General features: G+C 40.8%; 1 protein-coding gene across 1 annotated transcript; it reads right to left on the bottom strand.

Moving 5' to 3' along the window:
• Positions 1-28,017: 28,017 nt before the first annotated feature.
• IDS (iduronate 2-sulfatase) lies at positions 28,018-54,968 on the bottom strand. The gene is made up of 9 exons (XM_079124313.1): positions 54,708-54,968; positions 53,896-54,032; positions 53,099-53,276; positions 50,179-50,267; positions 47,662-47,862; positions 45,900-46,070; positions 39,527-39,653; positions 36,309-36,482; positions 28,018-32,649 (listed from the first exon to the last, which is right to left on the bottom strand). Exons 1-9 carry the CDS (start codon positions 54,811-54,813, stop codon positions 32,177-32,179), a joined length of 1,656 nt encoding a protein of 551 aa, XP_078980439.1. The 5' UTR covers positions 54,814-54,968; the 3' UTR covers positions 28,018-32,176.
• Between the last annotated feature and the right edge of the window lie 17,121 nt (positions 54,969-72,089).

Below are 72,089 nucleotides of genomic sequence, written 5' to 3'. Positions count from 1 at the left end.
CATAATAAGGACACTCTCATAATATATTATGGATAATGATACAAACTAGTGAAACTTTTTCTGAAATGAAATATAACAAGAACCTTAAAGAAATCTGTTTGCAGGGATTTAGTACTTCAAATTATCCTCAGGCTATTTCTGAACTGTTTCCAAGAAAGCATGTATACTACACAGCAGTACTTATCTGAGGGTTAAGGTTATCTCAGGAAAATATTGAAAACAATATAAATAGCCAATATTAAGGGAAGGGTTAAATAAATCCTGATCTATTATAAGATTCACCCATAATCATCAAAAATTATGCCAGAATTAACAAGAAAAATAAGTATGAAATATAGTAAAATATAATTTAATGTAATAAAATCATGCAATAAAATGCCAAAATATGATCTCAAATTTGAAAAAAATAAATATTTGAAATACATCAGTACCTCCACTATTTGGCTTATTTCAAATGTAACTAGAAAAGTCTGTTTTGAATATATTGGAAAATATTCAGAGCAGAAAAAAATTTAAACAATTTAATTTGAAATACTGTGATATTTTAACAAAAAATTCAATTACAGGACTTGAAACTCTTGGTGTGCCCGTGTGTGTCTGTGTATGATTCATTTATTCAATAAATATTTATCAGGTACCTACTATATCAAGCAATCTGATGGACTCTGGGAATAGATTGTTACCAAGAACACAGGCCTCTCCTCATGGCATATACACTCTGGTGCAGCAGGTGTATTAAGCATGAAATACACAATCACATAATTATAGATTTTAATAAGTACCTTGAAAAAATATTACACATTACCACTCTAATATATAAGGGGCTACTGGTTTGTCGGGAGGATAAGTGCAATGGGCAGAGCATATAAAAATCATTAAAAGCTATTTTCTAATATGTCGAAAGTAATATTTAAAGGCTAATTAGTAATTTCTAGTCATTTTTCTTCTTTATCCCTTTGGATTTATTTTTCAAAATTATTAGCAATGAACATGTGCTATGGCTTGAATTTGTCCCCCAAAATTCATGTGTTGGAAACTCAATCCTCAACATGGGACATGCAGCAAAATGGGAGCTACTTAGGTTATGAAGGCCCAGCCTTCATGAATAGATTAATGCCAGTATTAAAGGGTGAATTTGACTCCCTTTTGCTTCTTTGCTCTTCTACCATATGAGGACACAGTGTTCCTCCCCTCTGGAAGATACTGTAAGATGCTGTCATCTTGATTTGTTCTTCCCAATCTCCATAATTGTGAGAAATTATATTTGTTTTTTTATAACTACCCATTATGTGGCACTCTGTTACAGCACCACAAACGGACTAAGACAATATGTATTATTTGTATACATGATCATAGAAATAAATCATAAATTTGGCCTGGAGACGTGGCTCAGTGGTAGAGCACTTGCCTAACATGTGCAAGACCCTGGGTTGAATCACTGGCACTGTGAAAGACAGAGAGAGGAATGGTAAATGTAAAAGAAAAACATAACAAAAGTAAAGTAAAATAGACATTTTAAATATTAGTGCTTAGTTTTCTAGGTCTGCAAAAGCCATACTTCTAACAAGGGCAAGCTGACCTGAATTTGGGTCCTTGTGTATGCTTCAACCCTGTGAATGATGAAGTAGATACTAACACAAAAGGACATCTAAGAAATAGCTTTGTCCGAACCACTTTTCAAATTTCCTTGTAAACTTTGTGTCAAAACCTAAATACCTTCACCACTACCTTACCTCAAACACAAGAATAAATTTTTAAAACACCATTGGAAGTTGAAATACTGTGACATTAACAAAAAAGAAAATTATTTGAAATTATCCTTGGAATAAACTCCAATTGGATATAAAAAATGATGTATGTAGGACAGTGTCTTCCTCTATTTATAGAATGAATAGTCAAAAGACAACTGTGGTAGAAGTCACATACAAAGGACAAGATGTGAGCCTTAAACAGCAGTTAATGACATCAGACAAAAAATGGAAATATATTACAGCACATTCAGTGAAAAAGTAGCTCAGGGCTATTATTATAATATTATATTGGAAAATGCTTAGTGAGCAAAGGACCAGAAATTAGAAAGCTTTCAATCAACTGCTGTAAGTTGCTACATTAATGACAGGGTTAGTTCCAAGTATTCTGGTTCTTCTCTTCCTGGGCACACATGTGGCAGGATTCAAATTTCCCAGTTAGTGTGTTAAAACTTCAATCTTCCTACTTGGGTTGGCAAGTCTTTGCTTTGACAAATGAAAGGTGTGAAGAAGTGATCATGACAGCCTGGGAAAGGACAGCGTATATGAGTGATCACAGCGAGCAAAGGTCCCATGACCGGAGTCGAGCTTGCAGCAGGGGCAATAAGAATATTTTTTTGGCTAGGCCACTGAGATTTAGGGGTTATTTGTAACACAACAGAACCTACCCCATACTGACCCATACTGGATGAATCCAAACCATCAGCTGCCCTCGATCAAATTTATCTAAACCTTTATTTCTAGTAATAGAAAGTTTTGCTGCTGGTATCTAGTTGGGATAGATAGGGAGACTGTTCAGTTTCACAGGATAGTGAGAAAGAATACCCCATAAAGAGTATATGAGTTTTGAAGTCAGAAAAAAAGTGAGACCATTCAAGTGCTGTCTACTACTAGCTCTGTGTCTTGAGCAAGTCATTAACATCTCTGAGCACCAATTCTTTTTCATCCATCACTTGTACAATATCAGCAACTATTTCTCAAGGCTATTGTAAGGATAAGACAAGACAATGCAGAAAAGGCATTTGGCACAGTGGTTGAAAGACAGTGAATATGCCGTAAATCACTATCAACATCATCATCATGATTATTATTATTTCTCAGCATGTATTTGCAATCTTACTTCTGAAATACAATGAGGCAAATCTCATTTTAACCTATAGCTCCTGACATATTACAGATCAGCATTTTATGCATGCAAATATGCCCTATTTCTTGATTCCTCCAACCCTCCTCTATGGAAGAAAATAGTGTTTGTAAAAATAAAATACCAGCCTTGACTTGTACATACACCCAAGATCATGTAAGTCATTACAATGTGTTTTTGAGAGTTGCCACTTCACTGCTCTATAAAAAGCTTCCTGGAAAAAGTATTAACAGATGGCCTCTTACTCTCTGAGGCTGTTAGTAGCACACCAGATGGCAACCCAAATGAGAAGATTCAACTTAAATTCTCCAAACTGAAGGGAATGTGATACTAGCTTTTTAATAGGTGTGCAGCATTAGAGGTAGCAAAGAAATGATCAGTTAAGATAAAAACTCATTTTCTTGCCTTATTTCAATGTGAAATCCAGTCTTCATTGTCTTACCAGCTTGCCAGATAGTTCATATAAAATGCTGGAAATGGTTTGCCCAACACAAACAGAAATCTTATTCGAAATGACTGACAGATTTATGAGGTGTAAGGCTAGTCTAAAGAATGAAAATACAAGGCAGTGCCTCAGGGACGAGTGCTCTATGCCACGGACACTCCTTCCTCTCCAGGACCAGTCATTAGTTTGTAACATTTTGCTCTTATTGTTAGAAATATTAGACCTCAGCTCAACTGTCAAACTTTTGACAGGAAGGTAATAACTCTTCTAAAATACTTATCATCCTTCCAGATGTCTGACTCTCCCACTGATGAATAAAAGCCTGGATGGAGTAGGGTTTCCCTGCCCAGGCATTACTACAGTACAAATTCTGCCAGGTTCTTTTGCATTCCAAAGCAACCTTGCCCCATAGAGTTTGGAAAAGGCTAATAGAGTCTCCATGGCGGGCAAGAAGATTCCTTTGGCCATCTTAGGTTACAGAATAAATGAGGATGGGCTTGGACATCAGAAAATCCCAAAACATCACTATTTCAAAAGGACCATACCCCAACTCCCAAAGTTGGCACTCAGCCATTCCAATCTCTGGGCCACCTTACATCTTCTCATATAGACCCATTGGATCATATTGTACACATGGATTTTTGGAAAAGTGATTGGAGATGTTTTGAAGTATAAACAAATAATACTAAGATATGTATAAATATTTTTGACTCCAACGCTTGGGGAAAATAATGAATCAAAATAATGAATCACAACCTCCCTAACTGCACAAGGCTCTAATAGGGAAATCAGCCTTTTGTCCTTGAACACTGCTTATCCAAGTACAACTCTCTTGCAGGGCTGGGATAAGCACAAAAGAAACATGACCGTCACAAAGTACATCAAAATGTACAGGAGCATCTACTAGTTTTCTTGCAAGTTCCTGCAACAGTTTCAGTGAAAATCACAGATTGGATCCATCTCCTGCTCTCATGAATCCTCCTTGTCTATGAAGTTGAGACAGGGGCACCTTTTAATTGGGGGAGAGAGAGAGACTTCAGGGCTCAAGGGAACAATATTATCTAAAGAAACAATGTGCTGATCAAGAGCCTACCCAATGTGGGCAACATTCCAAAGAAGCACAAGTTGCCATGTGTTTCCGGTACTTTCTAGGGGAGGGAAATCCTGTATTTGGGGTCATTGGAGAGAGAATCTTTTCAGGGGACAGGGTCCACCAAGCTTCCTCAGTGACAGGGTAAAAATGGCCTACCCCCAGAACACTCACATCTCTTAACAATATTTAGCTAAATTATTCTGCTTCCCAAGTATCTGGATACTGAAAAGAAGACAAAATAGCATTCTGGCTGCTGGAAAGAGGGAAGTCCTATAATAAATTCCTTTTTTTTTTTTTTTTTTTTTTTTTTTGCCTTATACATCATTGTCTGATGTTTCAGTTAGCATGAATCTATCCTCACTTCTGGTACCCTGACACAGTTTGAGACTGAGAGCCATATCCCAGATCTGAAGTTCTTAACCTAGGGTATATGAACATTTAGAATAGGTCTTTAAAAGTTCAATGAGCCCCTAAAATCATACATAAAAAAGTGTGTATACCTTCACATGAGTATGTGGGTTATGGAGCAAATCATGTGTTTTCTAGGATCCCCAAAGTAGTCCAAAAATCAAAAAGGTTAAAAGTAAATTTTCTAGAATGTGATGACCTAAAAAGAAGAAGGTGCTCCAGAAAAACCCTGCCTCCCATCAGCCATCACCCTGCATGGCACTTAGGGAACTAGATGACATCACTACTTCTCCCCAAGTTGCAACAATGTAATGCCTAAACCATGCTAACCATGATGATTCCTTTTGTTTCTAAGATTGTCAAGAAAGATTGTAGAAAGATTGTATCACTCCCCTCAGTTATTTGCCAGAAAGGACAGCCATCCTCAAAGTCAAATAATTCCCATTCTATCTGCTACCAATTCTCCACCTCACAAATAAGTTTGTGTCTTTGTACTACTAAGCCCTACTGGAATTGACTCATCTTTCAGGAATTAAAAGAGAGGTCTGTTGGAAAGCTAGTTTAACTTAACACACAAATTTCTGGATTTTCTTTACCATGTGATATATTGGGACTCAAAAAGATATTACATTAATGTCATAATAATTAAATGAAAACAGGATTGCCCATTAACAGCATAGGAAGATGTATTAACTTGCAAACTACACAGATGTCCTCTTAGACAAGGAAAGCATTTCTGTAAAGTCAAATAGACTGATAATAATATCACATATTTATCATGGTGGTAGTTGCAGGCAAAATCCTTCAGAGAAAGCTTTCCTCTTGGCTTCAGCATTGGCTGCCATCCAAAATTCACAGACTATAAACAATGAAAACCACTCCATGAAGAAAACTTAGGGATAGAACTCACTTGGGGTCCCCAACTTTCTGAGGAAGTGCTCAAGCCATAAGTCAAAGTAACATTTTCATCAGCCCAGGGTGGCAGGCAGGATAAACGACCTGGTCATGAATGCACACGTTGAGAGGGGACTGTGAGTGAGGCCTTCAGGAAATACCTGTGGAATGCTGACTCCTATCCCACCAGGCCTGGGCTGGAGAGGAAGGCCCCATTGAAGGTGTTACACCACAGTGGGAACCTAAGCTTTCCAACCCTGCCTCACTCCAGTGGAACACAACGACTTCATTGTTGACTCTCTGTTGAAACAAGTTTCTGGTTTTGCCAGCAGCCTATTTTGGGGTACAAGCTGGATGGGCTTTTATGCTATATAAAGTTAAAAAGGTTGAAGATGGCCCAAGTCAGGTCCTAGCACTGCACTAATGCCTATACCGGCCTAGCTCAGGAGATTACGATTTTCTGTGATTATTGTTGCTCCAGGTGAGCAGATGTCCACATACTTTACACTATATTTTTCTGAGGTGTTGACATTTTCCAGCTTTTGAAGATGTAAATTTGTGATGTGTGAAATGAAAAGTACAATACCAGCTTCTTTGAAAATCTGAAAGAAAAAAAAGCCATTATAAAAATTCTTTCCCCTTGAGGTCAGTGGGTTGAATCCACCTTGGGTTGTTTGTTACCAAACCACTAAGACTTAATTTCTAAATATCAAAGTATCAGCATTGAGAAAAGGGGGGGAAAAGTATTGGTGAGTGGAGATAGGGAGAAAGGTGGGTAAACCAGAACTCTTAGCAGCTTGATTAGTGAGGGTCCAGGCCCCCCACAAATGGGTCCATTACTACCCAGAGCAGAACAATGGTATCAAATCCATTAGTAGCTCTTGGGAATGGACACTTCATTTTTTCAGTCTGTGAAATACTGAAGACCGTTTTGAGGAAATAAAAGGGGAAGGGGTCATCTCCTCCCACAAGTAAATCTCAGCGTGCCCTGTACAAGAGCTTTTTCAGGGCTCTGGTCTCTGAGAGCAAACTAGAGTGTGGACAGTTATACATGATGGGAACCCATGACTCACAAAGTACATGCAATCATACTATCAGGGTTCAAAGAGCACTGTAACACATTGATCACTCCATAAAAAGAAATAGCACTTGGAAATTTCATAAGCACTTTTGAATCTTTAAGTCAGCTTTTCTGTGGGCAGTGTTGGGTAGAAAAGACCCAAATTATGTGGATCTACAGATGCTGGGTACCAAGTTACACTCTCCCACACACCTTCCTCCATCAGAGTTAAAGATGGCTACATGTTATGAAGCCATCACTAAAACCACATATTAAATAAATATATGTGCGGGTGCCAAAGGGCCATAGAATATATAAAGTGGCTGACAAAGTATAGGGAATCAACACATGGTAGACCTTGCCATTGTCACACAGTTGTTTAAAACTTTGACCAAGTTATACTTCTTGACTAAGCCCCCTGCAAGCAAATACTTCTTGGTGTGCCTCACTGTAAAGAGTGCAGTTCCCAAAAGATAGCATCCATATGGTCAGTGTTCAGTAAATATGTTTCAATGAATGGATAAAAAAAAGAATGAATAAAAGGAAAAACATATAAGCATAAAATGAAAGGAATTTTCATCTTCCACATTGACTCAATACTGTAGATTTTACCTCCTGAAATTTTAAAATCCACTCCTGTACTTTATCTATTACCACTGCCACCACCCTGTCATCAAGTCTAGACTAGATCCTTCAAATGTTTTCTAGCTTGTTTCTCTTCCAGCCTCCTCAAACTTCTCCCAATTTATACCTCACTCTGTAGCCAAAGGGATCTATTTAAAATTCATATCTGATCCTCATGTCAACCTCCTTAATATACCACAATGAATCCATTGCACTTTGGATAAAGTTCAACTGCTTACCATGGTGTGGCAGATTGAACATGGATGCATATTCTTTGCTAACCTTCCCCTCTCCCCTTTTCATTGGGAGGTGGAATATACCTGCCCCCCACCCCTTGAATTTAGCCTGGGATTTTTGGCTTGCTGAACTAATACAATGTGGCATATGTGATATTCGGGGACTTCCAAGGCTAAGTCACCTTCTGTCCAGCTTTCTTAGAGATCTCACTCTGGGGACTGCCAGCTGTCAAAAAAAGGTCAAATGCCTTAAGATAGCCATACCATAGAATTAAATGACATGTAGGGGAAGATGGGAAAGAACACTGAAGCTTCAAAAATGTGAGGAAAGAAGCTAACTAGAAAGTAGATCCCAATTCCATGCCCCACCCCACCAAGGTGATGCCACATGGATCAGAGGCAAACCACCCAGTCACCATTCCCAGATTCCTGACCTACAAAATTGTGAGCAAAATAAAACAATTGTATTAAGCCACTAATTATGGAAGTAGTTTATCGAGCAGGAATAGAAGGAATTTATGACCTACAAAATCAAGTATGACCCAGCTCCTGTCTCTTTCCAAGACTTTTTTCCTGACACTGTTTTTTTCTTGCTCTGCATCCAGCCACACTAACCATCCATGATTTCTTTTGTGTCAAGACTTTCCACGCACAATATCTCACTACCACCAGCCTCCTCCATTTGTCTGACTTTATTCTCCATGTCTTAAATTTACATCATCTCAGAAAAGTCCTCCCTAAATCCCCAGACTATGTCAGATCCCAGTCTACTGCTCCTGTAAATAGCACTTGCCACTGTTTCTTGTCCAGTCTTTTATGGGAGCACCATCCTTTTGGAACTGGAAAGTTTTTTTCAGGACAAAAATTACCTTGTTCCTCAACACAGCATCCAGTATATCATTCAACAAACACTGTTACTCAATAAATATTGGCTGTTTAGTTGATTTGTTTAATGAATGAATGACTATCTAGATGCATGATACAATTCTCAGGAACAGAAAAAAATCAGAGGCCAGGATCTAATCTGACCCCAGTGACCCCTTTCTTGTAGACCTATAGATAATCAGCCTCCTCATGTGCACAGCACATTAATGTGTTTAAGTCATTTCCCTTGACTCAACCTCTTGACATTGCTTATGTCCCAAGTGAAAATAATATTAACAACTTTTCTAAGAGATGGGAGTAATTTTACAGAGATGGCATAAGAATAAAGTAAGATTATGAAAATTAACATGATTTCCCTAGTGGACTATGGAATATCTCCATCAGTATGTCCCATGGGCACATCAAACTCAATGTATCCAAAACATCATCATCTTTCCCTTAAATCTGCTTTTCCTCTGACTCACAGATTGGCCCCACCATGTACCCAGTTGCCTAAACCTAAAATATGAGCATAATTCTAGATACTTCTCACAATTACTCCAGCTGGGTGAAAATATACTCCACTCATAAATGTAAACTGAAGGCTAGGTATACAACTCAATGGTAGAGTGTTTGCCTAGCACCTGTGAGATGCTGCATTTGCTAATAAACACCATTAAAAATAACAAGAACAAAAAATATAACTGTAAACTCCAACAAATATCTCTCCATGATAGGATCTATACAAAGACACATCATCTAAGGCTGATATTCTTATTTTATTTGGTCCTAAGGAAAATGGACTGTGAGGATTTACCTATTTATAAACTCCTTCAGATCAAGCAAAATTTGTAACATCTCCTTGAGCAAAGTCTGGTTATGAAGTGGTCTTCAATTAAACATCAGGAATCACCAAACCCTTCAAGACTAGGACTGAAGAGGCTTTCCAAAATTAGCCATTACAGCCTCTCTTCTATTTTACATATGGTCAACGAGGACAACTGTGATGGAATTACTTATTTAGGGTCATCTCACAATTCAGCAATTCCTGAACCAGTGAACTTCTCCCCATTGCACTGAATAGAGACAATGACATTATCACTGTACTCACTTAAAACAGGGTCTAGATGGATAATTTTATTTAAAATTAACAAAAATTGAGATGATAAAAAAGCACATTGAAGGGGAATGTACTACCCCTATAACCTCAAAAGAAGTCTAAGTTGCCATCTGTTCTAGAGAGTCACCCACCTGAATGCATCAATATGTCCCATGGGCACATCAAACTCAATTTGATGCATACCTTCTAGTTCTATGACTTTGATGAAGACTTGGAGTGGTCAATGTCAAGTGTCACAAGAAATAAACTAATGTTTGAAAATGTACTATAGTTCAAGAACTGGTTATCAGGTTCTGTACCTGTAGATTTTTCTGGAATCTGATATTCTTATTGAAGGAAAGTGAACAACTGATGACAAGGCAGAGACTCATCTTCCTCAAAATACACATGCCTATGCTGATATACAGTGAGCACATGATAGCCTTTGTCCTTCTTCTTTAAGATACTGGATGATCATATTGAAAGCATTCAGAATACTGAACTGCTATCAGAAAGGAAAATGGCATCTTTTTGTATAGTGGAAACTGGTTGGGTACTAAGGTGACACTGGTGACCAAAGTATATGAATTAACAAGAAGTTCTTAATATTCTCATGTGTTTGGCTAACAACTTCACTCTTGTGCACCATTATACATTGGTGCTCCATGGTGCTTTGTGTCTGGAGAATTTACACTTTCTCTGGATTGTTGATGAATGAACATTTCAAGCTTTTGCTTGAGGGTGCTGCCAGCCACTCAATTTCAGCAGCACCACCTTCTTTGCCTCAAAGTTTGTGCAATTATTCAAATATGTCATTGCTTCATGCCATAGTATTCCATTAAATAAGTGGAAAACTTACAAATCAAAGTGCTGATTCAAGTTGTGTAGGTCTCATGACCAGTACAGTTGAGATATAGATGAACTCAGATATTGAAAGCAACAAATATTTGAACTGTGTCCAATTATAAAGGAAAGGTACATTTTAAAACATGTTAGAAACATCAAAAATTATAATCTAATACCACATGTAAAATAAGTAGAGGTAATTAACTATTTTAAGCTGAACTCCTTCATTATAATGTGTAAGCTCATTATATAATTTTCACAGCATTCTTTATTTTGTATGAAAGTGGTGGGTTTCATGTATCTTTTTTAATACTCACAATTCAGGTGAGAAAAATAAGATTTGCCAAGCACTAAGGATTTAGAGATGAATCATATATCCCCTGACCTCTAGGAGTTCCCAGGCTAGTTAGACACACAATGAGAGAAGTCCCATGTGTTGGGAAAGGAGGTCCTAGAGGTAAGAGCACAGAAGTGAAATATCTTACCCATCCTGCAGGTGTGTCTTCCTAGTAACTTGCCTGTTCACAGTCTTAAGTAATCAGCTAGAGTAGGTTGAGAAAGATGTTCCAAGGACAAGGAAGAGCACACACAAAATTTGTGAGATGGGAAAGAAGAGACTCAAAGACACAAGGCCAGATTGGTGGGTAAGAACTAGATTTTAAAGTGCCTTATAGGCTCTATGCAGATGAAGGGGACCATATATGATCTTTTTTTATTTTATTCATTCTTTTTAGTTATACATGACAGTAGAATTCATTTTGATATAATTATACAAGCATGGAATATATCTCATTCTAATTAGGACTGCATTCTTGTGGATATACATGATGGTGGGATTCACTGAATCTGAAGTAATTTTCCCATGTAATTATTATAGAAAGAACTTTAATTTAAAAAGCACCAGGCAAGTGCTGGTAAGTTATTGATATAGTCTATATGAGAGTGAGATACTGAACAAAGAAATGGATGGGTACAAAAGATATTAGAAGATGAAATTGTCAGGATTCAGCAACTGATTGGCTACTGTGGTGAAGAAGGAGGGATCATCAAAAGAATCCAAGTTTCTGTCTGGGATGCCTGTTAGATGCTGGTATAATTCACTGCAATAAGGGCCAAGATGTGTCCATTATATGTTGTGACAAAGCCATTGGGAGTGGAGTGGAGCACAGCGATGGTAGCAGATGACAATGTTGGGAGGCTGAGTACAAGCTGTGGAGCACAAGAGAGACTAATTCAATTCCCAAGGAATAATACCCACTCCAAAAGAAAACAGAGAGGCAGCAGTGGCTGAAGTGGGCCCTACTCCACCCCAAATTCCAGAACGTTTGGCTACAACCATGCAGAATAAGAAATTAGAATGACTCTTGTGCTTTATTTCTTTGGACATAAGAATTCTGAACTTTGAACTTGCATTTATAAGAAGAGATTTAACTTTGGAGCCAATTCTTTAGACCTTACCTTCTAAAACAAGAGGATTTAATTTCAAAATTTTATTTCTCTCCATAAATTAGATCATAGAGAAGTGGTTACATTCAAATTCAGGACATTTAGATGTTGTCAGCATGTTACTTTTGGAGAATTCTAAATTTGTCATTCAACGTCACTGCAGAGCTCTACTAAAGATGGGTGAACACAAGATGGAATGAAAATTGAGGAGTTGATTTTCAGCCTTGGGTACAGAGCGGTTTTGAAATGAAGTGTACTGACCCATTCCAGAATCTTCTGGAAGGAAACATCTGTATTGTTTCCCAGGAGTCCCAAGAAGTTACCAAAAGAAACAATGGTTGGTATTGGAAGAGTGTAATCTCAGAACTGGGTAGAGACTAGTGATCTGCCCTTTCTACCCAAGGATGACAGCCATATTTCAGCACCCTGTAAAGGTAAGAGAAAAAAGAGACAGGAAACATTAGGGGCACACAGGAAAAAAGATGAGTAATTTAGTTGATGTGTGTGTTCAGAAGATGGAATTGAGGGTTAGGGAATTATGGAGAGGTGAAAAGGGGCAAATTGTCAATTCAATTTAGCCCTCATGCCTAAACCATGGTCTCCAACAACTCTGTCTGGAAGAAGGGTGATATTTTTAACCATCTGCTTTCCACTTGAACTGGAACTTAGGCAGAGAAGAGTGTCAACTAACCTTGAAAACTCCAACACATTAGAAAATAACAAATATTCCCAAGTCCTTCAAGCTTCTGGATGCACCTTTTACTTTGAAATCTAAGTAAAAAAAAAAAAAAAAAACTCAAGCCAAAAATGAAGGCAGAGGATTCAACTTCAGTATTTTCAAAGGTTCCCAGAGGGGTTTGCATCCTCCTGACACCTCCCCTTCCAAATGTCTTAATTCCACTGATTTCCATTAACCCACTTGCCTTCTTGTTCTTGCAGTTCTCATCCTATTTTTCCTGTTTGTCATGTCTGTAACAGTTGTCCCTGAACAGGTTACTCTATGTAACAGACTTTTACTTAAGGCTTGGGGCAGTGGAAAAGAATTACTGCACAGAAAAGGAAGCAATTCAGAATTGATATTGGGACTCTGAAGGCATGGTTTCCCTGCCATGATATTTGTCTTCAAGTGTTTTTCTTCTTAGACCCCAACCTCTTGTTGCTGGTGTCCATTTCCCCCACAGAAGTCATTCTCATACCTCTCCTTGTCTACAAATACAAGAGTCCAAATCCCACCCACTCTCTAGGACAGGAGGTTTCAAAAGTCTTCTGTAAAGGACAAAAAGCAAATGTGTCATGTTTTTCAAGTCATACAGTTTCTGCATCATTGTTCAACTCTGCTTTTATGAAGCAAACATAGCCATAGATAACACATAATTGAGTTAACATGACTATGTACCAACAAAACTTTATTAAAAAAATAAAACAGACAGAGGACCACATTTAGCCCTTAGGTCATAGTTTGCCAACACTTGCTCTAAAAGAAAGCTGAAAATTTTCTCCCCAAATTCTTCAACTCCTTTATTATATGCAGGGATTGGATTCCTCTTCACAACGACTCCTCTCATTACAGATTTTGTTCTGGGCTCTCCCCATGCATGCTACAGAGGATTTTATGAAAGCTTTCCTAGACTAAAGATCCTTTCAGTTGAAACTTCATCATTACCTAGTGTGTTAGTTGTCTTTTCTGCAGTAACAACCATCAAAACTCAGTAGCTTACAAAAACAAACTCTTTTTTCATATACATTATAGGTCACTGGTGGTGGGCCAGATCTGCTCCATGTGTCTTCTCATTCTAAGACCCAGGATAAGAGTGCAGTCTCCCTTTGGAGAACAATGTTCTTATTTGTGGAAAGAGAAAGCTGGTAAAAACTCAAAATTCCTCTTAAAGCTTCTACTGGGACATACTGGGTTATGTCAATACACACTGCTTTATCCAAAGAAATGCACATACCCAGGTTGGATCCCCATGGGGCAAGGGTGTATGATTCTTCCATGTAAGGAGGGGTGCTCTGAAGGTCATTCAGCAATGAACAAGAATGTTTCATCCTTTATAGGTAATTGAGGAGAGACCATAATATGTTCTACCATGAATACAATGCAGAAGTTCCTTCACTCAATTTATGAAATGCTATTTTTCCTTTCACTTTATATGTAAAGAAAGAGTCACTAAAGAAAAATTCCTTTTGCCTCTGTGATGACATCCAAGACTTTCTTAAGCCTGTTATCCACAGCACACTTGTGGGCCTTCTCAGAGAATGGAACCCTTTCACAAATGACTCAGTTTCTTCTGTGTATGTTGATTCTCAGGAACTTCATAAATATTGACAAGGGAACCTCCATTAGCCTGCATTCCTGAATGACTATGAGGCATGAAACTCTGATCTGCATTAGGGAAGTCCTGTGAAAGAGAAGTAGAACTTTGTCATGTTTTATCACTGAGGTGTGTAGATTGTTTGTTACCACAGCATATCCTAACCCACATTGACTAATACAGACTATCTTTGATGAAACATTTTTCCAAGAAAATCAGTAGTGTAGACATAACTTCAGGAGTCACACAATCTACTTAAGGAAGTAATTCTTTTCAGGTACTTTTAGAGTACCCATTTACACATGGAAAATTGTTCTATAGATAATCTTTATTTTCTCTTTATTTAGGCAAGTTTCTAAAGATACTTTCAAATGGTAGTTTGAATGATTTTGTGAATTTATTTTACAGCATTCACTAGTTTATAATGGATTCTAAGAAAGGTTTTCTACCACATTTTCTTCATTTTTAAAATCAAATATTTATTAAGCATGTATTTCAGGGACTTTGGTAGGTGTTGTGGAATTAGTAGTAAACAAGAAATAAATGGTTCCTTCCTTCAGGGAGCTGGGGAATGTTCTGAAGGAAAACAACAAGGACCTTGACATGGTCAGAGGGGACTGAAAAAGCCTCCTGGAAAATATGTCATCCTCATTGAGACTGGAAGGATGAATAGGAATTAGCCTGGCATGGCATCTATCAGCACACTCTTGATTAAATGGAATATTCAAGAAAGAGGATATTTACATTAAATCAAAATTCCAGCCCTTAAATAATTAATACCTCATTTATAAAGAGTAAAATTCCAGTACTTTCATATCTGTTCCCTCATTTTACAGTTATTAATTCACAATAAGGAAAATTGAGGATACATTATATTCCATTTTATAGATGCTTTTCTGTGGTCCACCGATGCCCCTTAGCCCATATTATTTCCAAGCACACCGACTTAACTTCCTACTTCCAATACCTGAGTCTCTGCCTATGTGCTACTCCACCTGCCCATAGAAGAGTTCTGAAGAATGAGGAATTAATTCCCACATGGAGGCAGTTTTGAACCAAGGACTGATGGAAGTTAGTGTATGAATGACCCAACTCTGCCCTCTCTTTGAAGCATATGTTCTACTCTAGTACCCTGATGTTGCCAGTTCAGCTCCAGTTGTCCACAGTGGTAACTTGTGTGATAACACATCCTTTATTACTTTGCCCTCCCTTCCTCTAAAGGTATTCCCATTTCTGTGATGGTCAATTGTCATCAACTCAGCTGGGCCTCGATACTGTTTTTGGTCAAACAGCAGTCTAGATGCTGCTAGACTAGATGCTAGTCTAGATGCTGCATAAAAGTATTAATATTTAAATCAGTAGATTTTGAGTAAAGCAGATTACCCTGCATGAGGTAAATGGGCTTCCTCCCATCAGTTGAAAGCCTTAAGATAATAAGATTGAGGTCACCCCAGAAGGAAGGAATTCTGCCTCCAAGCTGCCTTTGGACTCGAGCAGCTACATCAACTCTTCTGAGTTTCCATCCTGCTGGCCTGTCTACTGATTTCAATCTTACCAGTCCCCACCATTATATGAGCCAATTCCTTAAAATCAATTTCTCTCTCTTTCTCGTGTGTGTGTGTGTGTGTGTGTGTGTGTGTGTGTGTGTACACAGCAAGATAGACAATAGATGATAGATATTTTTTATCTAGGTTCTGTTTCTCTGGAGAACTCATACACCAATACAACCTCCCAAATAAACTACTTTCACTGAAATTCTAAATTATACAGAAGAGAACAGACGGGTGACTTGCTAAGGTAAAAAAAAAAAACTGTTTGGATCTAAAGCTCAGACCAGAAGCCTGATCTTCTCACTAGTACTGCTTCCACTTATGAAGATTTGGTCACCATTTACCTACTGCTCCCCTTCCTGTGTCCATAGCAGCTATTGCAAGTTGACCTTTTCCTCTGGGCCCAGTTTCTTCCTTAGGAACTTTCTCAGCACGCACTCTAAGAAGTCTATTGCAATTGCAGTCAATGGTGCTTGACGTGCAAGAAGGGACCCATTCACCATCCTTGTTTTGGGCTATATTCCAGTCTAGAATGAATGCAGTTGTGTCTTCCATGCCTCCCCCACCTTCCTCCACCCCCACTTCCACACACCTAAATGTTGATTCATGTATTTCATGTATACTCCAATTCCCTCTCCAGCAGAGACATTCCTCCTCCACCAAAAAGAAAAAAAGATTTGAAGGGACTGGAACCTGAAATTAAGTGTCACCCCCACAGACCAGATCCTGATGGCTAGTCCACAACTGAGCCATCTTGCCCCAGGCTCCCTTTAAGCCTCAGAGCCGAACATGGCCAGACCAAGCATCAATGCATGACTCTGCATTGATGCATTGAGAAAATGAGCTAATGAGAACATCCAGGCAAAGTAAATTGTTTCAAAATCTCTTACTCCAGTAGATTTTGGGAAACTGGCTAAGAAACAATAAAGCAGTCACACAGCCAGTCCTGTTATTCCTGAGTCCCCACACATAAAACTAAAGCTCATTCAAATATTTGCCAAAGTGCTTACAGATGCTGCAACTTTTCTTCTCACAGAATCTAATGAAGACCATGGATTTGGGAAATAAGATTTTCAAGATAAACCTGGCCAAAATAGTAAACTCTAGCACGTTAATTTCAGCAAACAAGCTGGTACAGGGTCCCCTAGTGCAGCTAGGCCTCTTCAAATTTTCTCCTGGGACAAAGCTGTCTCCAATGGTCAGGGCAACTCCTAATAGATGGGACCCTGGACATGGTCTGTCTTCAGCCTTAGAAAGTTCACCCTGCATCCCCATGCTTGCTGCAGGCCTGTGGCACACACAGCTGCAGCCTATCAAGAGTAGGAAATCATCAAAAGCAGTCTAGATGGCAGGTTGAGTAGGAAACAATGACAGAGATCACAGAACCTTCAAGAGAGGAAGTGTTTGAGCAAACAAGGCCTGGCCTATGCTCCACTGCCCTCACTTTTGACCTGCCATCCCATCAGAAGAGCAGTGCAGGTCCAGCTGGGGAAGCAAAGATGCTGGGATCCAGGACATTGAAATTGAAATTTTTCCAGGATAAGTACATTAATTCACTCAAGTTGCTTTGACAAAGCCTTGGACAATGAACTGAAAATCATCTGGTTCAGAGATGAGAGTGATACCGCTCTTTACGGGTGACGAGTCCTGCTTCCTCGGGTGTTGAAGTATAACGCCGGAGAAGCACGCCGAGGCAAATGTAGAGTGGAAAGTAAGCTTTATTAAAGAAAAGTAAGAGCAGACTTCTCCCGGTGGAAGAAGGGGACCCAAAGGCGGAATCCGTGGGATGAGCAAATCCTGTCCTTTTTATGGGTTTTGTTCTCCCGTTCACTCCCCTTATCTCTTTCCTTCCTGCCTACAGGTTAGGCCTGGTTTGGCAGGTGAGAAGCGGATGGGGCAGGGGAGGGCCAAAGTGATTCAGGCAGGTAAGGGCCCAGGGGGCATTAATCAGCATCTCCTTGCCTGCAGTCTCTGACAAGGGCAGGTAAATTTGGTTATCAATGGGTTCTGCAGGTCCTTGACATTCCATTCTCCCACAGCAGTCTCCAACTTCCAGAGGCAGATGGTTTTATGGCCTCCATTTCCTGGATCTGACCCGATTCCCTATTTCTACACTAACTGCCTGTCCCCAATTCTGGCTTCAAGAGGACCTGGCTTCTACTTTCAGCATCACCACCCTCCCCCTAAGTGGCACACCCAAGGTCAAGGACTGATGACACAATAGCATAACCATTCTGATGCTTCACTTGGGACAGTCTGAACAATTCACATGATCTGTTTACACAGAGGCAAAGTAAGTTGTTTCAATTGGCAAGATAGGAGGGATTATAAACCATTTTACACATGAAGAGGCTGATTATGGCTCAGAGCGATGAATGCACTTACCAAAGTCACACAGCTAGTCAGAGATTGAGTCAGAAGTCACATGCAAATTCAGAGCACATTCTCATCCTCCATAGTTTCTCTTACATGCTCTCAAAAGAGTGATCAAAATATGATGCAACAAATATTTTTCCAACACTTGTCAGGTCCTATTTTAAGTGTTGATACAGTTGTAAATATAATGCCACAAGGTTGCTACTTTATGGACCTGACATTCTAGGGGAGGTAAATGTACAATGACCCATTAACAAGAACAGAACTTGAGTTCACCAAATGGCAGGTGCTATGGAGTGAACAAAGCCAGGTTAAATGCAAGGAATGGGGCAGGTCTAAAGATTGGGGGAAGAAGGCAGATGCTTTCTGGAGCCCAGGTCCTGTTGAGTACATTCTTTTTCCCTAGACTGTTCAGGTGTGCATGAAGGGCAAGGCCCACTGTCCAGATTGGAGTTTGGCCTCTGAAGGTGCAGGGAAGCCCCTAACCCACCTGCTCTGCCTTATTCCCACCACCCTGCAAGTGACTCTAAGGCTACACAGTTTGGTTTGTTACCATGTGAGTCTAGGGTCCTGCTGCCCTCGAAAGTCAGTAAATGTGTGTGTGTGAGGCTGAAAGTGGAAGGCTCTTCAAAGCCTACTCTATAAGGAAAGAGGGAAAAAAAAAAACTTTGGGGATGTGAATTACCACTCACAATGAACACAGTTCCCGTGTAGAGAAGAACTGGTCTTTTTTAAGACTAGAGAATATGACAACTGGGAAGGACAATCTTAGAGGGGGAGATCCAGTCCCAGAAAGGGGATCTATCTCAGGCTACCCTGTGAGTCTGGTCAGGATTAAGAACAGTGTTTGAATCTCTGCACTGGGAAAGGACAGATGGGAACACAGACCCCGACCTCCACATGCTCAGAACCTATGCAAACAAGGAACAAATGGTCCAATTAATTGCCACAGATCTTGATACCTGAAATCATTGTTAACTAGTGACTTTTTTCAGAAGTATCCCCTAACTGAAGAACTGCTTCCCTCTTCAGTGTTCCTACACATCAGCTATAGCACCTTAGCAGGAGCAGATGAATTGCTTTCAAGGTGGGTTCAGGTGGGTTCTGCTCACCCTTCTCCCCAACTTGTGAGAGAAAAATAGAAAGATCACACTATGAAATAGATGCCACACACTGTACTGGCTGACTGAGGGCTCATGAGCCCAATCAGGAGGAGTGCTTGCTCTTCCCATTCAGCTGAGCAGACAGACCCAGAGAGGGGAAGTGGCTTGTACGAGGTCTAGCTCTCAAGCAGCAAAACAGGATCAAGCTGGAATCTTCCCTTACTGTTGCTCTTGAGATTCTCCAGCACTTCTCCTGGGCTGCCTGAATCACCACACAGACCTATAAGGGAGGGGGGGGGGGGGTTGCAGATATTGGGAGCTCTTGGTTGATCCACCAAACCATAAACTAGAAATGCCAGAGTTGTATGACCCACTGACACAGGGAGATCTCCAATCAGATGGAAAAAACTTATGAAGAATCACACGAAGTCAACAGTAACATTTTTAGAAACCTTGGGGACTTAAGGAGCCTCAGATTCAAATTGTTTGATATGCCACATACAACACAATGCCAATGCCACTTTGCTACTTTCCATCTCGTTTCCTGGCTACATCCTCCAAATGCTCCTTCTTCCTGTACACCCAGGCTCACATGGGATCTGGGGTGACCACACCAGGGCCATGTGTATACATGGCCTCCCAAAGCCAGGGCACAATGGCCACTGTTGAACTCTGCCTTTCACTGGCTCAGTCGGTGTGCCCTTGAAGATATTAGGGTGAGAGTATAACCAAAATTAAAAGGTGGAACATCACCTCCACCGGCTTCCTCTAAGTGAGCCAATCTCTTCCTCTGAAGCCTCTTCCCACTAGGCAGGTCTAAGAGCCTATTGTTCGTGTGAACGTGTGGCATTTAATTACTGCTTGTTCTACTCAGTTTTTCCCTGCTGTGAGTAAAAGCCCTAACAAGAACAATTGTAGAGGAGGAAAAGCTTACTTAGGGGCTCCCAGTTTCAGAGGTCTCAGGCCATAGACAGCAGGCTCCATTGCTCTGGGCTCAAGGTGAGGCAGAACATCACAGTGGAAGAGTGTAGCAGAGGTAAGCGGCTCACATGGTGATCAGGAAGCAGAGAGAGACTCCACGCGCCACATATCAAATATATACCCCCAAACCACGCCCCCAATGACCAACCTCCCCAAGCCACACCCTACTTGACTACAGTTACCGCTCAGTTAATTCCTATCAGGGGATTAATTCACTAATTGGGTTAAGAATCTCACAACCCAATCGTTTCTCTTCTAAGCCTTCTTGCATTGTCCCACACATGAGCTTTTGAGGGACTCCTCACATCCAAACCATAACACTGCCCACCTTGAAACAGAGCTCTGTGCCTGGCTTCAGCTCTGCCCACCCTGCGCCTCTTAGTTCCCTCAGCGGAACGCCCCACAACAGCACCTGAGTCACCCTTCCTTGTAGGGAGGCCAGATTTTGCCAATAAAAATATAGGACACCCAGTTAAATTTCAACTTGAGATAAATAGCGAACAAGTGTTCAGTGTAAGTATGACCTGTGCAATATTTAGGATATGCTTATATTAAGCAATTATTGATTGTTCATCTGAAATTCACATTTAATGAGGCATCGTGCAGCCCACATGGTGGCTAGCACTTGCTGCCAATGCCAGCCGATGGAGAAAACAGCATAATATTCTGCTTTGCGAAAGTATTTGGAAATAAATACTACAGGCTGCAACCGCAACATTTGTGTCATTTTTGGAGGACGTTTTCACCGTAGATAAAGCCTGTGCCTCTGGGCTGCAAATGAGACCCAGTCCCAGAGGGGAGAAAATGAGTTAAAAAGCAGTTAGAAAACAACCCCAGGGGATTTGAGACCCGAGCTTCATCTGCCGGGTGTTTTATTCTCGTTAATTCATAACAGTGTCTTTAAAATCCTGGACTAGATTTCAAGAACAGTCAGTGTGTGTGACAGTCATTTCTCCTTGGAGACGCCCCCTCCGCCAGCTGGGCGCCCTTCGTGCGTTCTTGGTGCTACAGCGGCCTCCAGTGGCCCACTGCGGAACCACACGCTGTTTCCGCCACTGGGCTGGAGCCGACTCAAAGCCAGGGCGGAAGGCGGAAGGCGGCGGCGGCGGCGGCGGCGCCCTTGGCTGCGCAGGGGCCTCGACTGTGTGGCACCATCAGAGCCAAAAGGTACAAATCCAAGTGCACGCCCTGAAAATAAAGCTCTTCCCTGATGCTGTGAGGCTGAGACAAGACAGAGTCCTATTTCATCTTCCCTGCCTACGGTAACATATCTGCTGACCCAGTTTTACAGATGTTCCCTTCAAAACGGACTAGGCTTTGTGATTATTTTTCTCTATCAAGCTGTGGTGACAGAAATGTCACCAAAACCCCCTTAAATAAGATGAAGGACCGTTCAGCTTAGAACTGACTCTTATTTTTACCAGTTGATTGGACCTCAATGAACAGTTGGGGGAGGTGGGAAAAGCAAATCCAGTGGAAGTAGAACCCCCACCCAGCCACCCAGCCTCTTACTGTCAACCTAGCAACAGTCTCACTTCATTTCCTATAAAGGGCGGAACCACCAATCCGTTATTGAAAACATGCGCCTCCCATAACCTTCATCATTTTCATATATGTAGCTCAGGGCAAGAGATTCTCTGCCATGGCTTCCCTTTGATTTAAAAGCAATACAAAGAAAAAAAGGAAATGAAAAATATAGCCATGGAAATGTGGACGCTTGATCCTAACACACATGTGCATGCCCTCCAGTTACATACAAAGGCAATTTTCCAAACGGGTGGTCTCCAGCTTTCCTCCTTTTACAAGTCGATTTTCTGGCGGCTCCACAGCTTTGAGTTGATTCCTTTGTGCATCACTTCAGCTGAAATCTGGCCTCCTCCCCCAACCCCATCCCACTCCATCCCACCCTACCCCACCCTACCCTGGCAAGAAACCCAAGGAAAGGAAGTCTGCCAGTGCAGCAGCCTTTGCAGCTTTCCTGAGGTCTGGATTTGAAGGTGGGCTTCCAATAGACTTGGCCAACTTGGTTCTGAGGGCTGCCTCAACCTGGCCAGCTGTAAATTCCTGCCTCTTGCTTCCTCTGGGCTTAGGCTCCCATCTCTTAGAATAAGGAGATAGGTGTGTATCCACCCAACTCCCAGTTTCTGATTTTGACTGTGTTCCCTTTTGTCTTCCTCAGGCTCTTGAAAGAAAATTCTTTTCATTCATTAGCAAATGCCTACCTCTCTACATGTGCCAGGCACAAGGTCAGGGGCTTAGTATACAGAAAGAAATAACAAGTATCTCCTCTCCTAGAAATAGATCATAACAAAGCAACATAAATAGTACTAGAGGAAAGACAGAAACCTGGATGTTGTGTGCCTGGATAAAGGATTGTGACTTTGTGCCATGTCTTTAGAGGGCAATTTGGCACTAGCTTCCAGATATTCAAACGCACATACTGCATGAGTAGGGAGCCCAGTTGCTTGGTTGGACAAGTTAATTTTGTTTGGGGTACCAGGGATTGAACCCGGGGGCATTTAACCACTGAGCCACATCCCCAGTCCTAATTTTTATTTATTTATTTTCATTTTGAGACAGGGTCCCACTAAGTTGCTTCAGGCCTCGCTAAATTGCTGAGGCTGGCCTTGAACTTGTGATCCTCCTGCCTCAGCCTCTAGAGACTCTAGTTATTATAAACAGAAAATGTGTTTTTGTTGTTGAGTTTGTTATTTTGTATTTGAAAAGGCTTTGCAGTTGAGGCCCCATTGTAAGTAAACAGAATCATAAAGCTCAAGGTTGAGAAAAACAGCAGTTTTGACATTAACCTTTGTTTAAAAAAATCACATTTATTAGATGTCATGGGAGGGGAAGGAATCTCAGAGGTAGTTTTGTCCTCTAGGAAATGGCCCACATGTAAATTTTCCCAATTACCATGTCACAGAAAGAGTTGAGGAAACCCTTAGAAATCATGGAGCATGAAGCAGGATGTAAAACAGAATGCAGAAAATAAGTAAGAGATGGAATATGAGCCAATTTTAAAATATACAGAGGAAGGGATATTCCAAGTGGGTGTTATTTTCAGTGCCTTTGTACAGTTTGGTAATTCTTCTATGACTATGTAATACTTTGTCAATGAGGAAGATAATACCATTTTAAAAGAAATAATCTAGTGTAACTCCTATATAGGCCAGGGAACTGGGATAGGAGAGTCTCTCTGGATAGTAAGAAACAGAAACCCAATCAACTACTATTAGGGAAAAAAAGGTTTTTTAATCTTCATATCTATTTGAAAGCTCCATGCCATCTTTAAAGATATTTTTCAAGGCTATACTCAAAGGGCCACTCATCTTATAGACTCAGCACATTATTTTAATAATTGAGTGTGCATTCCCCAGTCATAAAAGTCTCAGAGACAGAAGACTTTTTAGTAGTTAATTCACTCTATCAAATGATTGCCTGTGTTTGGGTTTCTTGATGTTGCTGCTATAGCCTTTGAGGCCAGATAGCTCTCTGTTGTGGGTGGCTGGCCTGTGCATGTTTCCTATAAACCCTGACTCATTAGATGCCAATAGCACCCCTTCCCAGTTGTGACAATCAAAAATGACTCTGGAAATTGACAAACATCCAGGAGAGCAAAATTAAACCCAGATGAGAACCACCTGCCTAGGTGATGCTTATATACTGCAGATGACAGAGAGCTCCCCACATTTAGGAGCAGGCTCCTCCAACTACCAACTTTTATTTTAGAAAAAATAAAAAGAAAGTTTAAATGCTGGTTAGCCATCCATTCCCCTGCAGTCTTCCCTTGCAGCTATACAGAACAAATTCAATCTGCTTTGCCTATTATGGGTCTTCAGAAATTTTATGAGAGTGTCATGTCATGCTGGGTCCCCTAGTCCTCCACCTCTACTCATTCCTAAGTCTCCTCTCTCCCAAGTCAAACCACTTCCTCCTTCAACTGTTCCTCAAATGGCATGTTGGGTCCTACCTATCTTAGGGCTATCCTCTGAACATGTTCCAGTTTGTCCACATCTCCATGACAGCTCTATGTGCCCAACTAAACACATTTTTCAGGAGCTGGATGACTGCAGAGCCTAAGTAAAGTGGCTACCACCTCCTTCCTCCTGGAAACCTGTTTACATAACCCAAGATCCCATTCACTTCCTGAACAATGTTATGCTACATTCCCATATAGCTGTTGACCAAAATTCAGATTTACTCTTGACACTGCTCCCTTGGGTCACCCCCCCCCCCCAATTCCTTGGTTCTGAGGCCCATATTTATCCCTTAGGCCTACACTTAACCCTTTCAAACTTCCCTAGATCACAAAAAACTGGTAAGCTTGTTTGTCTCTGAGGACAGCAGGGAGGCCAGGGCATGGAAGGCAATAGAAAAAGACTGTTTGTTGAATACGTGTGTTTAAACTTTGCACCATGCACATATATTACCTGGTCACAACATACAATCCAGCAAATAAATACACTGAAATTCCATCACCTGCTGAGATTCACCCAATCCTCACAGCCTAACCTGATCCATTTGGAAATTTATGTCTTCTAATGACCTCACTTACCCTACAAATATATTAAGCACTGACTTCAAAATCTTTGGTGAAACCATCAAGGATAGGTGGGAAAAGATGAGCCTCGGTTCTTCAGGCGCTAAATCAAGACACAAAATGTGAATTTTGCTAGCTGGCACCCCTCGAACCCATCAACTCCTTTCCTTTACCTAGTGGCTATTGCTTAACTGGTTTTCCGAAACAAAAGTCTCATTGATGAGCCCAGTTCCTCTTTCTTTCTGGAGAGTCTTTCTATTATTAGACAAGAGACATGTCACTTCCCAGAAAGGTACTTCTAAATGCAACTGCAACTCACCACCTACCCTCAAAAATTAAACTCCTTGGCAGAACCCACACTGGCCTGGCCTCTCCTGGGAGGAACAGATTGGGTATTTGAAGAAGGCAAACCTGAACAGTACTATCAAGTTTTGTTAAATGGCTTCATTTATTTTAAGGAAGCATCTAGCAGTCCTGAAACAACAGCAAGAATTGTACACATAATGATAAAGGCAAATTAATGATTTATTCATATAATAATTCATGCTGCAGTTAACACAAATATGAGTGTACATTTTTCAATAGCATGGAAGAGATGAATTCATAAAAAATGTTAAGTAAATAATGAGTTATGAATATAAATCACCAGCAAAAGGTTCTCTCAGAAACACCCAGAACAACTATAATTTGGGCAACGGTTTTGTAAATGCCTGCTCCAAACACTCTAGCCCACATAAAGCACTGTCCCTAACTTTTCAGAGGGAAAAGCAAAAGTGTGTAACCCCTAGTCTTTGCTCCTCTCTTTGGCCACGTCCTAAATCTTGCTTTTGGTCAGGTGATGAATATTCTACTCTTCCTTGTCAGCAGTGGGGCTCCTCCTGCCTGAGCCTTGGCCACGTAGCCCTGTGCTGTTCACCTTAAGGTTGTCTCCCCTGTGCCCTATCTGGAGTCAACCTAAGCCATTTCTGTTTTCTCTAGCCTGGACTCTACCCCCATCAGAGGACTAGGACAGTCACCTAGAATCCAGATTCAATTAAGGGCATACTTTGATTACATCGTGTTTGACAGTGATCTGAAGGATACAGAGTGATAAATGGGAAACTCTGATCACAAAGAAAACTCTTAAGGGTGGACTCTTTACCACATCAGACTGCCTTTATTTTATCAGTCACTGAGCTGAAAGTGGTATCTGCTCCATCCAAGGAGTTGGGAGATGGACAGGGTTGCCAGCTGGAAAGCAGCATGTGGAAAGGCAAGACCCAAGAGCAGTAAGGGTTGTTACCCCATGATGGTGACACTGTAGGTGATCTGAGGGCATCAATTAATATCATCCCTCTATGCTTCAAATTCTCATATGCAGAACAGAGAAACTTCCCAAAAGATCCAAGAGGACCCCAAGTACAGTGGGGAATGAGGGAGCTAGGCTAGTTCAACCACAATGGGCTATATTGAAGGCCAGAAAAGACAATGGACAGAGGCCAATGGAGAATCTAGGCTCTATTTTAATCCCAGATCCTAAAGCAGAATTCAAGACTCAAGAACCAGACACACTGGTGCCCACCTGTGATTCCAGCAACTGGGGAGGCTAAGCGAGGCAGGAGAATTGCAAGTTTGAGGCCAGCCTTAACAACTTAGGGAGACCTTGTTTCAATCTAAAAAATAAAAAGGGCTGTGGATGTAGCTTAGTGGTAGCATGACCCTGTGTTCAACCCCCAGCACCAAAAATAAATAAATGGGAGAATACTCTTGCAGGATGGACTTGGGGGTGGAAAAACAGTTGAGCATACTTTTGAGAATTTATACCCAAAGTCCTTCACATAGCAAAGATATGAGTGGCTTGGACACCTGACCAGAAGCAGAAAGATTGGTTCAAGAGTGGGAAAGAGACTTCCCCTTGCCATTGCCCAAAGAAACTTTCCCTCTGTTGCCAACGTGATGCTGCTCCGGTTAACTTGCTCAACTTCCATCATACATCCCAACATCTTAAGTGATTAATGATTAATGTAAGTTAGGTGTATACTCAAAAGAACTAGGAGTAAGGAGCAAGAACTTAAACAGATATTTGTATACCCTTGTAGATAGAAGCATTATGTGTGACACCGAAAAGGTAGAAACAACCCAGGTATTCATCAATGGATGGATGGAGAAACAAAATGAGGCTTATGGATACAATGGAATATTATTCAGCTTTAAAAGGGAAGGAAACTGACACATGCTAAAACATGGATGAACTCTGAGGACATTATGCTGACTTCAATAAGTCAGTCACAATATGACAAATACTGTATGACTACATTCACATGATGTATTTAGAGTAGTCAAATCTATAGAGACAGTAAATAGAATGCTAGTTACCAGGAGTGAAAATGGAGAGTTTTTATTCAATAGGACAGTTTCAGTTTTACAAGAAAAGAATTTTGTATACGGACAGGGGTGATAGTGTGATTATGATGTGAATGCACTTAACGTCACTGAACTAACCCATTTAAAATGGTAAAGATGAGTAGTGTGTAGCAGTACATGCTGTAATCCCAGCAATGTAGAGTATTTTGAGTTCAAGGCCAGCCTTAGCAACTTAGCAAAAACCCTCAGCACCATAGAAAAATCCTGTATCAAAAAATAAAATTAAAAATAAATGACTAGGGATGTAGCTCAGGAGTACAGTGCCCCCAGGTTCAATCCCTAGTACAAAAAAAGAACAAAAATATGGTTAAGATGGCATTTTTTATGTTATATATATATATTTTTTGCCACAATTTAAGATGCACATTAAAATGTTGATTTTTCAGTAAAAAGATTAGTGCAGACCTTATAGCCCATCTCGTAGAGCGCCTGCCTCTCATGCTGGAGGCCGGGGTTCGAGTCCCCAGCACTCTAGGATTGTGGAAATAACAAACAAACAAAACCAACCTTCAGTAAAAAGATTAATGTAAGGAAGTGTTATTAACAATAACTGTCTGCTAGTATGAAAAACCATTCTCATGTTTAGATCATAAAAGATAAGAGATTATATGTGGTAGATTTCAGCTACATAAAGATGAACTATCTCTACCTGTGCATATGCAGGTGGGCAGGAAAAGAAGTGAAAGGAAATGCAAACGTCAACAGCAGTAGCCATATTCTGAAGTGGGGTTTTTTCCATCTTTGCTATTTTAAACAGTTTTCAAGTTTCACACAATGAGCATACATTACTCTTTATAATGGAATGAAGAGACAGGGTAAATATAAAACCAAGCCACAAAAAAAAATCAAGGGAAAATTACTATTTATTCAATCTCCAAATTGGGGAGGGGTCTCCATATTTAATAGGAAAAATATCACACAGGAAAGTACTGATTTGTTCAATTAGTTTAAAAAGTAAAACTGATAAATAAAATTTAAAGGAAAATTCACATAACAGCAAATGCAAGTGCCGAACAATCATACAGAGTGAACAATGATAAAGGCCATCAATAAAGAATTAGAAGTTACAACAGGATATCACTTTCACTTTCACCTATTATTATAATGGTGCTTTTTTTGCTGTATTTTTTTTTTTAATTTGCATGCTTGTTGACTCTAGTTTTAACTTTAGTACCCTAAGGTAGCAAAAGAATTAGGAAAGGACAATATGGATTTGTTTTTGACAATTTGGCACTGAGAGACTCTCCCAAGGGAATAATTTGAAATACATAAAAATACTGTATTCACTAAGTTGATCATCACAGCATTATTTATAATACTGAAAATTTTGGAAATATCCTAAGTTTCCAACAATTGAAAGAAAGTTAAGTAAATTACAATAAAACTATAAAATAAAATATATTACTGGCAATGTAAAGTATCTTTGCAAAAATCTGTAATAACCACACATACTACTTAGTGGAAAAGTAAGAACATAAATTTCATGATTACAAATGGCAATTATCAAGAATACAAGCAACAATAAATGTTGTTGAGGATGTGGGGAAAAAGGTACTCTCATACATTGCTGGTGGGAATGCAAATTGGTGCAACCAATATGGAAAGCAGTATGGAGATTTCTCAGAAAACTTGGAATGGAACCACCATTTGACCAAAGTTAGCCCAGTCCTAGGTTTATACCCAAAGGACTTACAATGAACATACTACAGTGACACAGACACATCAAATGCTTATAGCAGCTCAACTCATAATCGCTAAAGAACCAACCTAGATGCCCTTCAACAGGTGAATGAATAAAGAAAATGTGGTATATGTATATGATGGAATATTACTCAGCTTTTAAGAAGAATGAAATTATAGTGTTTGCTAGTAAGTGAATGGAGTTAGAGAATATCATGCTAAGCAAAATAAGCCAAACCCAAAAAACCAAAGGCCAAATGTTTTCTCTGATATGAGGATGCTTATTCACAATAAGGGGGGATAGGGAAGAATAGTGTTACCTTATATTAGGTAGAGGGGAATGAAGTGGGGAGAAGGGGCATGGGGTTAGGAAGGATAGTAGAGTGAAACAGACATTATTATCTCAGGTACATATATGACTGTATGACTGATGTTATCCCACAATATGTATAATAAGAAAAATGAAAAATCACACTCCATTTATGTATGTTCTATCAAAATCTATAAATGCATTCTACTGTCCTGTACAACTAATTAGAACAAATTTAAAAACATTTTAAAAAAGAGAATATGAATAAAAGAACATACTGTAATCACAGCAATGTGAAAAATTCACACCCCCCCAAAAGACAAGATAGTAAGTGATTATTTAGGATAAAACACACTTTTTTCACCTTTTACTACATTTCTGTTTTTTTTATTTTTCTATAATTTAGAAACCAATCTATAATTAGAAAAAACACCCTTTGTAAAATAAGGTAAATACAAGACCTTTCAGGGGTGTTCATTTCATCCCAAAACAGTCTAGAAAGTCACAAAAGCTTCAGCCTCTTGGTGGGGGCACAGGGACGAGGCTGTGATAAATGGCTGTGAGTGGGTAGGTGAAGAGAGGATGGGACACAACTAGGAGGGGGAGGCAGGGACAGGCAAGGGAAAGTCAGCCAAGGGCAGGGGGATCGTGGAGCCAGGGAAGACTCTGACTGCTCAGCGGAGGTCTGTCTAGACCCATAGTAGGCACTGACGGTGTTCTCAAAGGGCAGGGGCAAGAGGGATTTTAGGAAGACACATGGATTCCTTTAGGAAGAGGGGAGGAAAGAGGAAGGGAGGTAAACTACTTGGGAAAGAGGGGAGAAGGACTGAGGCAATGGTGATGGAATTGGAGAGGAAGAGGCCAATTGCCACGGTGAACTTGCTACTCTATGCCTAAACCAAACATACTTTGCTCACCTCCTGACAAGTCTTTGTGGTCAAATTAAGGGTAGAGAAACAGCTCACACGAATAACTCACCAACAGACTGCAAACCAGCTCAAATTCAGAGATAATCCAGGGCATCTCAGTTCAATGGAACCTTCGGCTACGGTGGAGATGCTCTAGATCTGTGGTTACCAAGCACCTGAAATATGGTGTGACTGGGAATCTTCTTTTTAACTTTTTTTTAATTTTAATTAATTTACATTTAAATAGGAACATATGCCTAGTGGCTACCAAGTAGACAGCACAGTTCAGCTTATGACTCATCAAGAACAGAATTTGGAGATTTTTTTATAACTAAAACTGTGCTTCAGGAAATAGTGAGAAAAATTAAGTGTACATATTGTAGCCAACCAGGATCGACAAACACATGTGAAATTAAAACCTGTATTAAAACTTATTATAACTGTGAAGTAGGAGATAAACCTAAATACACTGCAAATATGTCATGAGGAATTTCTAGACTATCATAAAAGTTATAGTGCACATGAAAAGAGCAATAATGAGGATGAATAATGTGAAAGAAAAAGCTTAGGGAAACTATTTATAAAAGTTGAAGCTTCCAAAGGGGAGAGAAATTCTGGAATTGGGAGAGATGAATAGGACCCTTTATTCCTTAAATAAAACTTGTTGCCTAACTAACTCTGCTCAGAAGATCACTGTGTTATATACACCTCTATCACAAGCTAATTAGTTTTAAAAGTCTTTGAAATTTCAATGATTTTAATATAATATCTTGTCATCTTGGTTACAATTCAATGCACCACAGTAACTTAATCTAATTTGCTATTTGCTATATTTTATTTTACCTTTACCTTGAAACACTGAGCCATTTATAAAGAGAAAATTACTAAAATTACTCATTTTTATACAAGACAGACTAATTTATTTATTGAGAAATATGTTGATTCTTTTGATGATGTGATAGTTGATCAGCCTCATCATGTTATAAATATGACATAAATATTCTATTCAAGATGATATGGGCTAAGTTTATTACTATTACCTGCCTTTCTGGTTACTTTCATATTTAGGAAATACAGGACTATATATTCTGGGAGATTGAAAATGACTTACTATTATACTAATGAAAAGTTTTTACGATCCTCAAAATAATTCAGAATTTAACAGAATTGCTATTTTTTCATAAGCGATTAAACATAGAATATGTCCTGTCCCCTAGATAAATGGATATCTATAATCAATCATCCCTAAATAAGAACATTTATATGAGTCTAAGTGAGTCAAACCATGGATATAGCTATAGCTTTAAATATTTTCACTGTGAATAACAGACTTCTAATAGATGGTCACTAACTTTTAAGATCATATTTTTTGCTAACCAAGTATTATTGGGGCCAGAAAGCATTTGAAAAGTTTTAACTCAATTTCCCATGAATTTCAAGTCTCTAGACTACTAAGCATTATTTATTATTTGATTTAGAAATAACATTAATCGCTTCATGCATATTTTATCTTTGGATTTTGAAATCTTGTGATCTTAAAAGCAAAAATTGAAAATAGACTTTTTGGTACTGGCTTCTAGAATTAGTATTTAACTTTATAATTGAGGAAGAAATGTGAATTATATGTTTCTATGTTTGTAATATATTGGAAAACCTAAAATATGTTAAGTTATTAAAAATTGAGAACTTAGGGTAGAACCTAATTTGATATATGGTTACTTATTCAAATGTACTAAATTCCACAAATAAATTATTTCTTGAGTATATACATGTTATTATTTGGTTAATATGATCTTGGTATAAAAAGGTATGACATAATTTTGGTTTGTTCATTTTGTACTTATTATGACTAAGCTATGGACTGTTTAAAACAAGGGAAGAAAAGGTTCAGCCTGGCCCCAATCTAACAATAACAAATTAATAAAGACTAAAAGAAAAGGATTGGCTGTCACACACTCTTAGGCCAAATGGTTTAAGCATGTTTTGATTACCTCATACTTCAGCTGCTTACAATATTATGGGTAATGACAAAATAACCATCTCTAATGCCTCCTCTCATCAGCTCCAACAGGAGAACATTACATTTGCCCCCCATAGCTGCAAAACTCAAGGCATCAATGATCGAGCAAGTTCTCCATGTTGGGAGTCATTATATACATTGTGATCCTGCAATGGGTCAGAATCAACAAAATATAGTTCCCCTGCATGGATATCAGAAAAATTAGCCATAAATTCATCAGGATTGAAACCAACCCATATAGTATACCTATAGTCTATGGTACGTATGGAGTAGCCCATGATCTTTATATCTTTTAAACTTGGCTTGTCAGAATTCCACTGAGGAGAGTCTGCAGGCCGAGGGTACTGGCTATAGGCGATCGACTCACGGGGATTACCATGGAGGTATGAATCGTCTTCTTTGTCCTGGAATTGAAAATGCTTCAGAAGGTTCTGGCCTTCTCTGCACAGCTCAACATGAAATGAAGGAACAGGGCAATGAGGTGGAACTGGTAGTCCTGCAAGTGCAGCCAGTGTGGGGAAGAGAGACAAAAGTTCCACAAGGTCCATGGTTTGCCTGCCTGAAACAGAAGGTGACACAGCTGAATTTGTTACATTATAGAAGCCTGCCACACCAGACTGGATGAATTAAGGAACCTATCTATACTCCACCTGTTTACTTTTTGCTTGAATGTTTGTTTACAACATTTATTTCTAGTAAAAGAAGTTTAGAAACACCACTACCTCAGCACCTCACCCTCCACTATCTACTCATCCAATCCAATGGCAAAATGTAAAATAAAGGCATCCCTAGCCTGTTGGCACTTTTGAAAACTATCTGCCTTTGGAACCACTAGTGTAATAACTGGATTCCGGTCAGCTTCATCAATTTAAGCTCTAAATATTAGATAAAAGTTAATGAAGGATCAGTAATATTTGGAGTTTCACAATGGCACTCCGCAGATTGCCCCTTTCTGGATGACTTTTTTAAAACATTTTTTTAGGGCTGAGGATATAGTTCAGTTGGTAGAGTGCCTGCCTCGCAAGCACAAGGCCCTGGGTTCAATCCCCAGCACCGCAAAAAAAATTTAAAAAAAAATACAAAGTTTTTTAGTTGTAGATGGACACAAAACCTTTTTTTAATTTATTTTTACATTATGGTGAGGATCAAACTCAGTACCTCACATATGCCAGGCAAGCGCTCTACCACTGAGCCACAACCCCAGCTCCCTGGATAACTTTTCGACACATCTTTTCTTTTAATATGGTAAAATACATAAGACATGAAGTTTATCATCCTACTTTTTAGTGGACAGTTCAATGGCATTGAGTATATTCATATTGTTGTGTTATAATCACCATCCATCATCTCCAAAATTCTTCTTATTTTATACATCAGAAACTCTGCCTCCACTGAACAGCAGCTCCCCATTTCTCCACCCCCAGAAACTGGCAACCCTCATTCTACTTTCTATCTCTATGAAATTCTCCACTCTAGATATTGCATATGACTGGGATCACATAGTTTTTGGGCCCTTGTGTCTGACTTATTTCACTTAGAATAATGTCCTCAAGGTTCATCCATGCTTTAGCATATGTTGGAATTTCCTTCTTTCTCAAAGCTGAATAATATTTCACTGAATGCATATACCACATCATGTATATCCACCCATGTGTCAAAGGACACTTAGGTTGCTTCTACTTTGTGGCTATTGTAAGCAATGCTGCTATGAACATTCTTGTCCAAATTTTTGTTTGAATACCTGTGTTTAGTTCTGTGGCATATATATTTAGGAGTGGAACTGCTCAGTCATACGGTAATTCTGTTTAACTTTCTGAGCAACTGCCAAACTGTTATCTACAGGAGCTATATACCATTTTACATTCCTGCTGCTAATTCAGAAGTGTTCCAATTTCTCAACGTTATCCAAAAGCATGAGAAATGGTATCTCATTGTGTTGCATCCACCTTTAAAATCTAAAGTCTGCAGTTATCTTTATATCTTACATTGATTCCTGTTAAAACTGATCTTGTGTTAGATGCAGTGGTGCATGCCTATAATCCCAGTGGCTCTGGAGGCTGAGGCAGGAGGATTGTGAGTTCAAAGCCAGCTTCAGGAAAAGCAAGGCACTAAGCAACTCAGTGAGACCCTGTCTCTCAATAAAATACATAAAAAAAAAATAGGACTGGGGATGGGGCTCAGTTGTTGAGTGTCCCTGAATTCAATCAGTACCACCCTGCAAAAAGAAAATGATCTTGGTTTTGCATTATCATTCTGGCCTTTTTGGATAGTTAAGAGATTGCTTAATAATGCCTAATTTCATTTTCTAGATACTTGATTTGTAAGTAAAATAAAAAGAAAAAGTAAAGATTTTTAAAAAGATACTTTACAATGGCAAAATTTGGCTGCTGCTACCACCACCTTAACCAAGTGACCAGACTGAGTATCACTAACAATGGCACAAACTTCCATAAGTTGCTCCACACTGTGGTAACAGAATACAACATCAAATGTAATACCCTGATCAAAAATATTCACCATGAGGAAACAAAGAGACAAATCTAGAGTGTGGGACAATGCATAGGACAAATTGGCCTGGATGCTTATCCAAAAGAGAGGAATCAGATCACTTAAGTCCTTGTCAGCCACCGTGAGAAAATGTACTAGTGAAATGAGAGCACAGGAGGCTCCTGAGCAGGGCTATAGAAAGACTTGCCTTGGCATTTTTGGGGAGAAGAGGGCTAGGAATAGAATCCAGGATCCAAGGCCTCACTGCGTGCAAGGCAGGAGCTCTACCACTAAGTTACAACCCCGCCCCTTGCCTTGAGTTTGAAAGGGATCACTTGGGCTGTTCTGAGAAGGAAACACTCTAGAGGATCAAGAGCACAAGCAAGGAGAGACCATTCAGCAAGGTGCTGCAGTTGATTGGGAAAGATGTTGGCAGAGGAGATGGTGAGACAGGGAAAGGAACAGATTCTAAACAAAAAGTGGTGTGCTTGCTGATGGACTGCCTATCACATATGACATATGAGAGAAAGAAAGATTGAGAAGATTCTGTAATTTTTGTGGCCATTTCCTGAGAACAGTGTCAAAGGCAAGGCTTAAGGTGAAAGAGCTAAATGTTCACCTCCAGGCGTGTAAGACTAGCCAAGTAGAACAGGCTACTGGAAATGAAATTTGAAATACAGGTTAGAGATAAAATTTGGAGATAAAATGGATGGTGGCACAGGTACAGAATTTACAACTTGGTGAATATGTCCCAACAAAAGTTTCAAAAAAGAATCTTACCTGTCGGAAGATTTCTCCCAGCAGACGAAGGGCTAAAATCATGCCTGTAAATTGTTTACCCTTTCAATAATGGGAAAGAAGATAGAGGATGCATTGCCCAAAAATTAAATGTGCAGGAAATAAAATAGGGCAGTATAATAGCCAACCCCAAGGTCCAGAAAGGCCAGAATGATGAAAACCAAGATAAATTTAAATAGGAATCAATATAAAGTACAGTACAAGTCTTAGATGCTAAAGATGGATTAAATGTGTAAGTCCCAAAATGGGAAACCTGGCTTATGGAAAAAAAAAAAAATTCCAAAAAGAACAAATGCTGGGTGAGGGGGTAGAGGGGGAAAAAGACTCTTTAAGGGCTGGGGAGATAGCTCAGTCGGTAGAGTGCTTGCATTGCAAGCACAAGTCCCCTGGGTTCGATCCCCAGCACCGCAAAAAAAAAAAAAAAAAAAAAGAACAAATGCCATCTGGAGTGAGTGATTTGCCTCTGATATGCAACAGTACATTTTGCAAATCCAGTGGTTCACTAGCTCAATGAGCTACCAAAAGGGAAAATACTCCCCTTAAAAAAGACCGAATCCATGACAAAAGTATACAGGTTAAGGATACCACTGATCCATTGAGGGTCAGCCCCTTCTTCTATACTCTGTAGCATGCTGTTGCTACCTTACAATATCCCTCCCTACCTTGGGAATGACACGTGTTCCTTTGCCCTACCTCCCTTGAAACCCCTCATGGACACAAGCCATACTTTCCAGTTCTGGCTCTGCCAATCCTCCCTGACCCAGAGCATAAGAGATGCTCAGGAAGCACATGCAGATCAAATATTGAGAAGGAATTCTAACACACACCAGAAGGGGGATTATGTAAGTCTGCGGCCTATGATTCAATGAGGTGGTTCACATGTAAACTAAAGGCACTCTTAGCTAGGCAACATTACTTCAGTGTATATTATACCTGGCTCCATCAGTTCTGTGGTGGAATCAAAAGGGTTGAGGTAAGGGAAAAGTTTCTCTCCTGCTTTTGGAAGCAAAGCTGTCCTTCCAGGAACATAGAACATCAGGGGCACACGGGTAGTGATGTCAAAATTGCTGTATTTGGCCCATTCTCCATGTTCACCAAGGGCCCAACCTGGATCATAAAAAAACACAGAATGACAGGAAATGAATAACCAGATCACAATTTATTTACTTTAGCTACCATTTGAATTCCTGTTGTAAAGGCCAAAAGTAAAATCTCATCCCTTCATGGAAATTCCTATAGAATTTCACCTGAATGTTGCTTTATTCAAAGTCAGACATATGTCCTCAATGATGAGACCATTAAAAAGGAAAAAAAAATATTAAATTCCCAAGTAAAATATCTTATTTATCAAGGAGCTAGCAATATATACCCACATTAGGCTTTGCGGAACCAATGGGCCCCAAGTGGACAAGTCTCCCCTGCCAAGACAGGCTCTTTTTTTAATGCTGAGGATCAAACCCAGGACCTCCATGTGCTCTACCACTCAGCTATATCACCAGCGGTTCATTCTTGACTATATGGGGACCCTGAAAGTTATAGTGTCACCATTTCCCTGTCCTGTGTCCATCTGTCTCTTGACTCATGACCCACAAGCTCAAGTTTACACATTTGGGGTTGTACTACCAAAATGTGAGGTTATGGTACTGTGGCATAAAACAAGAATATCTTGCACATTTCTTAAGACGTACCATATGTGGAGAAAAGCAAACCTTTAGATTCGAATCCTTAACCCTGATTAAAAACAACCCTTAACACTGATTTAAAACACCCTTGCAAAAGATAGTTTACGTATTCCAAGTTGGGAATTCCCTATCTTTGTGAGAACCCTTTTTGATATAAAAACTGTGCGTGACACAGACTATACATGCAGTATTTGGAAAACAACCAAAGACACTGAAAGCTGATGAGGGTGGATTCAATAAGGCATTGGAATGAATCTGTATTTTATCCATCATAGTCATATCTGCTGGAATTTCACAGAGGATGGTGCAGAGTCCAGCACAAAAATTTGCTGGCTCAATACACAGATGACATTGGGGCTACAAATTCTGCAATGGGGCTGGAAAGTGTTCTGAGTCAAAAGAGTTCTCCTAAGAAAACCCAGAGTTGAAAGGAACCTTTCACCTATCAATAATCAAAGCAGTTCATGTCCATTATAAATGTTCAAGGGTTCTGAGCATCTGTTGTAGCTGGAGGGTTGACCAGCTCTCCCTCCATCCCTCCCTCTGGCTGGAGTTAGGTAGGGATTTTCAGATACTCTAAAGGTAGTCAATGATGCTCAGAACTGTTGTTGTGGGTTAAATTGTGACTCCCATCAGATACACTGAAGTTAGAACCATAACTACAAAAAGGCCCAGCCAAGTTCTCTGTGGAATCCCCAAATATGGGTACTTGGAGCCCACAGGCCTCTTTTGGTCATAATAGGCTCTCTGGCACCATGCAGGGGTACCCCTAGCCCACCCAATACAGGGCCTAGCACTTGGCAAACACTCAATGGATAGCTATTGACTGCCTGACTACAAGAACACATTCATCAGTCTTGTGCTAGGTTTCAATCTGGTCTGCTATAGCCAGGGGCAAATATTTGAGAAAGAACACAAGCCTGCGAGAGTCCCAAGGGTTCACGTTGATACTAAGAATAAGAAACCAAGGACCTTGAAAGGCAGCTCAGAAGGCTTCTGGCTCTTTCCCCAGAGCCCTAGCATGAGGGCAAGACAGTAGGGGGCAGCCCAAGAATTAAGAGCTAGATGGGAGGCTGCTGACCACTCTCATATTCAGACATGCCAGCTCCTGATTAGATGTACAGAAACCATCATGTTTTACTAGCTCTCTGGTGGTTCTGATGCAGGACATCCCAGGAGCGTGCTTTGAGGTGGTTTACTGTAATCAACTGCAACTGCCTCACAGCAAAGAGTATGTCTGAATAAGAGAGGAAGCTGGGCACTGAGAAGTGGGGTAAGAAGTGGATAGAAGAGCATTAGGAATATGTGAAACATTATGACATCACCCTATCTAATGAAATACAACAGACCTTTACAAAGGAAAAGTTAGGCCGCTGAGAGAGGATATTGTTAAGTAGGAAAAATAAGTCTAAAAAAGTTTGTATAACAGTACACATAGTATAACCAATAACGTCTTATCATATGCTATGTTACAAACATCTGTATGTGTTTATCCCCACATATGTATGTGTACAAAGTACACATCAGAGCCCCAATTTGATGGCACCTGTTAGTTTAGTCCTGGGAAGGGAGCGTAACAGGATAGGGCATTCTGGCCCTGTATTATATGCTTTGTATCCTTTTTTCTTTTTAGAATTAGAATATACTATGATTTTACTATGTCCCATTTTCTGTTTGACAACATGAAAGAACTACTTTTCTTTTCTTTTTCTAGGTATAATAATGGTGTTATGGTTACACTTAAAGAGGCAGTGAGTTTTTTGTTGTTGCTGTTGTTAGAAATACTGATTGGAAAACAGAACCATCTAGGATTTATTTCAAAAAATTCTGTGTTAGAAGGAGTGGGTAAGGATGAGATGAACAAGACTGCGACTAGTGGGAAAAATGTAGGAGCTGTTGTTTTATTTTCCACTCTTGGGCATATTGAAAATTTTTCATATTAAAGAACACATTTTTCAAATTAAAGAGCATTTCTACATGTGGAAAAATTAGGAAACAGCCTTAGGAGATATAAACAGTTGAGAATCCCAGTCTCTTGACAGAAAGAGTGGTAGGGATAGGGGTAAGACATATCAAAACCAGCAGATCTGAGGGCCTTGTTGGGTTCTCCCAGGACTGTTCTGGATTCTCCTCCAACCCCACCCAAAATATCCTAAAGGTCTTCTAACCCTCAAGGTTAGCAATGGTGATTAGATGAGCTTCCACACAAATGAAAGGTTCTTGCTGAGTGCACAAAGAAAAGTAAAGTTGCTACAGTCACCCCCTGCTTGCCTCCACCCCCAAGTATCCAAGACAGAGGTCCCAGGACTAACGAGCTGATCAAAAAACACCCCAAGAACCTAGACTCAGGGTACTGCTGACTCACAAAAAATAGAAGATGCCCATGTATATGGCAAATTTAAAAAGCATGTTTCACAGGAAATTTGAGATGCTCTGAGTGACTCATGAGGGCATTTCAAAAATGCTTACCATGATCAGAGGTAAATGCAATGATCGTGTTGTTGGCCAGCTGAAGATCATCCAAGGTACTCAAAAGGTGGCCAACCTGTGTATCCAAATAGGAAACAGAGGCAAAGTAGCTCTGGCGAATTTTCCGCTGCAAATAAAACAAAAAAAAAAAATCAATAATGAGAGTGAGAGCAATTTTAATTGCTGTGGTATACACAGAGATAATGTCCACCTGAGCATCTCTCCCAGTTCCAATTCCTCTGTTGATGTCCTCATTTAACAAATAACACACCCTACCTCATGCATCCCCTCACCCACTGAGTCAACACAATCTGCATGTCCGAAGATTCATTTCTAAGTGAGCCAGTTTTCACTTTACCACACATATCATGGAAGATGGATGCTATCTACTACTCCTTTGTCTCCCTCACATATTCTGGTGGGTTCCGGGAGATGAATGTGTATGGAGCAACTGATTTCCCAGCCTATTCATGCATAGGCCCCACAACCTCTGATGAGATGAGCACCAAAGATACAACTCAGTGATAATCATTTCTTTTGACTGCCACAACAAAGTACCATATATTGGGTGGCATAATACAGAAGAAATGGATTGGTTCCCAGCTCTGGAGGCTAGAAATCTGATGTCAAGGGGTAGGGAGGGAGATTTCTGCCTGATGGCTCTAGGGGAAGATTGGGCCTTTTTGTAGTTATGGTTCTAACTTCAGTGTATCTGCTGGGAGTCACAATTTAACCCACAGCAACAATCCTGAGTCAGTGCTCTGACCACTTTCACACCTAGCAAAAGATGGCAGTTGCTTATCTTTGTGCCACAACTTTCACATGTAGCTTATTTCTCCAAAATTCTCCACAGGCCGGAGAAAGAGTAACTGAAGAACAAGAGAGGAGCAGTCACAGTCCCTCCACCCAGGAGACTTTAGGTACAGCGAGGTCATACCCTGAAGTAAAGAAGCCATCAGCCCCTCCTAGGCTGACTCACCCCCAGGCTTGTTCACAAATGTTAATGAAAAAGATGAATCCCCCTTTGCCCCTCACCAACGGGTAAGAAGTTAGGGAGCTGCTAACTTACCAGACAGCCCCAGCCTCTGCTACATGTATGGCCTCAACATTATCAGCTGGACCTGCCAGCTTCTCATCACTGCTAGGGTAAGGGCAATCATGAGACTTGCTCCAATCTCTACTTGTGATGAAGGGAACAGATACACATCCAATCTTCTAGAAGGATTAGTCTGAATTCTGGCCTACTTATATATTCTGGGAGACAGTCTTCAGTCTGTAACTTGGAGCACTTCCATCCTACTGGAGACTAAAGACATCAGTGAGAATGTCTGTGCCCTATACAAGGGTACTCCCTCCTTCCTCTGATGGTCCCTGGAGATGAGGCAATAAATAAGTGGGCATGGTTCTCAACTCCAGTGAGTCAAGTGACCAGTGAGAAACAACACATACAACATTGGTGAAGCCCAGGGTTGGCACAGGACAGTAAGTCCTCAAGTCTAGCTGGGAAAGTAGGGAAGGTTTCACGTTGGAGAAGAGGTGTTTGCTATCAAACAAATGGGGGTAAAATGTTCTAAGCAGGGGCTGGGGGATGTGGAATGGTGTGGAATCATGACAAAGCAGAGCATCCCTAGGGCTGAAGAATAACAGGAGAGGGCAGGGAAGGGAAATTACACTGAAACGGTAGGCCAGAGCCAGATGAAATAGACCTAGTAGGTCCCTCCAGGTAGCAGCATTCCCAGGCTGCAGGCCAAGGGAGTCTCTGGAGTCTTTCAAGGTGAGGAGGTGATGCAATTTGGGCTACAGGTTAATAAAAGTCCTTGGCAATAGCCCAGAATACAAATTCCAGTGGCTTTAGACAAGTATCACTAGATCACTGCTGGATACCTAAGAAGTACTCAACAACTTGTTGAGTGAACAAAACATTGCAAGACCCACTGCACTGGACCAGAAAGATGTGCTGAAGGATCCAGAGAACTGGGTGGATTTGAGAGGAAATTGGGGAGAACAAGCAGGTATGGAGGAGGGGATGAAGCAGGGCAAGGGAAGGGATAAGTAGTCCAAGGGTGACTCTAGATTTCACATTCAGCTAGTGGCATGATTCACAGGCATGTGGTGAGCAGGGAGATACAAGAGGAGGAAGAGGAAGAAGAGACAGAACACAGTGGTAGCCTGACTATATGAAAATCTTTGGAGCTGAAGTCTCCATAGTCACCTTCCTAGGAATGGCCTTCAAAGGTAGGTTAACATGCATGTCTGAAAATCAGAAGCAAGGCCTGGGCTGGAGGGGTATTTCTAGGAGTCAACTGTCAGCAGGTCTCAGACGAGTCACACAGGTAAGAAGGAGAAAAAAAGAGAGGGACCTAGACTGACCCTGGAGGACAGCATGTAAATGGGGGAAAACAGGGGCCTGCCATGGAGACTGGAGCAGAGGGGGCCCAGGAGGGCTGGCAAGGATGCCCAGGAGGTAAAAGGTTCCAGAAGAGATGAGGCTGATCAATGATGAGAAAGTAGCACAGAGCTCAAAGAAGGTCAAGACCAACAAGGATGGATTTTATTTACCAACAAGGTCAGCAATCACTCAATTGAGAGATCTTAGCAGGTTGGGAAGGCAGAAACCCAAGCAGAGAATGAAGAACAAATGTACAAGGAAGCCATGGACACAGGCAGAATAGAACATACCTTACTCTTGCTTAAAGCCCAGGTGAGTTGGGGGAAGGGCAAAAAGAAGGGAAGGGGAAAGCAGGTAAAGAGGAGAAACAGGAATGGGCAAAGGAGAAGGTACTTTTTAAAGATGTGAGTGAGGGGGAGATCCAAGAATGCAGACTAGAGGGAGGCTGCATTCCTTGTTGCTCAGTAACTCTGGTTTCAAGCAGAGGATATCTGTTTCTTGGTGAGGCAGTTTTTGCTGCTTATCGATCCCCTGCTGTTTACCCCATTTGTCTACTGCAATCACCTGCAGTCCGCCAGCATATTGACGCCTTTTTGAGTGCAGATTGCTTACTGTCAGGCACCTATCATTTGCCATTTGCCTGCCTCTTGCCTGTCCATCGCCTGCCTTTCACCTATCCATCACCCACTACCCGAGGTTCACATCCCGATCTTCTGACAGCAGTCAGCAAACTGACCGTAGACCGCCAGTGGAGCGCCAGCTGCCTGCTGTTGCCTGGAAGTTCACTTTCACAGTACCTGCAGGTTTGGTTGCACATGGCTGCCACCATTTTGAGACAACAGCCAGGTTCCGTAGGACCCCTGACTGGACTGACTGAGTCTCGGCTCCAGGATCCCTCAGCCTGACCGATCACTCCCTGCTTCTGGGGCCCTCACATCGACTGACTGCTCCCCGCCACCAGGACCCCTAGACTGATTGATTGCACCCCGCCTCCAGGATCCCACAAACAGACCGACCACACCTCACCTCCAGGACCCCTGCCTGACCAACCGTACCCCACCTCCAGGACCTCCAGCCAACCACACCCACACCCCGAGCTGCAGCTCTCCATTTGCCAACACATTTGGAAGCCAGACCAGCCATCTTGGATAATCCTGGAAGCTGTATCTTCCATCTTTAGGTGGGGCAAATCCCATCCTGAGACACCTGCTGGAGACTGGAAGCTCATTGTCAGGTACCTCTCATGCATCAGGCTACGGAAGACTGAGAGGTTTGAATACTATATGACTGTTACAGTGTGGATTTTCTTTTTTCTCCTTATTGAAAAATTTTAAGTTTTTACTTCTTTACTTTTCTTGCTTTCTTTTCCTTTTCTTGACCTGTTCCCTAAGTCTCTTTCTCCCTTTTTGCATGCTAACAACCAACTTCTTTTTATTACACTCACTCTTTCTACAATCTAGAACTTCTATATATTCTTTTCTTATCCCATTAACAGCTATATCCTACACCCCTCCGCATCCTTTGTCCTCCATTAGAAATTGCAGACCTTACTGCAAATCTGTTTGTTATACTGAAGATAATAATTGAACTCATTCTGTTTATTATGACAATATTTTTAATGTCCTCATAGGAGCTATTTGGTGTAGGATTGCATACTGTCTGAACTGGGCACTGCTAATATTGATCTCCCCCTTAAAGAAAAGGTTTTGGAAACCTATAGGGTCACTATAAGCCTTTGGGGGGAAACTGCAATAAAGATGTAAGTGACATGAGCAGACATAGAGGCTGCAGGTAAAGTTGATGGGAAGGGAAAACTAACTGAACAAGGAAAAGACAAGCAGATGGGCAGCTGAGTGCATTGCTGCCTCATGGCTGTGTGAATTGTCTCCAGATGCCCTCATGCTGGACTGTCTCATGATCAGAATACTGCATGTGGGACAAGGCTGAATGGACAAGTGTGCCAAGGGGCTGGCAAGAACAGTAAGTGGCCAGCTATGGGACCTTAGTGATTCAGGGGAGAAGCAAAGCCAAGAGTCCACCTAGACAGAGCCTATCAAGGGAAAGTCCACACTCTGGCAATCCTCAGGAGGTATGTGGGGAGCTGCAAGTTGAAGGGGTCATGGTAAGGATGGTGACAAAGAAGGAGCAGGCATGGAGGATGGCAAACACCTGAGGACACTGGGCTGGATCTGAAGAGAGCCCAGAATTGAGAGACTCAAGAGAGAAGTGAGATGGGGCTTGGACATGAACATCTAATGCAGCAGGGCCTGAGAAAACCAGGGTTCCCTCTGGGTCATGTTCTCTGCTACGTGTCGAACAGACACAGGTACAAGGAAGGGACTTGGAAAACTTTAAGAAGAACTCATCATGTAGCTGGTACTGTCCTAGATGCTTCCACATATACTCTTTAGTCCTCCCTGAAAACTTCCTAAGTTGGTGTTAGTGCAGAAAACTGTTTCCATTTCACAGATAAAAAAATTGAGGCTCAGAGAAATAAAGTGACTCAGGAGAGTTCATACAACTGGTATGGGGTAGAAAGTGAATTTGAACCCACACTGTTTGGAAGTGAAAAACCCAACCATGGGGTTAATTACATTTCTCTGGGGTGACCCAGTTCCACCTGATGCTAACATCATGCAGTGAGGCCAGTGTCATTTCTCTGCCTTTAGTCTTCTCACCTAACAATAGAAGGGGCAGGCACCTCACTGGATTCCCATATGGACCAAAGCAGATGGCCTAAATAAATGTTCAGTACCCATCCCAGTACCCGGTATCCATCCCAGCACCCAGTCCATTGCAAAGGTTCATTTTAAGTGACTGTCACTAATAAGGCTTCCAGACACAGCCTCAGAGCTACAATTTGAGCCATCTTATTATCAGATCCCAGAGATGCAATATTAGAAAACAAACAAACTGACAAATCTGTTGCTTTCCAAACTTTTACCACTTGCTATCAGGAAGCTCAGGAATCAAATAGATTTGAGGAGCATACACACCTCACCTCTGAAACTCTGGTGTGCAAACTCGGAAGTCACATGGGTTTGAATAGCAAGAATTACCTGTATGAGTTGGTTTTGTTTAGGTTTAAACTATAATCTCTGACAATAGTTCTCAAACTTCTGAGTGGATCTGAATCACTGATGTGCCTTTTGGGGAAATGTATATTTTGAGACTCCATCTCCAGCTTCTGACTCTGTTAACTCTGGGTGGGTTATGACTCTTATTTCCAACAAGCCTGCAATTCTGATGCAGGTGTTCCAGGAAACACACTTTGAAAACATTACCATGTTCCATTCACTATAGCCTACCCACCTCAGCATTTATGTGGTAAAGTAAGGGCTCTACATGGAGGATTCTGGAAAGGATGTTGGTCAGCATGTCTTTTACATTCACATGGGAGAGAGGGTAGATGATGAGTCAGCATGACAATTCTAATTTTGTGGCTGCTCTTCCCCCTATCATAGCAAAGGGATATCAGTCATCATAGCTGGGCAGCACTGGCCATGATGGCACCCAGTTACCTCTGTGCCACGACTCAGTTCATCCAGCCAACTCGAGAGTGACAGGAGCCAGTTTAGGCTTTCCCATAGAGGGAACCTCCAGTACCAGCAAACTGAGCCTTCTGGGCTGCTCAAGAGTTGCCAACATGCTATAATTGATGAATTATAACTTACATTAAACAGCATCTCCCATAGTTAGGGACATTCACCCAGGTTGCTTCCTCACTCCCATCCCTCCTATAGCAAGTCACCAAATCTCTGGATTCCCTGTTCTCTGGAAGTTGAAACACTGGCCAGGAGACTCTTGATCCACCCAGTACTGTCCATGTCCTACAGAACACCTCCCACCCAGCACTTGGCAAAACACTGTGCATAAAAATTCTTAATAAGATATTAAGAAAGGAATAGTAGATGTTGCACTGAAAAAAGTGAACTGACCAATGCTACCAGTGCCTGATACATCCTGGAAATATGTTCTTTGTACCTGAAAATCCATAGGAATGGGGCCATAGGGCACACTGATGTTTAAGGCTTGGACGTCTTCCCGCTGCCTTATATCCATCCAGGGGTTGTAGGCTACAGGAGGTAGGCCATCAGGAACCTGAGGATCAGGAGCCAGGGTGATGTTCTCCAAGGGGTACAACTTCTGAAATTCCTTGGGGAAAAAACACATGGAGCCACAAGGTTGTCACTCTCTTAGCAATGGCACAAGGCTATAGCTCTTTAGGTGTTTATATGGCCTTTTCTCTAAGCCTGAGATGCATTTACATCATGGCCCCAAGTACTCATCCCCTACCTGAAGTCAGGCCTTAGGTCACCCTCATGAGATGACAAAAGCAACGAAATCATGCAACTTTTGTTTCCTACAAACCAAGCAGTGGTATATCTCTTCCCTCATATGGGCAGATGCCCTTCTGTTCTTGTCCTATTTCACTTACAGTACACAGAAGTGTGATGAGGTGTTCTGGGTTCTCCAAACCACTCTCAGGCCCAGTAATTCTCTACAACTCACAGGACTCAACATATAGCCACACCCACCGCTATGGTGTATTACAGTGAAAAGATACCAGAAACAATTGACAAAGGGAAAAAGCTCATGAGGCAAAATCTAGAAGAAAACAGTAACAAGTTTCTAGAGTTCTCTCCCCAAAAAGTCACACAAAATGCACTTTCTTCTCTCAACAATGAGGTGTGTGATAACATGTATAAAATGCTGCCAGACAGGGAAGCTCATCAAAGCCTTAGCAACTCGATGTGGTTTGGGGCTGATCATGTAGGTACTCTTAAGCTGGAACAAACCAAAAGTCTAGTTTCCTAAAAGGAAAGCAGGGATTCAGCATATACCTTAATGTTCACCTGAACAGTTTAGGCATAGTGAGCTACACTTATGAGTTCTGGGGATGGTGGCAACACTCCCAAAATCAAAGTCCCCAGATGCCTACCAAGGGCCAGCCTTATAAGCAGGCCTTTCAGAGGCTCATGGCCAGGTCGGCTTTGTCAACTACTTTCTGCAAAGAAGAAGAGGCAAGTCTCATAATTCTATCAAGAGGGTTGACAGCTCCTGCTAGGAAGGCATGATACCCTAGGTCAGTCAAAATAAGATACCTATAACATCAAAGAGCATACCTTCTGGTCTCTGCTCTCATTACAAGTGAGGGGCAGCCTTTGTGAAGTCAAAAAGTTGAGCTGCTCAGGCCCAAGGAAAACATAATAGATAAAACCAAAAAAGATTATAAAAAGGAAACTACTACATGCTGTAAGTGTTATACAAGCAATAGGGTTTGAGCTTCCAACAAGCAATGCAGTATCCTGTGGTTATGGCGTCTAATCTGAAAGGCTCATGGGGAAGAGGGAAGGCAGTTGGTGAAGACAGCTTCACATTCCCTGGAAACATGTCCCGAAAACCATCCCTTCTTGTAGGCTTTTAGTGGTCTGGCTCACTTCTCTATGATCTCATCATCCCACCCAACATTTGCACACTGAGTTCAATGAAAGGAAATAAAACCTCCAGTGGGGAGAATTAGAAAGCCAAGCATTTCTTATAAGATCCTTACATGTTCTAAGACTACTTGGCTTTGATCTCTGACTCCTATCTTCCACTCCACTGTGCATACTAGGTAGCTCCCACTGGGCATCCCTTGTAACTTGAGATGGCAAGATGTAGTTACCTTCACTACACAAATCCCTCCCTCAACAAATAACACAGTTGTAGTAGCTGTTGGATCAGCCCTCAGCCAGCTCTTCACCTTGGGGTATCTGAAGGGGATATGTGGCTTATGGTACCCAACAGCCAGGAAGAAAGGACTGCCAGATGTTTTCATCTTTTCCAACAATCGTATTGCTTGCTCAGTGCTCTGTTTGTCAGGCAAGGTGCCCTCGGGCACATCCACTACATCCACAGGACAAAGCAGGTTGGCATGGAGTTCTCCGTCTTGCCCCCTACATGTCTTTCAAAACAAAATGATGTAACATCAGATTTTAAATGCAAGAAATAGAAACCATGAAGGTTATACACAGAGATTTAATGTTCATATCACCAGGCCCTTAGCTGTTAGTCATACAGAGTGAATAGGCTCATCAGAAGTAGAACTAAACCAGAGAGGTAATTCTTTTCCAGGCAGGAGACAGAAATCCACAGCAGTTAAGCTTCTTACTGCTGATTCTCTGTCTCCAAGTCATGACTCATTAAAGAAACCCAAGTAAACTAATTATTAGAAAAAAATCTTATCTCCAACTCTACAATGAAAAGTAAATAAGCCAATTAAAAATGGGCAAAGGACTTGAATAGACATATTTCCAAAACAATATGTAAATGGCTAATGGCACATGGAACTATGCTTAACATAATTAATCATTAGGGTAATGCAAATGAAAACCACAATGAGATACCACTTTACCTACAAGGATGGAGATAAGTTTTAAAAACAGAAAATAACAAGTTTTGGCAAGGATTCAGAGAAACTGAAACCCTCATACATTGCTGGTAGAAATGTAAAATGGTACAGCCACTTTTAAAGATTATTCATCAATAATTCCTAAAACAAACATATTTATTATATAACCTAGCAATTATATCCCTGGGTATATACCCAGGAAAATGGTTTTTGGGAGCGTACCAGGGATTGAACTCAGGGGTGCTCGACCACTGAGCCACATCTTCAGCACTATTTTGTATTTTAAAAGACAGGGTCTCACTGAGTTGCTCAGCACCTTGGTAATTTGCTGAGGCTGGCTCTGAACTCATGGTCTCCTGCTTCAGGCTCCAAAGCCCCTGGGATTAGGCGTTTGCCACCTCGCCCGGCTAGAAAATGTTTTGAAATGTCCACAAAAACACAAATGTTGATAGCAACATTATTCCTAATAGCCAAAAAGTGAAAAGAACTCAAATATCCACTAAGTGATAAATGGACAAATAAACTGTGGTGTTATGGAATGCTACATACTCATAAAAAATAATGAAGTACTGATATGTATTACTACATGGTTGAACCTCAAAAACATTATGCTAAAACCAAATAATCTAGATATAATTGGTCACATTTTATATGATTCTATTTATATAAAATACCCAAAATAGGTAAATCTACAGAGTAATAAAGTAAATCAGTTGATGTCACAGACTAGGGATTGGGATGAAATATGGAGTATCTGGTAATGAGTACAGAGTTTGTTTTAGGGTTGATGAAAATGGTCTAAATTTGGTTTGGGTAACAACTATACAACTCTGTGGATGTACTTAAAAATATGATTTTAAAGGGACAGTTTTTTCTGTAATCCCAGAGACTCAGGAGGCTAAGGCAGGAGGATGGCAAATTCAAGGCCAACCTTAGTAATGTATGTAGTCCCTGTCTGAAAATAAAATCAAAATGGCTGGGGATATATCTATTTACTAAAGCACTCCTGGGTTCCATCCCCAGTTCTATAAAAACAAATAATAAATATAAAAATAAAAGGGACATTTTTATGGCATGTGAATTATGTCTCAATAGGAAAAAAAATAAGGGAAAAAACATCTTCGATTTCAAAGACAGAGTTAGGCTTGTGAGCAACAGGGTTAGCATTAAGTGGATAAGGTGACAGCTCAAGGAATTTCCAGATCCTCGGCCACACCACACACAGAATGAAACCACTTCATTTTCCAAAGCAGTCATACTGGCCACAAGACCAAAGTCAGTTTTGACCATGATTTCCAAACCACAAAGACCCAGGAGCTATGTCAACTACTGCCCCATCTCAAAGACGCATGTCTTTTCACAGTCCTGCCCTTTATATTGAGGATTCCTCCAAACCAAGACAAAGTTTCTTTATAGATTCTTTTTCTTCTAATGCTCTAAAATGTTAAACCCTTTGTTGTAAGTTTCAGCAGCTGAACACATGCACTAGGGCCAAGACAGGCAGGCAGACAGCATGCCTTTGTACCATTCTGGGTTTAGGTTCCAGAGCTCCCATCCCCCTTCTCCCTCCCATGTCTCAGTACCTTCTATAATCCTTAGTACAGAGGCTCATCTGGAGTAAGCATCAAGGAACAATTAAGTGAGTATGACACACTACAGCCTAAGGTTCTAGAATGAAGCCACTATTCCTGTTGGGCCTAACGCTAAAATATGCCAACTTTAGTCTCTAGCAAGACATTAATATAAGTGAAACCCACAAAACTCATGAAAAAACCAGCTTAGAAGTATACGGAGTATACATAATAGTTTGTTTTCTAGACAAAAAGAAAGTGCTTTCTCCCCAGACCAGTGACCCTTTCATAACCTTACCTTAGTGTTCTCATACTTCTCTGAGGAAGGATGATAAGGTGGAAAAGACCAGCTATATGGAGAATCATCACTATGATTAGAAGATACACCTTGAAAGAAGGGAAGAAGAAAGTTGTTAAATAACACATGAAGGGTTTTTAATGCCTCATCTCCCAAAATCAAACTTTTGTCAACAACTGGGGAAGTAGAACTTTCGCTCTTGGACTGCATTCCCCCTCATCTATAAAATAAGGAACTGAGGTGAGATGAAGAACTATCCCTAACAACAACAACTCTACAGGTCTCCATTTGAATCAGGAACATCTGACTTTCTGGTCCCTAAGCCCTGGAGATTTGTAGTAGGCTCTGTGGAAGTGACCCACAAGGACAAGATGAGCCAGGCTGTTACAGCACAGCACACCTCCTTAGAACCCACACTGGAGCCTCTCACCCATCCTATGTAGGAAGCAGCAGAGCAATCTCACCACCATGAGGCAGGTGGGGAAAGGGAGGCTTAGAGGTCTGTACCTTGCCCAGTGCCAATCAGACATCAGGTAAGTAACCCAGAACCCAAACCCATGCCTTCAGACTCCAAAATCAAGTGCTTAGAAGTTTACAGTTTACAAAAAAAAAAAAAATCAAAGGACGGACTGACTGAAGTGCTCTATAAGGGAGCCCCAAGACACAGAAGTGAGGTGGGTCCACTGAAGGATGTCAAAGAGGGTCTTTAGAAGTTAGCAAGGTCTGCAAGCTATCTGAAGGGAAGTGCTGCCTGTGGTAGTTAGCCAGGAGAAGCAGAGACATCACAGGCAAGACCAAGTCAGAAAGAGCATGGCCAGCACAGGAATACACTAGAGCTCCAACAGGGAGCACCAAAGGACATAGGACTGGAGGGGTGCTGAGTAAAGGGCCCAGTGACACAACAAGGATGGCAAAAAGAGCACACAGAAGGCTGACAGACCTGGGGTCAAATCCTGACACTGTACCTTAGCACCTATGCCTCCTTGGGTAAACTACTGTGCAAGCCTCAATTTCCTCCTAAGGAAATGGAGATGATGATAAAAACCTTGTTTGCTATTGATAGGATTATACTAGAGGCCAGCAAAGTAAGTGGTATGTTCTTGGCACTCAGTGGTTGGTACCACCATTCTTGAGCAAGCCCAATTCAGACAGAATAGGTGTTGAAAACAGGCCCAATTGAAAAATGTGTTTCCTAAAGGATTGACCACAGGCAAGCTTGTGGGATCAAACTTGGATACTACATTCAGAGCCCAAAAGCCAATCATAAGGAAGGAGGCCAAGCAATTTCACTCAGGCCTTTCTGGCCTCCCTTCCAGAAGCCCAATCTCCTGCCTCTGCTGTATTTCCTTCTCTATCTAAAACTGTAACTTCCCTCTTAGGCAAAGAGCATTGTGATGTGACTATGAAACCGCAGAAACTCTGACTAATGTAGGACTTTTGACTAGAAAATATGATTCATGGCAAAGTTACTTTCAAAATGGGCCTGACTTAGCCCAGTTCAATGCTATCCTCAATCTGGACTAGTCAGCTAGCCTCTGGGAGAAGATTTCTAAGATTGCTAATATAACCAGTGTACAAAGAGAAAGCTACCGAAAATGTTCGCATTGTCACCCAGCCTCATGATAAGTACTACAAACCCCATGAAGCTTTTCCTTCCATATTCACAATCTACATTGGGATGCTCTTCTGGGAGGGTCAAGATAGTTAAAACTTCAGCTTTTCAGATAAGGACTCCAAGGCTCAAAGAGGATAAACAATTTTCCCAATGTAAGCCATAGAGCTAAGAAGTGGCAGTGCTGAGACTAGAACCCAGGTGCCCAGAATCCTGGTACTAGTGCCCATCAGCAGTTCAATCTGCTTCTAGGATGATCATCCCAATGGAAACCTAAAAAAAAAACTTGGTACCCAAAAAAGTACAGTATGCTAGACTGCTATACTGTCATTAAAAATGATTTTTTATGAAAATTAAGAGGAAATATTTAAAATAACTCAGGATATAATCCTATACACATGAGAAAAATCAGAAAAAAATAATATGCCCAGAATAAGGAGAGCATCAAAATGTAGCCTATCTTAGGATGCTGGAAACAAAAGTGATCTATATTCTTTAGGTTACAGTTTCCATTTGTGTAATCATAAATTGCTTCTACAAATAAAAAAAAGGTTTTTTTTAGGCTTTGACATTTTAATTTTGGTATTAAAGCCTGTATAGCCAGGTGTGGAGATGCAACTTGTAATACCAGCAACTCACAAGGCTGTGGCAGGAGGATTCCAAGTTCAAGGCCAGCTTCAGTAACTGAGGGATGCCCTAAGCAATTCAGTGAAACCATGACTCAAAATACAAACATAAAAAAAGGCTGGTGAAATAGCTCAGTGGTAAAGTGATCCTGGGATCAACCCCCAGTACCAAAGGAGAGTGAGAGTCCCTGGTACCCTACAGGTCTCAGGTAGCAGTTTATACTCCTACTCTGATATTGTTCACTGAGAGTGGGAAATAAGACACACCAAACTGCAGTGCCTTCACCACACAAGCCCACACAGTATCACTGGTTACAAGGAATTCCCCAGATGTGCATGCCCCACCCTCCCTTCACAGACAGGGACCCCACAGGGCAGAGGGGCAGGCCAAGAGCTGGACTCACAGCACTACCACCTCCCCACCCAGCACCCTTCTACCACCAGAGGAGACAGAGGAGCCCCAGAGCACCACCTCCAGCCTCCAAAAGGAAGCTAGACTCTTACTACCCTCTTTCACTTTGGCTGAGAACTGAAGCCAAGCTGAGAAGTGGTTTTTCTAGAAAGGCAGAAGTGCAAGCATTCAGCCAGAAAAGCTGTCTACAGAGACAGTCCCATACCCAGCAGGGGATTCCCACACTCAGCACAGAACAAGAGAACTTGGACTTTGGGCTTGGAGCAGTACCAGGGTGAAAGACTTTTCCAACCGACATGGTCAGGTAGCCATTCTCCTTGAAGTACTGGGGGATGGTGGAGAAGTTTCCCGCGTGCACCCTCCAGTAGGAGTTGAAGTCATACAGGCGTGTGGTGTCAGGCCTCCTCCCGGTGAGGAAGGACACGCGGCTTGGGGCACACACTGCTTGCTGTTAGGGAGCAGAAGGACAGGTCAACATCATCACAGCATAATGTGTCTGCTATCTCCAGGGTAACCAAGCAACCTCCCCAGGTCCTCAGCAACAGCCTGGTGACTGAGTCATGCAGATCTCAAAGCCACCCAGAGGGATTTGGGCCTCACCCAGGTGTCAGAGATTGCTTCCTTCTGGCAAGACAAGGCAATAATCAGCCCCTCAAATAAGCAGATGCTTGTATCCTCCAATGATAGTGTCCCCAGTCACCCAGAGTGGGCGATATTCTTGGAAGCATTCCTGAAAAGGGGCTTGGGGAGGAGGGTCACCATAGCTGTCTGGCTGGCCCTTGCCCATGGGTGGCATTCTGTAGCACCAGGCAGTGCCCCCTACCAGGAGAAAGCTGGCCAGGGCCCTGAACATTTTAGAGCCAGGGCACACTCCACCCAATGAGGTGAGGCAGCACAAGATTCCTTACATGGACAATCACATTTCCTTGACCACCATTTTCCAGAATATGCTTCCCTCTTTCAAGCAGGGACCTGGCACGCTCAGCACCACCCAACATTAGCTGAAATGCACCAACCCTAAGTGTACAAGGAGGTACATACCCATGCCTAGAAGTTCCCAGACTTACCTGGGCAAAGGCATTCTGGAAGAGGAGACTGTGGGATGCCAGCTGGTCGATATTTGGGGATCTCACTAGTTTATCCCCATAACAGCCCAGGGATGGGCGTAGGTCATCCACAATGATGAGAAGGACGTTCAGAGCACCTGCACAGGAGGGAGGGGCTTAGGTGAAGTCATGTGCACTGATGCTGAAAGTCCTCATCCTAGGGCACTGAGAGACTCAAGTCTGGCTCCTGCACCTGGATAATCCAGCTCGGGTGTGGGCAAACCAGGGCTGGGTCTCAGCCTGGGCTGGAATTGGATGTAAAGAGGAATCCTGGGTTCTGGGTAGTAAGGTTAGGTTTTGCCATAATTTCAAGCCTGGGAGAGAGGGGGTACAGACTTTAAGGAGAGAGAGGATGGACAAAGGGTTAAATGGACCACCGAAAGGAGCAAGGATTGCAAAAGGAAGAGAGAAAGGAAAAGATGAAGGATGTGAAGAGGAAAAGATGGAGGAAGTGAAGGAAAAGGAAGAACGGATTGCCAGAGGGTTGGAAAGACAGAGGGAGGGAACAGGATGGATTGACAGAGGGATGGAACAATGGAGGAAAGGGCAGAAAAATGCATAGAGGAAGGGAGGTAGAACAGATGGATGGAGGCATCAAAAGATGAGGAAAAGATGGAAGGTTGGAAGGAGTGAAAATCTGGGGGGAGGTAAGAAATGGGATATAGATGGATAGCTAGAAGGAACGGTTAGGAAGGAGAGGGAGGCAGGGATGGATGTGGGCAGGGAAGGAGCAAAGAATGGACGGAAGGTGGGAGGGCGGACGCGGGAGGCACCTGTGGTGGAGTTCGCCTGCGCTGCTGCTTCCAGGGCGGCGCAGACTGAGCCCAGGACCAGGCCGAGCCAGAGCAGGTGCCAGCCAGGCGGAAACGGCGACAGCATTTCTGCTTCTGCGCCGCCGCTCAGGGCGGCAGTGATGGTCTGAGGATGGAAGCCTGGACAGCTGCCGCTGCAGCCACAGGTGCCTTGTCAGGAAGACAGCGCGACGCGGCCGCCGCGGGCCCACAGGCCCGGGCTTCTACTGCAGTGCCAGTGCGCCTGCGTGCATCCTCCCTCCCCCGCCCCGCCCCGCCTCCGGGGATCTAGTGTGAGGTTCCTAGCGTGATCAGAGCCACAGTGGGCGGGGCCAAGGGCAGAACCTGAGCCACCAGGCAGCCCTAAGGTTTTTGCCCACCCGCAGACCAGCAGATCTGCCGGCACGGTCCTCAATAGACAGCTGCTATAGGAATCTTTGGAGGTGTTGGGAGGGATTTGAGACTCACTATCCTCAGCTAGAAGTTTCCTGCCTCTGCCTTTGCTCTTGCTGTGTCCTTTCCTCATCTCTGAATAAATGTCACACTTTTCCTTGCAGCCCCGCCCAAATACTGTTCTTCTTCAATTAGGTCTTTTGAGAACCCTCTTCCTCCTTCTACAAGAACCCCCTTTTTCCTATTCATTTGTTCAACATTTAGTAACACAAATATGTACACCAGGTACTGTTGACAGTGCTGGAGGTCTAAGTTCTGCCATGGTGGAGCTTAAAACAACAAATAAACAAACATGCAGAATGTCGGTGGGCATATGTGGTTTGGAAAAAATAACATGGGGCTGGGAGTGCTTGTTATTTTCTATGTGGTGGCCAGGCAGGGCCTCACCAGGAAAGTGACATTTAAACAAAAACTTAAAGGAAAGGTGCAAGCCCCATTGATGTCACAGGAAAGATGCTCCCAGTAGAGGGAGTAGCAATTGGGGGAACATGCTTGCCAGTGTTACATGGCATAGAAGCAGTGGTGGATGGCCTGGGAAAAGCAGCTGGAGAGAGTGGAAAGGAGATACAAGGAATGAGTGTCAAGTCCTATAGCAAAAATCATTCACTGTTCACCTTGGCTGAAAGTTAAGACAGACGTTGGGCCTCTCTTCCATGCTCAGAGCTTCTTGGAAACTGGGCCCTCCATCTCTAACTCACCCCCAACTCTCCAGTAAGACAGTTTAGCTCAATGCCAGGCAAACTAGAGACATCTCCTGCATGCATGAATGCAGAAGTATTAGTATTGTTATTGGAGGGCTCCTATAGCTCAGGCAACATAGTAAAATAAAAGCAATAGTTTTATTCCTTATAGCAACCCCATGAGCTAGATGCTAGTAACATTCCAAATTTTATGGATCTAGAAATTAAAACTCAGGCTAAACCACTTGATCAAGGATGCTTAGCCAGGACATGGAGGACAGGTTGGCTCTCCATTGAGAGGCGTTCCTCCTAAGGAGGTAGCCAGGGCATGACCATCACATGCCTTGCTGCCATTGCTGATGCACTCACTTTGCTGTTTCAGGCACCAGAACTGGTGACTATTCACACTGCAGCCTGGCAGGTATCTCCTTGGAAAGGACCTGTCTATGCCTATAGTCCACAAGCCAAAGCATAAGAAGTCCCTCAGGTTGGGTCAGCTCCAGCCAAGGGCTGCCAGGCCTTAGACACTTCATCTGTATCTTGTCATCCTAACACTTGTTCTGAACTGATGATAGCTCAAGGTCTTTGCTCTGTCCCTCCTAAAACAATGACCTTAATGATTCAGGAAATTGTTTCAACAAGGACTCCAATAGATGTTTAGACTGTTTGTTCTCTTACATTTCTTTTTCCTTTCTTCATCATCTGTAATACCTTCTCAATAGCAATAGGTACTTCCTTTCAGCCTGTGAGCTAAGGTTCTTATTGGATCATACTTGCCCTTATTGAAAAGTCATTTATAAAACTAATAATTCAATAAACCCCAGGATGCTCAAAGAAGGGAATGAGACAAAAATGTACACATAGTTCCTGCTTCTATAAATGCCTTCAGTTCTTCTCTGGACTCATTTCTAGTTGGCAAATAAGTTTCCTGAATATCACCCATCCACATCTGGGTGGGTATACAATGAATAAGAACATTGAAGACATCCCCTTTCCCTCAGGATTTTCTGTGATTATGGTCATGGCTCAAATGAGGACAGATCTACAACTTAAACTGAACTTGCAAGGCAACCAGAGGGGTTTGAAGGCTAAAATGCAAAAATAGAGGGAGATGATCGTGCAGTAGAAATGAAAGTCAAAGCTGAATACAGACATATAGTGCAGTTTAAGAAATACAAAATGTCCCTGCTTGGGTATCAACACCCTAGCCCTGAATGTTTTTTGCCCTGAAATGGCAAAGCTGATATGTTTTCAAAGTACTTATTCATTCCAACAGACTGGGATATGAAACACCCCCACCCAAATATCAGCAGAATTCACACAGTACCTTCTTTTCATTGAACATTTTTAAGAGAATAGCCTAAAGTTGCTAAAAATATTTAGCTGAAAGCACCATAAAATCAAGCCTCTATTTTCATATTTAATGCCTCAAGGTTAGCACTTCTTCATACCTCAGTTCCTACACAAGATTTACTAGGAGTATCCAAAGTAAACACTCTCAATCTTTCTATAAAAATGTATTCAAGCACTATCAAACAAATTTCTGGAATATTAAAAAAATGGTGACGACAACAATAAAATATTTTATTAATAGAATAAAGACTTTTGGACATACAATAATTCAAAAACTTATCTCCACCTCTACTATGTCTTAGGACAGAAAGAAAGATGTACTCCAAAAAGCCCAAAGAAGATTGGAAATATATACCCAATCATCACTACCACTAAGAACAAGTAAATGAAAGATAGATACATATCCAAAAATTCCTCCAACATGACAACTGTATAATGTCTAGAGAGTAACCAACCAGTCCAGATTGAAACAAAAGGTCAGAGATTCTGAGAGGAAAATCTGTACGAAATGAGAGGATTTCATTTAAGTGACAGCACAGTGACTGGAGTTATAGCTAAGTCGCAGAGCACTTCTCAGCACATGTGAGGCACTGGTTTTAATCCTCAATGCCACATAAAAATAAAAAAATTAAAATAAAGATATTGTGATATTGTGTCCATCTACAACTAAAAAACTAAAAAAGACAGTATAAATGAAATATTCAAAGTAATCAAGTATATGCTAAACATACAGCATACCTACAACAAAGACCCAAAACAAACAAAAGTCTCTAAAAGTCTCAATCCAGATATTCAACCAGTTCAAATGGGAACCTGAAATGAATGAACTTGAATAAGAAAATTGGATTGGATTCTGATAAATAGAATAAGAATAAGAGATATTAGGACTATGGTGAAGAAGGCAGATGTTCCTTTTTCCATCTACCAAAATGTACAATCAGAAACTCCAACATGCCTGACCCAATTGCCCAGCCCAGCCCACAGTAGCACCTATGCTGTAGTTGACCATCTACCAACAGGTGGGGTCCCCTTTGCCCTCTATGGATTATTCCTGCAGTGGAGTCCATCATCCTTAGTTGGGCAGTTCCCTTCCTGGGATACCACATTATCAGGCATCAGGCAACTGAAGAGTAGGAGGTTTGAACAGTGCAGTATAGTTTTATTGTAGAGCTTTTTTTATTAGTAATATTATTATGATTATTTCTATTATACCTACTATTATTCTACTTTTCTTTTTTTTTCTTTTTTCTTTATTATTTTTCTCTATTTTCCTCTTATCTATCTGTTTCCATGGAGACTGATTCTCCCTTTTCTCATGCTAAAAACCAATTTCTTTTAATTCCACTTTCACTATTCCTATAATGTAGTACCTCTATAGACTCACTTCTTATCTCATTAACATTGCATCCTACACCCCTCCTCATCCTCTTTGTCTATCATTAGAAATTGTGATCCCTATTGCAAACCTATTGGTTATGCTGTAGATAATAATCAAACTCATCATCTCTGTTTATAAAGAAAATACAGCTAATACCTTAATAGGGAATATTTGGGTTACGGATGCATATTGTTTGTATTGTGTGCTGCTAATATTGATCTCCCACTTTAAGGTGAGGTATTCGAAATCTGCTGGGATATTATAAGTTTATAGGCAGAAAACTGCAATACCTTGGATTCGCATGGTTAGAGGGGAAGATACATGAACAACATGAAAAAACAAGGGAAGAAAGTGTCCAAAACAAACCTAGATGCTATGTCGATAGAATTCAATGACAGCATGGTAGAAGAAAGGTCAGAAAGGGAGTTCAGAGAGTATATAATTAAAGTAATCAGAGAGCAAAGGATGAGATAAGAGAGCAATTACAGGCAATGAATGATAACACTAAAACAGTTAAAAGAGCAAATGCAGGATGTAAGAGATCATTTCAATAAAGAGAGATTCTGTAAAAACAAACAGAAATCCTTGAAATGAAGGAAACAATAAACCAAATTAAAAACTCAATACAAAGCATCACCAACAGACTAGATCACTTGGAAGACAGAACCTCAGACAATGAAGACGAAATATTTAATCTTGAAAACAATGTTGACCAAACAGAAAAGATGGTAAGATATCATGATCAGAACTTCCAAGAATTATGGGATGTCACAAAAAGACCAAATTTAGGAATTACTGGTATTGAGAAAGGCGCAAAGATACAAACCAAAAGAATGAACAATCTATTCGATGAAATAATATCAGAAAATTTCCCAAATCTTAAGAATGGAATGGAAAATCAAGTACAAGAGGATTGCAAGACATGAAATGTACAAAATTACAAAAGATCCACACCAAGGCACATTATAATGAAATTACCTAACATACAAAATAAAGACAGAATTTTAAAGATTGCGAGAGAAAAGCATCAGATTACATATAGGGGGAAACCAATATGGATATCAGAAGATTTCTCAACCCATACCCTAAAAGCTGGAAGGGCCTGGAACAACATATTTCAAGCTCTGAAAGAAAATGGTTGCCAAAAAAAAATCTTATATCCAGCAAAAATAACCTTCAGGATTGAAGAGGAAATAAAATCCTTCCATAATAAACAAAAGTTAAAAGAAAAAAAAGCCTGCACTACAGAACATTCTCAGCAAAGTATTCCATGAGGAGGAAATGAAAAACAACAATGTAAGTCAGCAAAAGGAGGAACTACCCTAAAGGAAAAGCCGATCAAAGGAGAAACCAAGTCAAGTTAAAAAACCAAAAATAAGCCAAAATGACTGGGAATATAAACCATATCTCAATATTAACCCTGAATGTTAATGTTCTAAACTCATCAATCAAAAGACATAGACTGACAGATTGGATTAAAAAGAAAGACCCAACAATATGCTGCCTAAAAAAGGGTGGGAAAAAAATACCATGCACATGTACAAAGTAAAAATGAGGGAATTTCCATCCTCGTATCAAATAAAGTGGACTTCAAGCCCAAGTTAGTCAGAAGGGATAAATAAGAACATTTCATACTGCTTCATGGAGGCATAAATCAGTAAGACATAATGATTGTAAATATTTATGCCCCAAATAATAGCTCATCCATGTACATCAAACAAATCTTTGTAAATTCCAGGAATCAAATAGACCACAACACAATAATACTAGGTGACTGTAACACACCTCTCTCACCACTGGACAGAACTTCCAAACAAAAATTGAACAAAGAAACCACAGAACTCAATAACACAATCAATAATTTAGACCTAACAGACATATATAGAATATTCCATCCAACAGTGAGCGCATACACTTTCTTCTCAGCAGCACGTGGATCCTTCTCTAAAATAGACCATATTTTATGCCATAGTTAGCAAGTACAAGAAGATAGAGATATTATCTTGTATTCTATAAGATCATAATGGAATGAAATTAGAAATCAATGATAAAATTTAAAAAAAAACTGAAACTACTCCAGCACCTGGAGACAAAATAATATATTATTGAATGAGGCATGTATAACAGAAGACATCAGAGGAGAGATAAAAAAAATTCCTAGAGGTTAACAAGAAAAATGATACAACATATCAAAATAACTGGGATGCTATGAAAGCAGTGCTAAGAGGAAAATTCATTGCATAGAGTGCATTCAGTAAAAGAAGAAAAGTCAACAAATAAATGACCTAACATTACAGCTCAAAACCTAGAAAAAGAAAAGATCAACAACAAAAGTAGTAGAAGACAGGAAATAATTAAAATCAGAGCAGAAATCAATGAAATTTAAACAAAAGAAACAATTCAAAAGTTGTCATAACAAAAAATTGGTTCTTTGAAAAAATAACAAAACTGATAAAACCTTAGCTAGTCACACTAATGAAGAGAAGGAGAGAGAAAACTCAAATTACTAAACTTTGTGATGAAAAAGGAAATGTCATGACAGACACTATTGAAATACAAAACATAATTAGAAGCTATTTTGAAAATCTATACTCCAGCAAAATAGAAAAATCTCAAAGACATCAACAGGTTTCTAGAGACATAATACAACCAAACTGAATCTGGAGGACATACACAATTTAAATAGATCAATTTCAAGCAATGAAATAGAAGAAGTTATCAAAAGCCTACCAACAAAGACAACTCCGGGATCAGATGGATTCTCAGCCAATTTCTACAAGACCTTCAAAGAAGAACTCATTCCAATATTCCCCAAGTATTTCATGAAATAGAAAAGGAGGAAACCCTTCCAAACTCATTCTATGAAGCTAATATCACCCTGATACCAAAACCAGACAAAGACACATTGAGGAAAGAAAAGTTCAGAATAATATCCCTAATGAACATAGATGCAAAAAATCTTAACAAAACTTTAGCAAATCACATACAGAAACATATTAAAAAGACAGTGCACCATGATCAAGTGGGTTTCACCCCAAAGATGCAAGGTTGGTTAAACTTCCATAAATCAATAAATGTAATTCACCACATCAACATACTTAAAGATAAGAATCAATATATGCCGAGAAAGCTCAAAACACTAGAAAAAATAGGGATAGTAGGAACATACCTAAACATTGTAAAGGTTATCTATGCTAAGCCCACAGCCAACATCATTCTAAATGGAGAAACTGAAAGTATTCCCCCTAAAAATTGGAGCAATGCAAGGATGCCCTCTTTCACCACTTCTATTCAATATCATCCTTGAAACTCTAGCCAGAACAATTAGACAGGCCAATGAAATTAAAGGGCTACAAATAGGAAAAGAAGAACTCAAACTATCCCTATTTGCTGATGACATGATTCTATATTTAGAGGAGCCAAAAAATTCCACCAGAAAACTTCTAGAACTCATAAATGAATTCAGTAATGTAGCAGGATATAAAATCAACACTCATAAATATAATGCACTTTTATTCATAAATGGTGAGTCCTCTGAAAGAGAAATTAGGAAAACTACCCCATTCACAATAGCCTCAAAAAAAAAAAAAATAAAGTGCTTGGGAATCAATCTAATGAAAGAGGTGAAAGACCTCTACAATGAGAACTATGGAACACTAAAGAAACAAATTAGAAGCTGGAAAGATCTTCCACGTTCTTGGACAGGCAGAATTAATATTGTCAAAGTGGCCATACTACCAAAAGCAATATACAAATTCAATACAATTCCAATGACATAACTCATAGAAGTAGCAATCATGAAATAAATTTGAAAGAATAAGAGATCTAGAATAGATAAAGTAATCCTTAGCAGGAAGAGCAAAGGAGGTGATATCGCATTACCAGACCTTCAACTATACTGCAGAGCAATAGTGACAAAAATGGTATGGTGTTGGCACCAAAAGAGAAAGGTAGACAAATAGTACAGAATAGAAGACACAGAGACAAACTCACATAAATACAGTTATTGTACATTAGACAAAGGTACCAAAAACATATGATGGAGAAAAGATAGCCTGTTCAACAAACAGTTCTGGGAAAACTGGAAAACCATATGCAGCAAAATGAAACTAAACCCCTATCTCTCACCATGCACAAAACTCAACTCAAAATGCATCAAGGACCCTGGAATCAGACCAGAGGCCCTGCAACTAATAGAAGAAAAATTAAGTCCAAATCTTCATATCGGCTTAGGATCAGACTTCCTTAACATGACTCCCACAGCAAAAGAAATAAAAGCAGGAATCAACAACTGGGATAGATTCAAACTAAAAAGGTTTTTTTCAGTAAAGGAAACAATCAACAATGTGAAGAGAGAGCCTACAGAGTGGGAGAAAATTTTTGCCACACACTTCAGATAGAGCACTAATCTCCAGAATCTATAAAGACTCAAAAAACTTTACCCCAAGAATACAAATAACCCAATAAACAAATGGGCTAAGGAAATGAGCAGACACTTCACAGAAGATCTACAAGCAATCAACAGACATATGAAAAAATATTCAACATCTCTAGTAATAAGAGATATGCAAATCAAAACTACCCTAAAATTTCATCTCACCCCAATTAAAATGGCTCTTATCAAGAATACAAGCAACAGCGGGCTGGGGAGATAGCTCAGTCGGTAGAGCGCTTGCCTTGCAAGCACAAAGTCCTAGGTTTGATCCCCAGCACCGCAAAAAAAAAAAAAAAAAAAAAAAAAAAAAAAAAAAAAAAAAAAAAGAATACAAGCAACAATAGTTGTTGGCGAGGATGTAGGGGAAAGGGTACACTCATACATTATTGGTGGGGTTGGAAATTGGTGCAGCCACTCTAGAAAGCAGTATGGAGAATTCTTACAAAATTTGGAATGGAACTACCATTTGACCCAGGTATCCTACTCCTTGGCTTATACCCAAAGACTTAAAATCAGTATACTACAGTGACACAGCTACATCAATGTTTATAGCAGCTGAATTCACAATAGGTAGATTGTGGAACCAACCTAGATGCCCTTCAACAGATGAGTAGATAAAGAAACTGTAGTATATATATACACAATGGAATATTATTCAGCCTTAAAGAAGAATGAAATTATGGCATTTGCTGGTAAATGGATGGAACTGGAGAATATCATGCTAAGTGAAGTAAGCCAATCCCAAGAAACCAAAGGCTGAATCATTTCTCTGATAAGTGGATGATGATACATAATGTGGGGTGGTGGGATGCAAGAATGGAGGAAGGATGAATTATACAGAGGAAAATGAAGGGTAGGGAGGGGTTGGGGAAGGAAAGATAATAGAATGAGACAAACATCATTACCCTATGTACGTGCATGATTACAAAAATGGTATGACTCTACTTTGTGTAGAACCAGAGAAATGAAAGTTATAGCATATATATATATATATACCACATATATATATGAATACCAGATATATCTGGTATTCATATATATATAAAATTATATATATAAATACCATATATATCTGGTATTCATATATATATAAAATTATACCATATATAGATATATATAAATGGAGTTTTATTCAGTCATAAAGAAAAATGAAATAATGGAATTTGCCAGGAAATGGATGGAACTATAGAACAACATGTTAACCAAAATAAGTCAAACTCAGAACAATAAGGTTTGGATGTTTTCTCTGATATGCAGAAGATAGAAAAAAGGGAAAGAAAGGTGGGTGTAGGGATTTCATGAAAATCAAAGGGAGATTAGTAGAGGAAAGGGAAAAAGGGGTGAGAGGTAGGAAGAGAGGGGGAAAGTGCTGGTAGTGATATTATCTAAATTATACTGTCATATTGTGTGCATGTACAAATATGTAACAAGTCTCATCATTATGTGCAATTATAATACACCAATCAAAATGTGGAAAATATTTTTAAAAAGCAAAAAAAAAAAAAAACTGAGGGAAAAACAAAAACCACACAATAAAGTCATGGTTTCATATAAAACAAACTAAAATGTAGTAAAATTTGGGATAAAATGTAAAGGATAAAAAAGGGACACTATACTTGAACATTCTATTTTGAGCAGCATGGGGTTCATGATACTATAACTATCAGAAATGGAAATGGACTCCCAGTCCTACATTGTATTATAATGAATATTATCACCATAGTCATAATACTGCAAACATCACTTAACTTTCAATTTCAAGAATCAATCTGTAACAAAGCCCAGAAGTCTTAATCATGGTTAAAGAGCCATAATGGACAATGGAAAAGTAGAAATACAGCTATGACAAATACAGCTATGATGGTGCTGTGATGCACTACTCAGATCTCCCTCCAATATCAAAATCTTTATTTCCATAGCATCTTGAGAGTGTGAGCTGCTGTTAGTCCTCCTTGGGAAAATTACTTTAGATAAAGAGAGCCACCTTGACCTAGATCATGCCTGTTCTCTGGAATTCCACAGTCAATGATTCAACCTAATGTCAATATAAAGGTCCATCCCTGGGGCTGGGGAGATTGCTCAGTCGGTAGAGTGCTTGCTTTGCAAGCATGAGGCCCTGGGTTCGATCCCCAGCACCCAAAAAATAAAAATAAAAAATAAAAAAATTAAAGGTTCATCCCCTTACCCTAACTTAGGACATCTCTGAAAGGCCATCCAGCTTCAAAACTCCCTGAAGTGTTGGCTAATGCCTTTTTTGAGACTGTACCACAGTCTACTTCCTCCACTTGCCTATTCCTCATCCCTTTTCACCCCACCTCTCTCCTCCCCTTTCTTCCCTTCCTTCCCTTCCCTTTTGTTCCCCTCCATCTCTTTCCACTGGTGTTGATCCTAGGTGCACTCCTAAGAAACTTCCTGCACATTAGTTTTCACCTTAGAATTTGTTTCCCTGGGAGCCCAACCTGCAAGAACAGTGGACACAAAGTTGGGAGGGTAAGGAGGGAAGAGAAGTAGAGGAAAGTATAGGCACATTAATACCCTCAGTACAAAGTAAAATGTAAATAGATGTTGTTCCCAGTTTATGGAAAGAGAAACTGAGGTTTAGGAATATTATTTAAAGATACAAATGTAACTAAAAGAAAACTTCAAAATGGTGCTGGATCTACATATCAAAAGGAAGGGAAAATGGCAGGAAGAGATAAAACAAAATTTGCCACTCTTTGAAAACTGATAGATTTCAGTGATGAGTACATGGGGTTTCTAATACTATTTTCTGTACTCTTCTATAAATTTGATCAATTTCTATAGTCCAAGGTTAAAATATACACATATAAAGAGGAAAGGATAAGGGAACTATAAGCTCATCTATCATAGCATGAAGTCAGCAATTAAAGTTGAAAACATTATAATGTTGATATAGATGTAGATGTAAGTACAGAATTTATAAAGAGACAAACTGCCAGAAGTGAAACTAGAAACACCAAAAGTGAAAATAGAGGTAAGGGGTGTAGGGCAGGGAACCTTTGCTTTGTATTATATGCCTTTTGTTTTCTTTTGTTGAACAGTGTCCTCAAAATATATGTTGAAGCCCTACCCTTCATCACCTCAGAATATGTACTTACTTGGAAATAGTGTGTTTACAAAGGTCATCAAGGTAAAAGGAGATCATGAGGTCATGTCCAATGTGACAGGTGTCCTTATGAAAAGGGAAAATTTGGACACAGACAGACACATAAAAGGAAGACATCTATGTGAAGATTGAGGATTGAGGTGATACATCCATAAACAAAGGAATGCCACAGATTGCCAGAATAACGTAAGAATCTAGGAAGAGGCAAAGGATTCTTCCTCCAGTAGGTTTCAAACAGTATAGGCCCTGATGACATCTTGATTTCAGACTTTGAGCCTCCAGAACCTTAAGATACAGTTTTTCTAAGCCACATAGTTTGTGATACAGATATTCTGCTACAACAATCATAGAAAATAAATACAACCTTACAAACAATTCAAGACATAAGGAGATTGATGAGCTGTGTGGAAGCTGAGCTGAGACAGAAGATTTTATGCACCAGTTGGCACAACTATTTTGTTTCATGGTCTGGTGTTAGCTTGGGGTTTGGCTGGGCCATGGCAGCTGGAAGAAAAGAGTGAAATCAAGTTAAGGAGACCAGTAAGAGTGCAGTCTGGGAGACAGGCTGTGATTAATAAAACTGGTGGACAGGAGACAAAGAAAGACAGAAGAAGTGGAGGAGCAAGTAGAGAGGAAGTAAGGTTTGTTTTAGTCAGACATTGGGATACTGAAGTTTAAGACCTTTAAGAGGGATCGGATCTTGATGGAAAGGACTAAGATGTTACCTTGAAGGTGGCGAGAAGACAGTTTGTTAGAGGTGACAGTTAAAGAAGTCAGAAGCCTTTGTGTCGCATAGGCTGCTCATGTAGATACTGAAGTCACTTAGTATAGTGGCACAACTCAAGATGCCAAATAAGTCTTTGATCCAGTGCCTGAGTCCTCAATGCATGAGGGGAAGGGACCAAATAATGCTGCATTACAAATGATCACAATCTTAGTGGCTATAAACAACACTCATTTATCACTTCCTAGTTGATGCAAGTTAGAAGTCTCTGCACAGCTTAGCTGGGTCTTCTGCACAGGGTCTCACAAGACTACAACAAAGGGCTATGCTCTCACTCAAGGCTCAGAGTCATCTAAGCTTATTCAGGTTGTTGACAGAATACAATCTCTTGTGGTTGTAGAACCAAGGCTGCCAATTTGATGCTGGCTATCAGCCAATGGCTACTCTCAGTTCCAAAATCTGCTCCCCAGTCCTTGTCAGATGGACTCTCATGGGTTCTTTCACAACATAGTAGTTTATATTCCCAAAGCCAGCAGGGGGATCTAACCTCAGGGAAGACCTGGTCTACTTTTGTTAATTTTTTTTTAAATAACCGAGGATGAACTCAAGGCCTTGCAAATGCTAGGCAGGCAATCTACCACTGGACTACAACTCCAGCTCCTGTTCTTCTTTTTTAAGTATCATCTGATTATATCAGATATCCCCAGAATGATCTCCCTTTTAATGAACTCAAAGTCAAACAATTAGGGACCTTAATTATATCTGTAAAATCCCTTAACATTTGCCATACTCTACTATTTATAAGCAAGTAGAACATTCTACCCAAAGTCATGGAAGGGGATTATGTAAGAACAAGTACATCAGGGAACAAGAAACTTGGAGCCTTTGAGAATTTCATCTAACACAAACATGCTTGTCTTGAGTGTCAGTTTCACCAGTTAAAAGAAAACTTAGTCAATACCAATCTTCCCAGTTACTCTGGGGTTTTCTTACTGATTTCTAAACATTGTGATCAAGCAATTCAGGATTTTTGTCTCATTTGTCCCAGGCTACCACCTACACTTTGTGAGGTTCTTAAATGCTCAGGGTCTGTAGGGAGAGAGAACATCTGGTCATTTCGCTGGCAACCTGTCCATAACATCAACCACTCTAAAGTACAAACCCATGTAGCCCTCAGAGATGACATCCCTATCCTAACCTGAACCTGGTTTGTAGCTGCACAGTCCATGCCATTTTCCACTGTAACAATCTATAGGAGGTTCCCTCCCCTATATCTTTCCCTCCCTCTCTGCCCTTCTTGGAGGCACAGAAAAAATTGGTTACCTCTCCATGCCATTTCAGCATCATAGGAAGTTCAGGCGGACCTCCTGGGGAACTTCTGCAGCTGAACTATGCTGACCTGGTGTGAGATGAATTATAAGACTCCACATTTTTGAGGTACCATGGCACCACAAGTCTCCTTGTCCTTGGACTTCAACTGCACCTCTACCTTTGGGCTGGGAGAGAGAGGCAGAACACATCAGCAAATTAGCGAATATTTCTTGATACTCTGCCACAGTGGTACATGAGCATTCACAGGACAATTCAAGACTGTTTCTCATTTTTGTTCCAAAGACCCATGATGAGCACTCCTTGAGGGTAGTCTCTGCTCTTCTACTCACTTCTGTTCTCCAGGGCTAGCACCAACTGTTGGGTTTTGTTTTTTGATTTTGGTACTTGGGAATGAAAAACCCAGGGCCTTGCACATTCTAGACAAGCGTTCTACCACTAAGTTATGGCCCCAATGCTTTTGAAATTTTACTTTGTGACAGGGTCACATTAATTTGCTGAAACTGGCTTTGAATTTGTAATCCTCTTGCCTTAGCATCCTGAGTAGCTAGGATTACAGGTGTGAGCTACCATGTCCAGCCCCATTTGTTGGATTTCAAGGACTCATTGGGATGAGAGGCATGATGAGAATTAACTGGATGAGGAATGAGAGTGTGTTCCAGGCTGTACTCAGCCCATGAGGACCTGCCAGTGAGTATCCTCTTGCCCTACAGCATGGTGGGCACAGCCCTGGATTTTGTGGGTGTGTGAAAAGGTGTCCTCGGGAAGAACCTAATGTGGACTGCAACTGCCACCAAATGTGCCGAGCAACCAGGGCACTGTTCTCAGGAGTGGCTGTCTCTAGATGCAAGACACACCAATGGGATTCTGATCTCAAGCTTCCTGAAGAGTAAGGATCATTGGAGGTGGGCCTGGGCCACTCTGAGTTTTGAAGCAGAAGTAGCAGCCCCAGGTTCCATGGGGCTCAAGTGAAGGGAAAGTGAAATGCATCATAACCAGAATCTAATTCTGCCCTATTTCCCTAGAAGTAGAAATGAATCCTCATGGGACATGAGAGGACAAGAGAGGGGCTGGGTATCATGGGAGCCGTGATATTTACTGAGCATTTACCCTGAGTCACATGTTGTATCAAGTACTTTGCAGGAGAGGTTATTCTGAATCCTGTTTGCCTCTAGAGTCTTGCACCATCATCTGACAAACTCTTCCCTCATCTTCCCTTTCCTTTTTCCTCTTTAGTTCTTCCCACTTCTCTACCCTTTCCTCTCTTCTTTCCAAGCCCAGCCTTTTCCATCATGCCATTCTCTGGTTCAACCAACCCAGCTCCATTTGGGCAGAGAAGGGCAGGGTTTGGAGCAGGCAGCAGGGCCAGAAGGAGAGGATTCCCAAAAGCTTCTACCAGGAGTCACCTAAATTCTGGTATTGGCTAACATGGCTTGAAAGGCAATTCATACCCTTAAAAATATATTGTAAAGTATAAATAATATTAAAATTAAATAATTAAAGCAAAAACTCCCAATAAGTTCTTTGGGAGTATGGAATTGTCACTGAGTAAAGTATGACTGGCTCTTTCTCCATCTGTATTGCCTTTGAATGAAGGAGATACATTTGGTGACCTCCTTTTCTCCTGGTTTAATCTGTTCCTCTTTGAGATAGAAAGGATTTCTGCTTATTCTCCCAGACCATTACAAATACCTCTGGGAATGGAAAGGACTCTGGCTTTGGGGGAACAGAAGAGGGTTCTCATAGTTGAAGGTGTCCCCACGTGCACTTGAGTGAAGGCACAAGCTTCTATTCCCTCAGGCCTGCCATCATAAACCCAAGATTTGTTCCATATTTCATGCCTGTACTCTCAAACTCTGACAGATTGCAAAGAGAAGCCTACAGCTGGGATATCAGGACAAAGTCCATACACTCCTACATGACAGGCAAAAGTGTCCCACTTGAAATAAAAAGCCAGAGGACAAGTGGACTAGGAAATACTTCAAAGACTGCCCCTAGGTCTTGGGTGGACAGTCCTCCAAGGCCTCTCCTCTAGATATGCTATGGGACATGCTTCAGATGTGAATGGATGCATCAATAGAAGAAACAGCTAGAAGCAACCAGGAATATGATAATTCCAGGGCAAAAAAAAAAAAAAAAAAGCAAGCATTGTAGAGGGATCTGCCAAGGCACACAGAATTACCACACATCTAGGCAGGCCAGTACCTGCAAGGAGCCAGTATTTAATGCCAAGAAAATGTAGCAAGAAGAGCAACTTTGCTAGCTGGATGAGGAAGATCAGCCCTATTTTCTGTAACATGAGCATGATACTAATTATTAAGAATTTCAATTCTGCCTTTATCAAGATATGAGTTTCCTATGTCGTGTACATTGTCATCAGTTTTTTGTTTTGTTTTGTTTTGTTTTGTTTTGTTTTGCTTCTTTAAGAACTGTGGCATTTGGGAAGCAGCAGATGTCACCCCTTGTGGAATCAGTGTGACATATTTTTATAACATCATTAAAAAGTCTACCAATATGAGAAACTTCTCTAATATCTCTAAGGGACTAATAAAAACCCTTCAAGGAAGAAATCATGCCAGAGGGGATTCCTGCTAAAAGACATGCATGTTCACACATGAAATGCAGTTTTCAAAAGTCTTCAAAACCCACAGCTGGCATTACTCTCCACTGAATTTTGGAATCTAAGTTTTGCCTATGATCCTGAGCAGGAACAAGCCTTAAAGTCCTGACCTAGCCCTGACCTTGTAGTCCAGGGTGGAAACCACCAGTTTGCCCTAGCTGGCAGTTAATTCTCTACCTTTTTGACTGATCAGAGTTGAGCAATCACATGATGGGGCAGTCTTTGGAGCATGAGATCTGGAATTAGACTGAATTGATTTCAATCCCAACTCCACTGCGTGACCCTGAACCACTACTAAACTTCTCTGGGCCTTATCAGGAAATGTGAATCCCGTGAACAGTCAATCTGGGGGCCCATTCTCAGCAGCCTCCAGTAGACTCTCAATAAATAAAGGCTTTGGGTAGTAGGTTCTGCCTGTCTGTAGGGACTCTAGCCAGTGCAATTCTCAACCCAGCTCTCTCAGTCTGCTCCAGTTTCAGCCCAGCTAAAGCACAGCTACAGCGATTGCTAGCTCTCCCTACGCTCATACATTGTTTGTGAATTTCAGAGACACCATCTGGACCAGCATAATATTTTCAGTTATGCAATGAAAGCAACAACTGGGTGAGCTGATACTGCCAATCTTTTTTTGTCATCCCTATATCTCAAAATCAGAGACTCTTAAATCATGCAATACCCTAGCATTGTGTGGGTGACCTCAAGCTTTGTGTAACTGCACTGGGAGACTGCATAGGGTACAGGAGGCAGGAGACAGCCAGACTTACAGATTTGTGGTGCTAAAACAGGCCCCAACTTTCAAACCTGTTAGTTTTACCTTAGTGGGGTCTCACTGCTACCCCAATACTCCCAGAAGCCACTATACATCTTTGGTCAAAATGCATGAATAGAACATGACTCCCCAGCTGGGATATACCTTATAAGACCTTTGTGACTGAGGTCACAATGGGCCCACAGTTCCTCTTTCTTCTTTCCAGGTTGGAGGATTTTCACTGCCCATTTCATTCTGTAGTCTTCAAGGCTCAGGCCAGCATCTCCACACCACTCCTTACCTCTTAAGACCTTCCCTGGAAAAGAGAGATATATCTTCACTCCACTATTATTGTAGAGTGCTTTGCAGTTTACAAATCACTCTCACATGAATCATACATAACATGTCATCCTTACCCCAGTAAGATAGACTGAAAAATACTATATATTGGGAGGAGATTTTAATATTTGCCCATCTTCTAGATGAGAATATTGAGGCTCAGAGAGGTAAAGTGACT

Source organism: Sciurus vulgaris (assembly GCF_902686455.1).
Source record: "Sciurus vulgaris genome assembly, chromosome: X".
Classification (NCBI taxonomy): domain Eukaryota; kingdom Metazoa; phylum Chordata; class Mammalia; order Rodentia; family Sciuridae; genus Sciurus; species Sciurus vulgaris.
This window is presented reverse-complemented; position numbering and strand designations above follow the sequence as displayed.

What these genes read in the sequence shown, in the direction of transcription:
- IDS (XM_079124313.1), bottom strand. Translation starts at nt 54,813, where the DNA reads ATGCTGTCGCCGTTTCCGCCTGGCTGGCACCTGCTCTGGCTCGGCCTG. An exon ending in TCCCCTTCAGATACCCCAAG is followed by an intron (nt 46,071 to 47,661) that starts GTGAAGAGCTGG and finishes TTTTTCCCCAAG; the next exon opens with GAATTTCAGAAGTTGTACCC. An exon ending in TGCATTTACCTCTGATCATG is followed by an intron (nt 36,483 to 39,526) that starts GTAAGCATTTTT and finishes TTTATGATCCAG; the next exon opens with GTTGGGCCCTTGGTGAACAT.